Raw genomic sequence first — 71,008 nt, 5'->3', positions numbered from 1 at the left:
GGTGGATGATGCTGGGTGGCATCTGCGGGGCTCAGCAGAGGACCCTTCAGGGGATTCTCTGGAGGACCCTCTGGGCGACCCTTCGAGGGACTCTCCATGGGACTCTCCACAAAGTCTGTACGGGACTGTCTGGCAGGCAAGTGGGGAGGACCACTGCCACCCTGCCCTGCTTCTCCTTGGCATCCAGCAAGGGGGACGTCGCCACCTCCAAGAAGGGGTCGGCGTTCCCCAGCATGGCTGCTGCCACTCGGTCCTCGGGGCAGTTGCCCTCTGCCCTGTACTCTGAGAAGTCGGGGGGCTGGTTGAGGAAGGTGGTGCTGTCGGGAACATTGGGGATGTTGGGGACTGCGGGTACAGTGTCCTCGTTGTCCCCCAGCATCGCTGCCATTGCTCGCTCCTTGGTGCAGACGCCCTCTGCCCAGTACTCGGAAGAGGTCAGGGAGCTTGTTGAGGAGGGCGGTCAAGCAGGGGCTGTTGGGAACTTCGGGGACATCGGGGACAGTGTCCTTGCCATCCATGGTGTCGAGCCAGGCGAGGATGTCGGTGATGTCGATGGTGAATGACTGCTCATCCTGAAACTGCAGGTTGTCCCCTGCCAGCTCAGGAAATGCCTCGGCGAAGGCATCTGGCCCCAGGTCAGGCAGGTTCAGGGTCTTCTCTGGGGCCTCCGTGATGGACAGCCCTGCTGAAAAAGCAATCAAAAGCAGCCCAACCGCGGGGTGCTGCAAGCTTTCCTGGGCACGGGATGCCAGCCTGCGGGGTCTGCCAACCCCCAAACCTCACCTTTGGGCTTTGTCTTCATTTTGCTGCATGTCGGATTCGGGGCAGGCTGGTGGGGGCTGGCATCGGGGATGCTGTCCTTGATGACCATGTCATTGTCAGGGGCCTCTAAGATCTTCTTGGTGCTGCCAGGCAGGGTGTGGAGCACAGGGAGGCCCTGCACCAAATCCTGAGCCATGGGGTACAGAGGCTCCCCATGGACCATGGCCCATGGCCCCAGCCCCATCAGCTGGTGGGGCACCAGCGTCCCCATCACCCCTTGCTGTCCCCCGCCATAGGCAGGGGGACAGGGTGTAGGCAGGTGGGGGAGCTGAACCCCGCAGGGGAGCTTCACCATGTGTCCCGGGGCCCCCAGGGGCCATGGCACCCCCTGCCAGACGCTGGCCTGCCCCAGCTGGTAGGTGATGGGGTGGAGCTGGGCAGGCTCAGAGGACACCGTCAGCCCTGGAACAGAGGGCAGCACACAGGCAGTGACTTGTGCAGGCATGGCCGGAATGGTGAAGCTCGCACTGCGCACCTCCATTGCCATCGGCAGCCGGAGAGGGAAGCTCTCTGTTGGGGGAAGTGAAGAGGGGTGATGGGGTGAGATATTTGGGGGCAGAGTGGCTGGGGGGTTACCTGGAGGGCAGGAGCTCCAGGAGGAGCGAGAGCCTGCTGCTGTACCTGCCGTGGCACTTGGTCAGTGTGGGGTTTGTTTGGGGCAAACAGCCTCCGTCCCCATGGCGATCATTCCGCCAGCACCTGGGTGCAGTATGCCATTGTGAGTGCGCAGTGACCCGCTCGAGGCAGGACATTTGGTTGTTGGCCAGGAAACCCCTGGGCGGAACGCTGAGGCAGGGGCTCCTGAGTCGCCATAGCGAGCAGTCAGACCTGGGAGCGCTGCGTGTGAGAGAGGGAGCGGAGGCTGAGTGCTGTGGCCTTTGAGTGCCTTCGGCCCACTCCACCTCAGCCTGTGCTGCTTGCCCTGGCCCCGTCGGTGGGCCCTTCCCCGTGCTGCCGCGAGCCGTAATCGGGTGCGGAGGCCGCGGCGTATTCTGCCACAGTAGACGCCGTTGTGGAGCAGGCACCGCCTGGCCCCAACCATGTCGTGTGTCCACTACAAGTTCTCCTCGAAGCTGAACTATGATACGGTCACCGTCAACGGCCTCCACATCTCCCTGTGCGACCTCAAGCGCCAGATCATGAGCCGCGAGAAGCTGAAGGCGACCCACTGCGACCTGCAGATCACCAATGCCCAGACCAAAGAAGGTGCGTGGGGGCAGCGGGTGCGGGGCCTCGGGGTACAACTGGCTGGCGGCATCGCAGACCGCACTGCAGCAGCCCTGGCCTGCGGGAGCTGCACTCTGCTCTTTGTGGCTTGTCCCCACGTAGCGTGAGTCAGTCTGGGGCCCATCCTGCCAGCAGGCAGGGGACTGGGAGGGCAATCCGTGCCGGGGATTAAGTGGTGTGGGAAGCGATAATGTGATTCAGCCACAATGGGTAGCTGTGACTTGTGTTGGGGGCCTCACAGAGCTGTTCTTCTGTAGTTGATGTTCTGACAGCTGCCTTTAGGTTCGTGTTTTTGAGGCGGAGGTAGGCGTAGAAGAATATGTGGTTGATGTGCGACGGCTAGTGCTTACAAAAGTTTTGGTTTCCTGGAATTCTTCTAGGTAAAATGTTAAGGAAATGTGGGAGGATATCTTATACTACCAAAGTCGCCAGATTTCTTTGAGATCTGGCGGAGAAAGCTGAAAGTGATGGAAATAGAACAGATGGCTAATTAGAAGAAAAAAATGGGTTTGGTGACTTAATTTTGTCTTCAACTTGTTTGACTCCACTGCACTGGAAAACCAGTTTTGTGGCTGTTGCAGAAACTGCTCACTAGTAACATTTTGGATGAAGAGTGTATCTGGGAGTTATAATCTATGCAGACCCTTTAAAGCCATCTTGCACATGAGTATTCTCTGTATCTAAATTACACTTTGGAATGTCTTGTTAATATAACTCCTTTTCTACACCAAAGACATTGTCATTCAGACGCTATTGAGCATCATTTCATCATTCATTTCTAACCGTGGTGGTTTTTTTTCCTGCTACTACGTGTTAACCATATCAGGGCAGTACTGCAGTTTTATGGCAGAACATTTATGGTGACTATATGTAAGAAACGTTCTTAAAGAAGTCACAAATTCTTTTAAATCGAATAAATGGTGCTTGATTCTCAGAGATGATAATGGTTTCGTATTACTTAGTATGATGTTTCAGTTTGGTAACCTGCCATCGTGATAAGTTTGAAAGTGATGAAAAACGTTGGGATGTGACTTTTCAGAAAGAAAGACTTGTAAAGTGTTTCCATTCCTTAAACATTAGATTTCTTTTTTTTTTCTTTTTTTCCCCCCTGTGGTTCTGTGACACTGTAACAACAGTCTTTTCTTTCCAATGTGTACTAGTGGTTTTTGTTTTATTCCTGTTTGATGTATTGAAACTGAAACAGAATAATATGTATGCTGTGGTAACTGCAACTTCAGCCCTCGCATTTAAAGTGATTGGACCTAAAGCTTGCTGTTTATCTGCAGATATTGAAACTATTTTCAGGAGAATGTCCGTGAAGAGGCTTAAGAGCACAATGTTAGGGGTCTTAGGGATGCCCTTGGATTGCATGACATGCGCAGGTAGAGATACATTTCAGCAGTCTTGAATTCTTCATGTAGTATTGAATACAGTTGTCAAGAGCTTTTGAAAAATGTCTAATTGGCTTTAAGGGCTTTGCTGCAGAAGGGTCTGTGAATTTTGTCTGCAGTTGCCAATGTACTTTCAGCTTCACAAGTGCTAGCAGGCTGAATGGCCAGCTGGCTGCCGTCACTCCTGTAACAGTTGGATCTGTGTAAAACAGAGCCTTAAAAGCAGAATGCTGGATGGTAATAAACTGTGATGGAGCCCGATTATTATTACCCGAAGAAAAAATGTTTTGAAATAGGCCAGACACGTGGATTCTGTTATAGCAGGTGAGGAACAGAAAGCAAAGTTGTAGAGGAACAATTTATGCTCCTAAATATGTTACCCCATAAAGTGTTGCTCTAATATACATACTAGTAGTTTGGGAAAGTCTGTGGGTTTGTTTTGATACGTCATCAGAATGCAGTGAAGAAAAAGCATCTGCTTGGCTCGGTTCTGTTAAATGTGGTGTTGCCTACAGGTGAAGTCAAAGGAGGAGTATCTTTCATACCTTAAAGAGCATCACTCTTGTTTAACAGTGACAAGATCCTCCTCTAGGTAGGTTGTGTTGCACCTTGACCTTTGTAAAAGTTTTGAGTATAAAATTTTAAACTTGGTATATGAGTGACACAGATGCTTATTGAAGCTTTTGTAAGGCTGTTTTCTATGTGAAAACGCAAAAATTCCCCAGTGGTTTTCAGAGCAAAGCTAGAGAATACATGTCAGTGTCATATATATGTATGCCAAATTTTTGGTTGCTATGCATAGCCGTGAATTTCAGTTTTTATTAATCAGATGTAGATGCTTCAACTCACGTTCAGAAGAGAAAGGGAAAAACTCGACCCGGATATTCTGCCTAAATGGGATGTTTGGAAATTTTACATGCGGACATAAAGTATTGGGTTTTTATAACTTTGTCTGTGCAGGAGTCCTGACTGAATGTTGACAGGATCTTGGAAAGAACAAAGTGAACCTTGAGTGAAGATGGCCTACTTGTTCAGATTTTTCTGAGGACTCTAACCTTTTGCAGTTCAGGAACTGTTACTTTTCGTACTGGAAATCTAGTAGTAGAAGCAATGCTAATATAAGCAAAAAGTAAACAGGACTGTAAATATCAGTGGAAAATAAATGATATGATGGACTCCTTTGAAGATGCTGTGAAGGCAAAATGGATGGTTAGGACCTATTTTAAAGGGCAGGGGGGGGTGTGCGTCCTCTTCCATGCTTGCTATAAGAGGCATATTTTATAAAGGCAGAATTCCCTTCCAAAGGCCTATGCTCAAGAATGATGCCTTTCAACTTGCCTCCTTTGAATTTGACCTGAATGTCTTGACCTGTCTTTTAGAAGAGATGTTCTCACAATATTGTGGAAGAACTGCAAACTCCAGAACTCAGGGTTTTGAGTACTCTTTCCTGCCCTGTAACATTCTGACACAAAACACTTGGAGAATGTGCTCTTCTGCTTCTCAGGCAAAATACAGAAAAAAAGAAAACAACCCAAACCGCAATGGGACTCTGGTCTTAATCCAGTGGTTTGTGATCTGGACCACAGAGAACAGGCTCTATGACTCTGTTCAGCAGGTAGAAACAGCTGCTTTGGGCTTCTAGGACTGCAGCTGGCATGATCTCCCAGTTGTTTGTCTGGGCCTCAGTACTGTTTGAGCTCCTCCTCCATCACCAAGTCCCAGTGCAGGCCTTTCTTGACAGGTGGCTGTGTAATGGTTAGGTTTTCCTTTTGAGAAGAGCTCTAGGGGTTGGTTTCAGGATATGACTTCTGTAAAAGCTTCTGTTTTCATCATTAAGAGTCCTTTCTCTGACAGTTTGAAACTGCTCTGAAGTCCAGAGGAAGCTTGCTGTTCGGTTTCTTAGGGGCCAAGATCAGGAATTAGTTTCAGTGAAATGATTTCTCGGTTTTCTGAAGAAGCATTCTGTCATTTGGAAGTAGAAGGAAAACATTCATTTCATGGTTGAAATAATGTCTTATGATAGGTTTGTTTTGGTCTAAGAGAGGTTCCTGCCTGTAGGAATAATATACTGAAAAAGGGAGCATAATTTGTAAAATATTCCTATTTTGCCTGTCATGACTGAGCAAAACTGCCCTGACAGAGCTTGACTGGAGATACAGCAGCTTTGGTTTTCAGACCATCATTCTGATTCGGTTTGCAAGTTAAGGGCTTTTAGTATGTACAGCTGTAGGCAGATTACAGGGAATGGCTGCTGATAGTGCTTTAAAATATTTAGTCACAGCCAGCTCGTGTAAGTACAACATACAAACCATTCTCATGGAGAGATCTTTGCATTTTAAGCTGACTCAGTCCAAGTGTCTAAGCGAGATGGGTTTTTTTGTTTGGGCCTTCCATAAAGGGTCAGAAGGCTTTCCTCCTCTTCAGAAGATTAACATGGTGTAAGCCAAGGCAAATAATGGATAGCTTCAGGCACACGCTGTTTTCAAAAGGCTCTTCAAGGCTGTCTTAATAAGTAATTTTGTTTCAGACTCTCTGCTCTGCAAAAAGTGCATCAAAAGAATCCACGTCCCTTGGGCTGATTCAAACTAGATGATTAGCTTAAGAGAGGAGATACCAATTTAGTTGGAGCCAATTCTGCCCTACTTGTGAAAGCAAGCTCAAAAAAACCCACAAAATCTCTGTGATCCAACAGTGTGGATTTAGCTCCAAGGAATAGACAGGGATGGCAGGCTGTCTTCTGTGTTCTGTCAGTATTGAGCACCAGCAGCATGGGTGAATTGTTTTTAGTGAACAGCTTTGAAAGCAGTGGCGCAGAGTTCCCATGCTTTAGCTAAGTGCCTGTGTTGTTGCAGGGCAAGCTAGTCAGACTTTGGAATGAGGGTTATGCAGGTGAGACTTTGCTGTGGTTAGTTTTTCTCCAGAGATCTCTTGGTTTTGTAGCCTAACAGCAGCAAAAGCATCTTAAGCTAGGTCAGGAAAGAACCTCATGCAGTAGCAGACTCTCCTTTAGTGACCTTTGAGGCCATTTTGCTGTTGGCGTTCAAACTATTTTAACAACATGGAAAAGATGTTGCTGCTTGTGTTTGATTCTCAGACTTGAAGATTTCTTGAAATGTCCTCTTAGTGTGTTGAGACGATAAAGGCGCGATGTTACCTAGACCATTTTGCTTTTTAATCTGAAAGGGATTCTGTGAAGTGCTATGTAATGACATATTAATATACACTCTGACGAACTGACTCATGTGTTTTTCTGTGTTTGTGTTGTTTTCAGAATACACAGATGATAATGCCCTGATTCCTAGGAACTCATCGGTAATTGTTAGAAGAATCCCTGCAGGAAGTGTTAAAGCTACCAGCAAAACATATGTCATGTGAGTATCCATAAAGCATGGTATTCTTTGTCAGGGGTTCCGGTGTGTGAACTTTTTGGATGGGTATTAGTTTACAGAGGCATTCAGACTGTATCTTTCTCGTTAAAGCTGCCGTTAGTTTTTGTTGTCATGGGGTAGATTTTACTGTACCTGTCCCAAAGGAGAGTTACATTTTTAGGCCTGCTGGGGCATGGGGTTCAAACTCCACAATGGTAACTTGTAAGAGGAGTCTGTTGGGTTTGTTCTTGGGGTTGATTTTTCTGAGACCCAAGCTGTAGATCCTGTTTCTTCTACATGGAGAGATTCCTCATCATATGTGTTTTCTTTTAGTGCTTTTATAGTACAGACAGATGCGCATTGTAGTGTAAACTGAGAATTTGTTCCCATCTCAGAAGAGTCTGATTCTCAGGGCTTGACTATTTTTTGCATTTGGGGGAGGGATATAGCAGGTATTCTTACGCCGCAAATCTGGGTTTTGTGCATACTAGCTATAGAAGAAAGACCAAGGGTTGCCAGCTGGGGAACCAGGCAAACAAGAAGTTGCATTCCTAAGTGATTCCTATTAGTTTCCTAAAGACAATGTCCGTGTCCGGCAAGAGAAGAAGAACACTACCCTAAGGCGTGTTGCCTTTTGTGCGAGTACGATGAAGGAGTAGTTAATCCTTTCCAAACTTGATCCTCGGGAAGCAGTTTAGCACGTTACCAAATGTTACGACTTCTCTTTCCAGGTCAGTTTTTACCCTAAGCTGATATGCGTGCTCCAGGATTTAATTCTGTATTCCTAAGCTGTTTGGAGGACAGAGAATCGGGTGTATTGATTAAAATTGCAGCTATTCAAATGCCATCCTGACTTGAGGTTTATTGCTGTCATTTCTGTATTCCTACAGTCCAGTTCTCTATCAGCTGCATTAGCATTGTTTGAATGGTCATGTTTTCCAGGCTTCTTCAAGATATGCCTCTCCACCACAATGAGTAGATATTATTAGCTTGTGGTTTTGCCATGTCTTTCTGCTGTTGCTTCTCAGTAAAGAAAGTAGACTGATGAGTTACAGTGTGCCTTGGACAAACAGTACAGCAGCGTCCTGGTACCCATGAAGCATTTGCAAGCAAAAAGCCCTGAATTTATGTGGCTGTATGTGTAAACTTTGGGCATCTTACTGCAGTAGTCGTTGCAGTGCTTTCAGGCACTCCCTAGTAATGCTGGACACCACAGCCTTGAGCTTATAAACATGGCCTTGTTTTGGGGGTTTATTTAGATACGTCTGCTTAGTGCTGTCCTGTCAATGCATCCTCCGTTTCCGGTTGGGTGGCCCCCTCTCCTAGTATGGTACTGCTGCCCTGAAAGGAGAGGAGAGATGCTGCTAGCATCAAAGACCAAATAAATCCCTGTCTGTGGGGATAAGGAAAGAATGGCACTGCTGTTCCAGCACTGCAAATCAAGCAGGCAGATTAGCTTTCTATTCCTGCAGCTGGAAACACTGCAGAACCAGCTGGAGGAGTGGTGAATGTTTGGGCATGATGGATGTATGCTGTAATGGTGGAGAGGCCTTCAAAAACACGTTTCTTGCCTTGTAGTATGTCCTTCAAGGTACATGGATGAAGAAGCCATTGTGTGGTGATCTAAGGTATTTCCTTGTACTTGCTCACCTTCAGGAGGCAGGTGGCTGTAGTTGCGAGCCTGGTGGTGTTCTGGCAGTGGCAGGAAGCATGAGCCTTTCTGTTTGCACATCAATTCCACAGCAGCCTTTGAATTGCCTCTGCTCATGGGACACTTTGGAGGATATAACTTTGTAACATCAAATGTTACAAAAGTGATGTAACCCTTTGGATGATAGTTTGTTAACACTATCAATGGTTGCATGTCTGATTGGTGATGAGTAGCATGCAGACACAGATCAATGAGTACGTGGAATCTCAGCAAGTTTTCAAATGGAATAACTATTTCCTACAATATTGTAGCGTTTTCAAGATTATCTTAAAGCAGATTCAGGCAATTAAGACCTTTTTTTTCCCCCCAAATCCTAGGAACTGCTTTCAGGTGATGTCTGTGCCTATTTTTAGTCAATATAGCATATGTAACACATTTAGCACATTTTGGCACTTTCATGGCTAAATACGGTAGATATCTGAACAGAGTGCTTGGGCTTCCACAGAGAAACACTGTTGTAAAGACGATGCTGCTGACATTTTTGTTATTTCTTTGTCAGATGGCTGATTTTTTTCTTTTCAGTAAACTTGCACTTCAAAGTGTCTAGAGCCTCCCTGTTCTTTCTTAGAAACTGAATTACTCTATCCGGCACCTACTTGTAATGCTAGGGATATATGGATTGGCTAAAGTTACCTTTGCACTTTCATGGTTGATTATTTAACAGCACAAAACTGTAGTAGAGACTTCATACTTTTGATACTTACTCGCAGAGACAAAATATCTGAGGACTTCCTCTTGCACTGTTGTGTTCTATATCTGTCAGTCTTGGAGTAATTTGTGACAAAGTAGAAATGTGATTGTGGGGTTTTTCTTTAGTTGCACTGCATGCACCAAGAGGGAACAGTTTATGTATACGTATAAATTTCCACATTCACTAGAGTATCAGAACAGAATGTTTTGATGATCAGGTTTTAGAATCTGTTTTCACTGCTTTATGTTGGGTACAAGTGCCTTATTTTAAGTTCTGATCACCTTTCTTTCTTCTTCTAGAAGTCGAAGTGAGCCAGTGAGTGCAACATCAAAAGCAGTACGTAAAAACACAATCTCAGCCTTTTTTCTACACACTGTTCTTAATTCTAAACAATGTAGCCTTGTATTAATTTTCCAAACATTACCTTAATAGAGATTTTCCAGTAAAAGATAGTCTATGTTGTAAGTACAGTGCATTTGATTCAGCATAGTAAAAACTGAGTAATGCCCTCATTTGCACAGTTCTCCTGTGAATATTGGTATTTGTGCCTAGTAATGCATTGTATTTCATACGGAATACGCTAGAATATTTCCTGACTGACTTTGTGTTGTACAGATAATGTATGATGGGTTTTGGATCACGTAGGTTGAAGGTTTGCACAACTGAACATGGTGCCATGTTCTACATCTGCCTGTCCATAGCTAGTACTATGTCTGTCTGTATAGCTTGTTGTGTGCTTCTTGTTTCTTGCCATAAAAATTGTTTGGAGTGTATTTTTTGCATTTTCACATTGTATCACTTAACTTTTGTGTTTGAATATGAATATGTGTTTTATATGAATATGTGTTTAACATGAACGTGTGTTTATTTTTTTGCAAACAGACTGATGAGTCTTCTGCACCTATTTCTCTGGCCCAGCTTATTAAGGTATATCTATATTCTCGTCAAGTGCTTAAAGAAAAAAAGTGTTTGGTTTGTATTTTTAAATCTTATACTGTGATCCATAGCTGGATAACTCTTGTAATGTGAACAAAACTTTAATTTGATTTTTAAGAATTTAAAGTATTTCTTTTCAGTTTGAAATGTCTGTATATTTTGATCCTGTCCTGTAACGAGTAGTTGCCAGGTTGGGAAGATAGAAGGGGAGCACCTTATCAGCCTCAACGTCATGTTGTGGTATTACTCATCTTCCAGACACAAAGAAGCAGCACTTCAGAAGCTCTTTACTGTTTTTCATACTTTTCATTAATGTTGCATTGGAAACTAACACATTTTTCAGAGAACAATTTAATTGGCTGTAAGTGATGGACATTTCAGGCAGGGTTTGCAACAGCCGAATTAGAGGTGTTTCTGGAACGTGGACACTAGCATGGTCATTTCTGCGTTTCTAGTTATTACAGTTATAGATCCAATCTTTGGATGCTGCACAGTTTCATAAATTGTAGTATATCTTCTCCTTCAAACAGTCTGGAGCTTAAAAATCTGGATAATGTATTTTTTACTACGCATAGCTTCAGTCCACTTGGACGAAAATGGGGTTGGTGACACAAGCCTTTATGTGAGGTACAAACAGAGCCAAAGGTTCTGAGTGCCCAAGAATGCTCTTTTCAAGGAGGTGAGCAGGCACATAAACACCATGTAATGGCGTAAGGACTCCCCAGAACATCTCCAGGGCAGCTGTATTTTATAGAAGCATCTGTTTTCATGCAACCTCAGCTAGCGCTGTGCTCTTTACAGGACTGGGTGAGTGGGGTTGTCTTTGGCTGTGTGGGCTTAAACGCATTTCTAATGCGTGTGTCAAACAATGCCCTGTTAAACAGACTGCCAATCTGGCTGAAGCCAATGCTCCTGAAGAAGACAAAGTAAAAGCTGTGATGATACAGTCTTGCCACCAGTATGATCCCATCAAGTAAGTGTGGATAATGTCAAATCTGTTCTTTGAAGATTCTGGAAAAAATCCTGGAGGTGTTGGTTTTAACAAGAGAGACACATGCATGCCTTTCTCTTCTTTTCCCAAAAAACCTTTTAGTTACATGAAGAAAGCCTTGGGTCCACCTCCACCATCATATACTTGCTTCCGTTGTGGAAAACCTGGCCACTATATAAAGAACTGCCCAACACACGGGGTAAGATTGTGGGGGACTTCTGGTGGTAGTTTGTTTTTAATGTGTTTCCCTTGTAAGTTAGGTAACAAATGCATGAAGACTCCTATTAAGACTCATTTCTCTTGGGGTGAAATAGAGAGGCTAGATGGCAATGTTGCAAAGCCCTTCAAAATTCAAGGGAAACCTGGACTTAGAAATGTAACATTTTCTTTTTTCTAGGTCATTGACGTTGAATATGTCCATAGACCTCTCTCTGTGAACTTTGATGCTTATTTTTATATATTTCACTATTACTGGAAAGTTTTCTGGTTTTCACTCTTTCTGATGACAGTTCACAGTTTTTAGTAATGCCTATAAAACGAAGGTGTTTCTGTTGACGCCATCTCTTGAATATTTGCCTGTTTTAACTACACCAGTCTCTGGCTGAGCATTCATGCCATTTGACCTAAGTCACTGAATGCATATGCATGAGGTACAAATTCAACCTTCGTATGGAGAGGGTGAATATAAGTTTCCCCAGTGAGTGATTCAGAGCACCGAATGAAGCTCTCGCTCGGAATTGCGCTTTGGAGGAGGAGTGGGTTTGTGTCTCTTGTCTGAGTGGGTGGTGAGCTAAGGGATATTTCTCCCTTAGGGAACCTGAAGTGAAGCCAAAGCATGTCAAGTGAGTTCAAAACACTGCTCAAGCCTTTGGGACATCCTGGCTATATTCCTTTAGGAAAATAAGTATTTCAGTTGAGCAAGCCTGACGCTAGGTGAAAGGAGAGCCCTGAAGGCTTTTGCTGCTTAAAATAATCATTGCAATGTCATTTGAAGTGTGGGTCTTAAGATGAGCTATGTCTGCATTTCTTTTCTTAACAGGACAAAAATGTTGAGCCTGTTCCCAGAATTAAAAGGAGCACAGGAGCTTCATGATGGAGGTGAAAGACCCCACTACAAAGGGTGCCATGCTGACAAGCACTGGGAAATATGCAATACCAACTATTAGTGTGTAAGTATGGAATTAAGTGGACTGACCAAAAAGTGAACGAGAGAAACCATGCGTAAATGTCTGAGGGGCAATGCAAGCAAGTTGGCCAGCCTCTGTAGTTACGGGGGAGGAAGCATTGTCATTGTCTCTTAACCATAAAATCCGTGATGCTTTCTAATATTACAATAGGGTGGTCCTACTGTTCACGGCCCTGGACCTGGGTTAAACTGGTGGTATGCTAAGAATCTGTACTTCTGCAAAACATTTCAGTAGTGTTTAGAGTGGAGTCATTCTCTTTGAAAGCTCGTTTTGCTTCTGGTTTATGTTTCAAAGGCTTCTTGCAACATTTGTCAGCTAGCAGTTGGACTGAGATTTTCTCCCCCTCAGACTTTTATCAAGTAGTTGCTATAACCTAAGAAAATACTCCTGTGTGCTGACGAGAGTGGCGGCTTTAAAATGCACTTGGTAGCACCTCTGTTTTTCTGTCATGGATCTCCTTTTGTAGAAGCTGTAACATCGACTTCTTCCATTTGTAAAATGTCCTTACTCAGAGACTAACTTTATCCTGAGCCTGCAATTTACATTTACCCTCTGGCAAAGGAGAGGTGGGATCCTTCTCACCTGAGTTGTAGCTGTCAAACAATTGTTTTTCTAGTCTGAGCTAATTTCTTAGTTGATCCAATGAATGGGAGAGTTCTGCAGAAGGAAAATTGTGTTGTGGTATAGAAAAGTACTTTAAACTAAATGCCTATGTTGTAGAAGGCTGATGTGGAGGGAGGAGAACTGCAGCTGTTCTCTTCCTCTGATAGAATCCAAAGCTTGGAAGAGTTTTCCTTTACCCACGTTGAAGTTTTTCCTTTTTCCTTCCCCACCCCCCTCCAGGGAAGCTTATGCCAGAGGAAAGAAGGAGAAGCGTCCCTTTTTACCACAGGAGCCGTCCTCCTCCTCCACAGATGACCCTTTTCCAGAAGAGTTGTTATGTCTGCTTTGTAAAGAGTTAATGAGTGATGCAGCTGTTATTCCCTGCTGTGGAAACAGTTATTGTGATGACTGTAAGTGTTACTCCCACGTTTGTTAATTCAAAACATCACAGCTGATCTTCTGAAAGCAGAAAGAGGAGATAATGGCATGACTTTGTTACCAGCTCTATTTAATACTTAAGTATACCCTGAACAGGAAAGGACTCTTCTCATAGAAAGGGGGGAAAAAAAAAAAAAAGGAGAAAGCTTAGTACCTAGTGAAAGCCTCTTTACATGCAGAAGGACGAGTACGAGAAGAGCGCATAATTGTGCAGGTGATTACAGTATTAGATATCGAATGCATTTAGTTTGTCCACAGCCTTTCTCTCCTAAAAACTGCATGGCCAGCTCTGGTGACTTCCTGTGGTCTGCAGCAAACGCAGAGTTAGGCATTTAATCCACATTCTTCTCCATGGGAGAGCTGGTTCAAACCTTCAGAACTCAAACCTACTCATGGTTTTTTGAGACGTGTTTTATTCATTAACCTGGAGGTTGGTGACTTCTCACTGTACTAGATAGTGGAAAGAAGACTAGTCAAAACATGGAGACACAGCCTGCTCTACATCTTGAAATGCTGCAATAGTGCAATATCAAAACCGTCTCGTTATGTGCTGCATACTAAAATTTTTTTTCCCTATTGAACACGTATAGCTTCATGCTTTCCCTTCAAGACCATATTCACCCATTACCCATATACGTGTTTTTAGAATTGATTAGAACCCCCAAAATTTCCTCTGTTTGGCTAAAAACTGTTTGGATGATTCTAAACATACACAGGTATTAGAACAGCATTACTGGCATCTGAGGAACACACATGCCCAACGTGTCATCAGACAGATGTTTCTCCTGATGCTTTAATTGCCAACAAGGCCCTACGCAAGGTAAGGTGATGACTTTTACATCAACTGTTTGTAAGAAAAGTCTATTTGTAAAAAGCTGAAAGGGAAGAAAAGACTAATTTACACCTCCTTAAGCAAGGCGAAGTTGAAGAAGGCTAAATGTACCTTTCAAGTACATTACCTGTTGTTCCAGAAGCTTACAGCTCTTTAGAGACAATCTGGCACATTCAGGTCACACTTTTGTTTAACATGCTTGCCTCACTTTCAATTTCGGTGTTAACACTGAGGTACTTTAAATGCAGATACTCTGAGTTACCAGTCCTTGATATCGGTGTTAAATGTGATGTGTTCATAGATCTGTATGTTGATTTATTTGAGGCTTGATAGCATTTCCAGGAGTACACAAGTCATTTTACTCTGTGGAGGCTTTTGTTCATCTATCTACTGAAGATTCATATTGCCTTTTTGTAAATGTTTTTCTGCCTCTAGGCTGTGAACAACTTCAGAAATGGAACTGGCTACACCAAAAGGCTGTGCAAGCAGCTTCAGCAGCAACATCAGCAGCTGCCGCCACCGCCACCACCGCCACCACCGGTCATGACTGTTGTCCCTCCTGCTGCTCTGGTGACTGCCGCTGAACACTCCAAGTCTTCCCCTGGGTCACTCAGCGGTGTGTTGGAAGAGAAGGTAAGTTTTATTTCAACATCCGCAGTGATTCGTGTATCTTAGTAGAGCTGATTTTCCAACTCCTTGCATTTATTCACACGGGCTGTCAGGTTCCTCTACTAAGACATCCGGCATTTGCACGTCTTTTGGGCCTCCAAGGACAATCAATACCCACAAGTGGTAAGTAACTATAACTGTAGAATTTCTTTTAAAAAAATGATCTTCAGATAAACTGAATGGGATTTTTTTCTTTTTCCTCTCCCCACTCCAAAAGGGCATCCAAGGGGAGGCAGTACAATTCGCTCAGCCGGTGAGAGACCAGGCTGGGAACTGTAAGTATGCCACAGAAGTTCAATATATTACTACTTGTAACCTGTTAAACGAGGCCGTAACACATAACTCGCGCAACAGCTGGTTTCTAATGCAATAAGTATGCCCAGAGAGTTGCTGACCACAGAAGTGGTAATTAATTTTAACAACATAGGCAGCATACGTGGAAGAAGTTACCAGAAGTTTGAGAGAAGTTTAATTAATATCTGTGCAGTCCTTTGAAGATCAGCAGTGTGAAGTATGAAGCGCCTCAAGGAGTGGCAGAGACGCGGTGGGCACTTGGTACATGGGAGGTGGGAGTCTCTTAAGCAGGGGCAGCCTCCATCCAGAGTTGCAAAGCTGAGTATAAGGAGAGAAGACTGAGGGAACTGTTGGGGGGGAGGATGTGGAAGGCAAGTCTGAGGATCAAGAAATGAGTGTCATCTCAAATGAACAGAAAGCAGGGAGAAAAATGCTGAAGTTGGGAACAAGAAGTGCTCGCCACCATGCTCCCGCTTCCTTTGCTTTCCTCTTGAAAATCAGGGCGGAGCGTAACAAACAGTGACACGTGTTTTGGGGTTTCTTTAGAAGTTCAAATCGAGGACGCCCATGCAGTGAACGTACCCAAAGGCCTCAGGCCCCAACACTACCAACGTCCACACCAGCCTTTGTGCCTGTGCCTCCACCTCCCTTGTCTCCTCCACCACCCCATGCACTTCCTCTTCCTCCGGGGGTACCAGCACCACAGTTCCCTCCTCAGTTTGCACCTGGTCAGCCTCCATCTGCTGGGTACACTGTCCCCCCTCCAGGATATCCCCCAGCTCCTGCACACAGGTCATCAGCTTGGGTACCAATAGCAGTACCCACAGCTCATTCAAATACCGTCCCAACAACACACGCACCTCCTTCACAGATTCACAGAATCATAGAATCATTTAGCTTGGAAAAGACCTTTAAGATCGTTGAGTCCAATCGTAAACCTAAGACTGCCAAGTCCGCTACTAAACCATGTCCCTAAGCACCACATCTATGTGTCTTTTAAATACCTCCAGGGATGGTGACTCAACCGCTTCCCTGGCAGCCTGTTCCAGGGCTTGATCACCCTTTTGGTGAAGAAATTTTTCCTAATACCCAATCTAAACCTCCGCTGGCGCAACTTGAGGCCATTGCCTCTTGTCCTATCACTTGTTACTCGGGAGAAGAGCCCGACACCCACCTCACTACAACCTCCGTTCAGGGTGTTGTAGAGAGCGATGAGGTCTCCCCTCAGCCGCCTTTTCTCCAGGCTAAACAACCCCAGTTCCCTCAGCTGCTCCTAACAGGACTTGTGCTCCAGACCCTTCACCAGCTTCGTTGCTCTTCTTTGGATGCGTTCCGGACCCTCAATGTCTTCCTTGTAGTGAGGGGCCCAACACTGAACACAGCATTCGAGGTGCGGCCTCACCAGTGCCGAGTACAGGGGGACAATCACTTCCCTAGTCCTGCTGCCCACCCTATTTCTGACACAAGCCAGGATGCCATTGGCCTCCCTTATGTAGGGAGGAGTTTTACGGAGAACAACGGAGACTTGAAGAGGAGTAAGTATTTGGCTCAATGAAGTTGCGTTGTTTTTCATTTTTGTCTTTCGATAGCATATCGGACTGCAGTTACATGGAGGTGCAAAAAGAAAGAAGGAGAAAGAAAGAAAAGAGAAAGTCCAAACCTGATGAGTTTATAACTGATTTTGCTGAGGAAGTGATGGGGTATAAAAGGATTAAACAGGAGCGCAGGCGATCGTTTTCCAGGTAACTGCTTTACATGTCTGTAATGGAGAAGCAGATTGTCCAGAAGAATCAGGAGGAGTTCCTCTGCTCCACCTCTCTAACCAAGAGTCGTAACCTTCGTTCTAGGTCCAGGTCACCCCCAGAGAGAAGATACCATGCCCGGTCAAGGTCTCCAGTATTTAGAGAGCAGTCTCCCAGTAAACGGACTCTACCTCAAGGGGAAGGAGGAAAGGAGTATTTGAATTAGATATTATAGTTAGGACTAATTAAAGTAAAGGAAAGACAAAGCAAAAACATGCCCTTCTTGCTTGCTCTGACTGTCCCTGACTGGGGCTGTGGGTAGCCATAGGGAGGGTGGAAGCCTTGCGTCTCTCTTTACAAGTCCTCTCTCTCTCTCACTGTAGAAGCACTGCAGCTTCGGGTGCTCCTAGTGTTGGAGACACAATTAGCTTTATTCTTACAGCTACCTCAGGTCTTGGTCTAAAGTGTCGCCCTTTTGTTTTGGTTTGTTTGTGTTTTTAATACACATATTTCTGTATGTATTTCAAAGCAGAACCTGGATCTTAGTGCGGTAGGAATAAAGCACTGGGAAGCTTGCCAGTTCTTGTTGAACAGTACAGCAGCAAAATAAAATTAGTGAAGGTTTGTTTCAAAAGGATGCATGAAAGCTTTTGTTCTGCATATTTCTTTATTGTCTTGCTCTTATGTTAGCTGTTGTTCTACACTTCCAAAGTTGTGCTGCTGTCCTCCTGTTACTACAGCCAAAGCAAGACAGTGGACCCTTTTTGCTTTAGTATTGGTGTTTCAGTAACTGCAAGGATCTCTAGTTGGTATTTGTCCTTCGAGGCTGCAGAGGTGCAGAGAGTCATGCCCATTGTTTTAGCTCCGTCAAGCACAACTGTGATCCTTCCTGGCTGAATTTTTAGTGTAGCCAAGCTGTGGGGTTTTAGGAAACCACTGTAATGTACACGTAGCACTCCCCCAGTGAGATTAGCCTTTTCCTCCTCTTTTCTGTCCCCTTTCCCACTTCCTTTGTGTTGATTTCTGTTTAGTCTTCTGTTTGAAATGGGAGTTTATACATTGACGGTCGATGATGGGGTTTGGGGTTTGGTTTCTGTTTGTTTGGGGTTTTTTTCCGGTTCTTCTGCAGTATTATCTCTAGGGTTGTAGACATGGAGTTTCATGGAGCTGTAGTTTCTACTTGACTGATTGGAGGGACTGGCAGGAAATACAAAAATACAAGAACTAATTAACAGTTTATGAACTCTTCTGTTTCAGTTACTGGTCAATACTGGACTGTTCAATGCTAGACACCAACAGAGAGCTTTCCCCATTTCTTTTTTGCTTCTGAAAAACCACCAAACAGTTGTGGTTGTGCCTGCCATGAGAGAACACAGGCCTGTTTTTCCACGTGTAGAAAAGAGTGGCATATGGAGCATGAAGCTTCAAAATCCTTGATGAGACTTCCTTTTTACCAGAACTAGGTACAAAATGTTCTCAAAAGAAGGAAAGGTGAATCTTCTGGTAAGACCTGCCAGGGAAAGAATGTCTCTCTGTCCAGGTCTGGGTGTTCCTCAGAACTTTTTAGTTAGTGATACAGTAATGCTGTGTGTGCTTTCCTAAACACAGAGAGAAGGAATGACTAACTGGAGTGAGGCATCACCTTCTGCATGTAGATATTTTTCCCCAGAGCCTACTAACGCTGCTCCCCTGAATTCTTCCACTACGTTAGGCAATAAAGGACAAGAGCTTTTTCCAAGGAAGGGTTTGAATCTCTCTTCTGGTCAATTTAGTGACCTCTTGAGGAGAGCTGTTTGGATAGTATGGCCTGTGGTCTAATACAATACAGGAAAGGAATGTTCTCAGCTTTAGAGCCTACTCTGTCACGGTAAACACCTTTATTTCAACAACTGGAGCAATTCATTTTTTTCTACACAAAGTGGTGGGTTACTTTTGTGGCTGGAGTTTTGGATTGGTGTTTTTCTTTGGGTTTTGTGGGGTATGGCGAGTTTGGCATTTTTAAGCTTATTGAGAGGAGGGGCAGAGTTCCTGTTTCAGGGCTGATATGCCTGCGCTTTGTTTTGACAGGCAACTACTGTGTTCATAAAAGCACAGCCATGTGCATTTGTAAATGATGAGGCATTAACTGATTAATTTACAAACGACATGGAAAATATGTTTCCTGTAGTGCTGCTGCCTTCTCAAATCAGATTAAATACTGTTTTCAATCCTTTCTAGCTGAAAATGGACAGCTTCCTTAGCCCTTGGACTTTTAAGCAGTTGTGAGCATTTGACAAGGGTCCCTCTCGGAGATATTCTGCAGCAGTAAGTTGATCTCAGGCGGGTCTGGCACCTTAGTTCAGGAAAGGCAACTATGCTAAAGGACAGCACTGAAAAATATGCCGAAGCCCTATGGAAACTGATGCGGCGTGATGATGGATAAGCGCTAGAATAAGGCTGGCGGGCTGTACTGCTCTAATAGAAAAAGGCTCCAGCTGATCTCAGTGCTGTTTCCATGATCCTTTAAGTGCCTTTTATGTCACCTGGAAACCCACTGCGAGATTGATTTTCAGAACACCCTAAATGCACGGAACAATAACAGTATCTCTCACTATCGCCATGGACAAGTTACTTGCAATCTCACATCCAGACCCCCTCAACTCCCAAATGTCCCCATATACAATTCCTTCCTCCATTTTCCAATGGCCCTGAAGGAGGGGGAAAAGAAAAAAGTTAACCGAATCTCAGTAACCCAGATTATTTTCTTCTCCTGGAATGTGCAAAATCATTTGGAAGGTAGTAAAAAAGCCTTCCAAATATTTCTTCTCATGTCGCAGACTTATTTTGCTTCTAAAACACCAGAGGAAAAAGACAACACAGACAATACCACATATTCGATACAAGACCTTCAATCCATACGAGACAATAAAGACCACACCGTACACTACGTACCATACATACAATACAATACACACAATACAGTAGGAAATACAATATAAACAATTGATAACGCGTTCACAGAGAACAAATGGTGCCCTTCTTACTGTAGCGACATAGTCAAGTTTGGAATACTTTGTGAGCAGATGGTTTCAAAATTTGCTCTTTGTGATTAGATAGAAGGGGGTCTTGAGACACTATATCCTTGGGTAGAATAGATAGAAGCCAGTCCTGAGACACTGTATGCTTGAGTAGAATAAAGGAAAAGGGTGTTAGAATAAGTTGGTTTTGTACATGCAAGCATGGTGTAACCAAGCCAAAAATGACCTGAGCGTGCACAAAAACGGAGTTCAACCAGCGGACACGGTGAGGAAGCCTATCGACGACCACCAGAGGACCCTGGAAGACCACCAGAGGACAGGAATGCGCAGGCATCAGGGACATTGACATATATGAATGAGTTCTAGGGAATAGTAGGAATGTGGTAATCATTTCCCAGAAATCTAAGGAAGATGTATATTTTGATTGTCTATCATTTCTCTCGTTGCACAATTCGGCGTGCGCATTAGGTGGCGCGATCCCCTGTGCTCCCGGCGCCGCAATAAAGAACGCCTGCATTCTAAAACTCCAAACTGAGTTTTAGAGGGTTCTTCTTTTGCCGACTTAGGGTATCACAATGCACATGATACATACAATACAATACATTCAATACGATCCATACAATACGAACCAGACCATACCATAAAATACATACAAGAAATACTTTACCATACGATAAAAGACAACACATACAATCCATATAAGGCAATGGAATACAAAATGCAATTAAAAAATACAGTACATACAATACAATACATACAATACCATACATACAATACCATGGATTACAACATACAATGCAAAACATACAAAACAGGTACAGAACATACAACACATACAACACGTGCCATACAACACCTGCCACAGAATACACACCAGGCACACAATACACACGGAAATACAATACAAAGTGCAACATAATTCACAGTGCAACACACACTGCACCACCAGATACATTGCACTGCCCTTTACAGCACATGCAGTAGGTACCATACCATAGCATACCATACAAATACAATAAATACCAAACCATACACAACAACACAACACACGCAAAACATACAATATAGGCAATGCAACCCATCCCATACCACAGATACCATACCATACCATACAAACCACAAAACAATAACTACAATACAATAAAGAGATTTCAATAAAGACAATACAATAAACAGAAACGAGTTGGATGATTTGCTCTGCATGGTGGCAGAGCTACGGGAGGAGGTAGAAAGGTTACAGAGCATCAGGGAGGCTGAGACAGAGACAGACTGGTGGTGCCATGCTCTGCCCCCCGAGACAGGAACAGGAGCAGCAGCAGCCACCAGTAAGAACCCACGATCAAGGGGATCCTGTATCCCCCCCACCGGGCTGAGGGCAGCAGCTCTATTACCCTCTACTGCTCTTCCATGTGGGGGGCGATGAAGCTGCAACACGAAGTCCTAGGGCAATCAAAAGAGACCTCAGGGCCTTGGGACGGCTGGTAAGAGACTCCGGAGCACAGGTTATTTTCTCCTCTCTCCTTCCAGTTGTGGGCAGTGACACTAGAAGGAACAGAGGTACCCAATCTATTCACTCATGGCTCCGTGGCTGGTGTCATCGCCTCGGATTTGGTTTTTTTGATAACGGGATGGCCTACACAGCCCTGGGTTTGCTGGCGTCTGATGGGATTCATCCTTCTCAAAGGGGAAAGAGAATCTTTGCTCAGGAGCTTGCAGGGCTCATCGACAGAGCTTTAAACTAGACTCGAAGGGGGAGGGGAGTAATATCAGGCTTGGTCATGAGAAGCTGAGGGACGACGTGCCACAGTTAGAGGGAGCGGGTGCCAGCGAGGGCACTCAGCCTGTGTCTCTGAGATGTGCTGGGTACACTGGGGCACGGCTGAAGTTGAACAGAGTTGAGCTAGGGGATACGGAGGCAATAGGAGCCAAGAGGGAAACGCCAGTGAAACCCCTCAAAGCCCATAAGGGGTGTTCCTCTGTGAAGGAGACACGGACGACAGCCCAGCTGAAGTGCCTCTACACCATGGCACGCAGCATGGGCAACAAGCAGGAGGAGCTGGAAGCCATTGTACATCAGGAAAACGATGATATGGTTGCCATCACGGATGGGATGGCATGGTGGGATGACTCGCACAACTGGAGTGCGGCAATGGATGGCTATACACTCTTCAGGAGGGATAGGCGAGGCAGGAGAGGCGGTGGGGTAGCCCTATACGTTAGGGAGTGTCTGGATAGTTTAGAGCTTAATGATGGTGACTGTAGGGTGGAGTGTCTATGGGTAAGAATCAGGGGGAAGGCCAACAAGGCAGATATTGTGGTGGGAGTCTGTTACAGACCACCCAAGCAGGATGAGGAGACAGATGAACTATTCTATAAGCAGCTGGGAGAAGCCTCACGATCGCTAGCCCTTGTTCTTGTGGGGAACTTCAACCTACCGGCTGTCTGCTGGAAATACAATACAGCAGAGAGGAAACAGTCTAGGAGGTTTCTGGAGCGTGTGGCAGAGAACTTCCTGACACAGCTGGTGAGGGAGCCAACTGGGGAAGGGGCCCCACTGGACCTCTTGTTCACGAACAGAGAAGGACTTGTGAGCTATGTGATGGCTGGAGGCCGTCTTGGGCAGATGATCACGAAATGATAGAGTTTTTGATACTTGGAGAAGCGGCAAGGGGAGGTCAGCAAAACTGCCACCTTAGACTTCTGGAGGGCAGACTTTGGCCTGTTTAGGAGACGGGTCGACAGAGTCCCCTGGGAGGCAGCCCTAAAGGGCCAAGGGGTCCAGGAAGGCTGGACATTCCTTAAGGAGGAAGTCCTAAAGGCACAAGAGCAGGCTGTCCCCAGGTGTCGAAAGATGAGCCGGCGGGGAGAAGACCGGCATGGCTGAATAGAGGGCTTTGGCTAGAACTCAGGAAAAAGAGGAGAGTCTACGACCTCTGGAAGAAGGGGCAGGCAACTCAGGAGGACTACAAAGGTGTAGCGAGGTTGTGCAGGGAGAAAATTAGAAGGGCCAAAGCTGAGCTAGAGCTCAATCTGGCTACTGCCGTAAAAGACAACAAAAAATACTTCTTCAGATACATTAGCAGCAAAAGGAGAGCTAAGGAGAATCTCCAGCCCCTAACAGATGGGGGAGGGATCACAGTAACCAAGGCTGAGGAAAAGGCTGAGGTACTTAATGCTACCTTTGCCTCAGTCTTTAATAGCAGGGCCAATTGTTCTCTGGGTACCCAGCCCTCTCAGTCGGAAGATAGGGACGGGGACCAGAATGGAGCCCCCATAATCCAGGGGGAAATGGTTAGTGACCTGCTGCACCACTTAGACACTCACAAGTCTATGGGGCCTGATGAGATCCATGCGAGAGTACGGAAGGAACTGGCAGATGTGCTCACCAAGCCCCTTTCCGTCATTTACCAGCAGTCCTGGCTAACTGGGGAGGTCCCAGTTGACTGGAGATTAGCAAATGTGACACCCGTCTACAAGAAGGGCCGGAAGGAGGACCCGGGGAACTACAGGCCTGTCAGCCTGACCTCGGTACCGGGGAAGCTGATGGAGCAGATCATCCTGAGTGCCATCACACGGCATGTAGAGGATAACCAAGGGATCAAGCCCAGCCAGCATGGGTTTAGGAAAGGTAGGTCCTGCTTGACCAACCTGATCTCCTTCTACGACAAGGTGACCTGCCTAGTGGATGAGGGAAAGGCTGTGGATGTTGTCTATCTAGACTTCAGTAAAGCCTTTGACACGGTTTCCCACAGCTTTCTCCTGGAGAAACTGGCTGCTCATGGCTTGGACGGGTGTCCTCTTCACTGGGTAAAGAACTGGCTGGATGGCCGGGCCCAAAGAGTGGTGGTGAATGGAGTTTACTGCAGTTGGCAGCCGGTCACAAGCGGTGTTCCCCAGGGCTCTGTGTTGAGGCCAGTTCTGTTTACTGTCTTTATCAGTGATCTGGACGAAGGGATCGAGTGCACCCTCAGTAAGTTTGCAGATGACACCAAGTTGTTGGGGAGTGTTGATCTGCTGGAGGGGAGGAAGGCTCTGCAGAGGGACCTGGACAGGCTGGATCGATGGGCTGGGGCCAATTGTGTGAGGTTCAACAAGGCTCAGTGCCAGGTCCTGCACTTGGGCCACAGCAACCCCATGCAACGCTACAGGCTTGGGGAAGAGGGGCTGGAAAGCTGCCTGGCAGAGAAGGACCTGGGGGAGCTGGTTGACATCCGCCTGAATATGAGCCAGCAGTGTGCCCAGGTGGCCAAGAAAGCCAATGGCATCCTGGCTTGTATCAAAAATAGCGTGGCCAGCATTAGTAGGGCAGTGATCGTGCCCCTGTACTTGGCACTGGTGAGGCCACACCTCGAATGGTGTGTTCAGTTCTGGGCCCCTCACTACAAGAGAGACATTGAGGGGCTGGTGTGTGTCCAGAGAAGGGCAACGAAGCCGGTGAAAGGTCCAAACTATACGATTCTGTGATTCTGTGGTACCAGCGTCACCACCCCAGTACCAGCATCACTGTCGGTGAGCTGGATCCAGCCCCGGGAAGGAGCCGCAGCTGCCCCACGGGGCCAGGCAGGGACTGGCTGAGCGCGAAACCTCAGCCTGCGCCTGGCCAGCGAGCGGGCATCGCTGGCTGGGGTTTGCACGCTGAGATCCCCGAGCTGGCGCTGCACCAGCTGCCCAGCTCGCTCGTCCCCCTCTACCGCCTCATCCAGCGCTGCCTGGACCTCATCCAGCAAAACCCCCTGCCCACAGGTGAGCCCCGAGCCGGTGTCACGAAAAGTTTGCAACCGGCCCGTGCCAGCCGAGGCGAGAGGCCAGGACGCAAAGTATAGTATTTACAGGGGCAAAGATTTTTTCATGCGCATGCCGTGTCACAGCCCAACTGGGGCACCCCGAATGTGCTTTTACACAGGGTTCTTATACCCTTCAATCGTTCAGGTACAAAACTACTTGACTAATCACAAGCACCCCGCACTAACGGTTAGTAATCATAGTCACATAGACATCAGGCCTTAGCATGAGCTGTGTGTTAGCCAAAACCCGAGAGGGAATTGAGCGAACACTCGTACTCCAGAGGTCCTGTCCAACCTCCACCCTCTGCTGTGGTTTGACTCCTAAAGCAGTTTGACTCCGAAAGGTTTGACTCCGGTGCTGTGGTTTGACTCCTAAAGCACCGGAACTCAGCCCTGCTGCCCGCTGGAAAGGACTCTGGGTCAAGGGATGGTCCCAAACTCCTCCCCTAGGATTCATCACAAAACCCCATCTACCTCCTCCAGACTATCCTATGGCAGACACAGTCAGAAGACAGAAAAGGTCATTTTATTCTGGTCATCAAGTGTGGGGGCCCAGAATTCACAGCGGTTCAGCCAGAGAAAGTGAATTGGCACCTGCAACGAAAGAGTCAGAAAGCACTGGTCAAACCATAAAGGCAGGAAGAGGCATGGTTTTGTTCCCCTTTCTTTGGGAAACAGAGTTTACAAGGAATGGTTGAAAACCCTGAAGAGATAACTATTGCTGGCTTGGACTACAGGATGGCTGGACTGGCTGAGAGCAGTGTTCAGAGCTGTGGAAGACAGACAGCAGAGCCTGGTACACACCTGGGCTTCTTGACCTTCTGGACCTTCCTGGACGTTTTCGGTTGTCAGTCCGCAAAACGTTTTCTCTCCTCCTCCTTTTCCTTTCTGTTTGGCTTTCGCTCTCCTCTCCCCAGGCCTGTTTTCTCTTTCTGGTTCTTTGGTCCTTGTTGTCCTGGGGAGAGCCTGCAAACCTTTCCGTCCCACGGTGTTCTTAGATAGGTAAAGCCATGACCCACTTGAGTCAGTTCTTACTTTAACCAAAGCAAGCTCCTTTTACCTTCTTTCCTCCAAAAGGCTCGCCAGTTCTTCCAGGCATACCAGGGACCCTGCGGCGCTCTTGGGGGCGGTTGGAGGCAAAGCTTGAGGTGCCTACAACAGAGATGTTGGAGTTAACAGGTGGCAAGAGGCAGCCTGGAGTAGTAAGCAACTGTTTGCCAAATTGCCACCTGAGCTCTGCAGAGAAGATCCCTTTGGCGTCATTCACATTTCGCACAGTCCACTCCCACCACCCCCACCCCAAATACACTTCAGGAAGCTCTGATGAAGTAGGAACCCAGCCAAACTCCTCTGAAGTTGACAGCTACTCCCCTCTGTCTTTTTCTAGGTGTTCTGTAGGTGGTTTCTTTGATTAAGCACCTGCCTAATGCATCTGAGAAACAACCCTTGCAGTTTTACTTACCATGTATTGTGCTGAGGGAGGGCTAACCAAAACACACAACAGCTCTACTGCCAGGACGAGGCACAGCAGTTATTGGCCTCATCAGAAACTACCCTCCTACACCAGACACGCTGTCACAGGGTTTGTGGACCCGACATACCTCTCCCGTTTCTGACATCACCACCTTATCTCCCCCAGCTTCTTTGAGGACGCCGAGCAGACCAGGGGGTGCATCCAGGACGGCTTTTGCATGGTGCTCGGTGTCTGCTTTGACTGCAGGGCCACTTTGCTCTTCTGCAGACAGATCTAGAAAACAAACACACGTGCAGAAAAGTGACGTCTTGGAAGTAAAAACAGCGAAAGCAAAACCCACCCGAAGGCCTACACCAGTTGTCTTCTCAGCCTCTGATGCCCTGTCTTCTGCCACGTCTCCTGCGTCAAATGGAAAGGGTTAGCAAAAGGACACCTCCGTCAGCAGGTTGCCAAAGTCAGAGCCCAGGCCCTCAGACTACAGCTCGTCTTGCAGAGCAAACCCTTCGTGCCCCGAGAGGCAGTGGCCAAAGAGAGGCCACGGGACAAGCGGGGCTGAGACAACAACACCTGATGCCCAGCCCCGCCAGAAACCACCCTGAGGTAGGAGCAGCGCTTGCAAAGCACCTGCCTGATGTGCAAGTGCAGGGCAGATGCCGAACATCGGCAGCAGCATTTGCTGTGTTAACCCAGCCGCTCTGACCACGTGGGCAGCCTTCCGATAGGAAAGCCCCACTCTCAGGTCTCGAGCACTCAGCAGCTCACTCCATTTTCTTAGGTGCCTGCCAGGAAGACGGTAAGGAATAAGACCAGAAGCCTGAGCTTGTGACGACCCTCAGTCCCTTCTCATACCTGTGGATCTCCCCATGGACGCTGGTGACTCCTCAGCTGAGGGACTGCAAAGGCCAGCCATCTCCTCCCCAAAGAGTTCACAGCAGTTCTCAATCAGGAACTCCACCAGCACATTCACCTGCACACAAGAAAGCCTTGCGTTCAGCGCAGGTGCCTGGAAACGTGTCCAGCAGTCTTTCCCACTCCTGGCCCTTGCCTCTGCACAGAAGGCTGTGGCTGTGGGGCTGCTCTTCCAGGCAGCCACCCCACCAGCATTTGCTCAAGGGAGGAGGCAGCCAGGGATCTCTGAACAGCCAAGCTCTGATGGGCCCAGAAGGCTGCAGCTGGCCAGTAAAGACAGCGTACCTTCTCAGTCACCTCCAGCATGGCCTCCAGTGGGAGCAGGTCCTCGTTGGCTGGGCTCAGCAGGTTTGGCCCAACGCAGACGGCCAGATTGCTGCAGCTCATCCTGCTGGTGGACGCGTTGTGGCCGATGTGCTGGAGGAGGGACAGCAGCCGCTTGAGGAGGAGGAGATTTGCTGCAGGCAACTTGTCGGCCACCCTGAGGGAACAGGAACACAACGCCAGTAAAGCAGACGTTGCCCACAGCCAGCCCCCAGGCTTGCACAAGGCGGGTGGGAGCCAGTGGCTGTGTTGCGCAGCTTTCCAGGTGCTCTCAGCCAGCGGTCAGTGCTCCTGCTGAACAGGCAGGCTGCTGGCCACACTTACGCTTTCAGCTCTTCCACCTGCTCCTGCTTGCTTGTCCTTCCCATTGCTGCCATCCAGTCCTCGTAGAGGTCGGTCACGAGGAGCTTGGCGGGGATGCTTCGGAGGAAGTCCTGCAATGCCGAGGGCTCCAGGTGAGCCTTTGGTCACTCCAGGCCAGGCAGGAGCTCTTCCGCTGCAGGCCAGAAGCGCTCACCTTCAAGATGACGGCCAGCAGGAGCGCAGGCTGGCTTCCCAGGTCAATGTCTGCGCCGTGGTCCAGGGCCTCCCTCAGCTCCCGAAGCGATGTCCCACTGGCAGCTCTCCGGAATATCCCCTCCGTTGATGGCCCTTCCTGGTGAAGGACAGCCAGCAGCTCCTGCAGGAGAGGCAGGAGGACAGGCACTTGGCTGAGGAGCTGCCTTGCAACAGTGGTGGCCAGAGCACTGCCCCCCCAGGGGGCTGGCACCAGCAGTGTGTGCTGGGGGTGAAGAGCCAAAGCCCCTGTCCCCGGAGCTGCGTGGTTCCTCTCCTGGGGACACGGCCTCTCCAAGAAGGCGCAGGGCTGGGGACCCCTCTCCAGGCTGGCTTACCTGGATGGGCTGGGGCAGCGTGCCGTCCTCCCCGCAGAGGGCTGCCAGGGGCTGGCCAAAGAGCGCCCGGCTGCAGCCGGACCCCGCCTGCCCTGGTGCCTCGGCAGCGGCCCGGGTCTGCCACAGAGCCAAGGGCCAGGGCAGCCCCCTCCTCCTCCTCCTCCTGCTCCCTCCTGCTGCAAAGGAAAACAGGGCAAGAGCCCGTCAATGGAGACTGCCAGGCCAGCGCTCTTGGAGTTTGCCCTGCCCTGCCCTGCCTGCAGCGCGGTGCTGAGCGGTGCGGCAGGACGGGCAGGGAGAGAGCAGCTGGAACCACGGCTCTGGCTCAGCGGCTCCGGCTCAGCGGCTCCCGAGAGCGGGCGTGCCACCACGACAGCCTGGCCTGGCCCTCGCCCTGCCCTCCTCCAAGCTGTGGGGCAGCGGCAGAGGTTCCGTGTCCCTGCAGAACCACGTCCAGCAGCCGCTGCCCAGCGTGTGTCCTTGCTCCTCCGGGTCAGGTCCTCCCTCGGGGTGCCAAACCTGCATGGCAACACTCAAGGGAAACATGAGCACAGCTCCTCCCGGCTCTGCCCAAGGAGCTGGGACCCATCCGCCCAGCTCTGAGGACGGAGCTGCGGCAGGCGGCACCTCGAGCGCTCCCGAGGGCTCGGCTCCCTCCTGCTGCAGAGCGATGGGGACCGACTTGCCTGGGGCAATGGGCAGCAGCAGCAGCAGCATCCCCAGCTCAGCAGACGTGCCGCTTGCAGGAGGAGGCCTTTCTTTCCAAAACTCACCTGCCGAGTGGCAAAGTCCCCCTGCCTGGCCAGATGGGACTGGCGGAGGTCCTTGCTTGGGATCATCCTGCAAGAACCAGGCTGCGCTTAGAGAGCAGCCCCTCAGAGGAAAGGGCCACTGGCGAGCTGCCACCTGGCACCAGCAGCCTGAGCACGGCAGAGCCGGGACCGTCTGCCCTCCCAGGCTCTCTGCCTCGCGCAGCAGGTTTCCTCCCAGCGCCGCCAGCAAGGACGGGCCGGCGTTCCTGGTGGCTCCCCAACCTTCTCAGCTCCCCAGGTGGCACCGCAGGACCCTCCCTCCCTCCCTGCCACAGCAGCTCACCCCCCTCGCCGCAGATCCCTGGCACTCTGGCACAGCGAGAGGCAGGTGAAAGGCAGCCATTCTCACCTGTGCCTGTCCCTCGAGCAGGGTCTCCAGGCTCCTGGCGCTTAATGTCCTCCACTGGGCAAGAGAGAAGGAGTGGAAGAAGGTGAGGAGTGATGCTTCTGAGGCTTGGCTGGAGGACCAGTGCTCGGGGGACAGAGCCGAGACGAGAGAGACACTCACGGCATGGTGGCGGCTCAGCTCCTTCTCTAGGAATTGGATCGATGGCAGCTGGGTCACACGAGCCCTCCTCGCTCCTTCTGGTTGCCTGTGCACAGGGAAGGGATGCGGGCAGACCTCAGTGAGACAGACCCAAGCCACCTCTTCTCTCTCCAAAGGGACCCCGACGCCCCCGGGTACCGCCCCGGAGCCAAGCAGAGAGCAGAGCTGCCTGCAGAGCTCCTGCCTGCCAGGCACTCAGCCCCACTTCCCCGTCTGCCTCTCCCTTCTGCAAGCAGAGGAAGAGGAGGGTTTCCATCCCTGCTCATCCCCCACCTGCCCGAGAGCCGCCCGCAGCCGTGGGGGCACCTCTCCCCATCCGGGGAGCTGTGTTCCCCCGTACGGCTGCACCTGAGCACCCCCCGGCTTACCCCAGCAGCGTGCCCACCCACAGCTCCTTCACTGCGCGAGAGCTGCAGAAAGAGAGGAGAAACAGCATCAGGCCCCGCTGCGCCCCAGCCCGTGGGCAGAGGCGGGCGCCTGCACGGCCCTGCCCCGTGGGGAAGGACACAGGGGCAGGACGGAGTTCCGTGGGGCAGGACAGAGGGGCTGCCAAAGTCCCGGCTCCCTCTGTCCTGCCAGAGGAGCTGCTTTCGGCCTTCCCTTCTGCTGACCAAAAGGTGACCAAGGGAAAGATGCCCCCCATCCCTCTCGTTCCGGCGGCCTGCATGCCCACCCCTCAGCCCCTAGCCGGCAAACCCAGCCTCCCTCCCTCCCTCCCTGCCGGCGTGCTGCCCGCTCCCTGCCCAGGCTCTGCACGGGGGGCAGAGGCCCCTCACAGGATGGCGTGGCCATGGCTGGGAACATCTCCTGCCCCTTGCCAGCCCTGCCCGCAGCTGCCAGACCCGAGAGGACGGGGGCCAGCACCGCACCGCACCACCCAGCCCTGCTGTGGGACGTGGCACCACGACTCACCCGAAAGTGGCAAGGCAGGAGCCGGTGGGCCAGGCGAGGATGAGGGAGGTCCTGTCCTTGCCGCCGCCTTCCTCCTCCTCCTCCTCTTCTTCCTCCCCCGCCGCCTCCTTTCCGCCGCTCAGCACCCACAGCTGGTCCAGGGCCAGGCGGAGCTGTGGGCGCAGGGCGGTGCCGCGTCTGCAGAGAGGAGAGGCAGGCAGGGAGCGGGAGGTGGCCTCCTTGGGGTGCCCCGGGGCAGAGCCCTGTCCCCCCCCTGCCGCTGGGACGGACACTGGTGCGTCCAGCGCCAAGGCCCCGGGCCCTGGGGCTGGTGCCAGGGCCCCCCTGCCCTGCTCCCGGGGCCAGGGATGGGGAAAGGCAGCTGGGGTCTCAGGGCCTTACTGCAACTTGGCCATCACCAGTTCCTCCGGGAGGAGGAGAAGACGCCGCTCGCTCCTCTTGCGGCCCCGGGTCAGCCGCACGTCCGCGCTCAGCACCGGCTCGGCATCGGCGAGAGCCTCCCTGCGGAGCAGAGAGCGGCGGGCATGAGCGATGCTGCCGCTGCGGGGCTGGGCTGCGCACGCGTGTCCCCGAGGCACGGGAGGAGCCCACCTGGAGCCGCAGCAGCAGTTGGCCTGGCCCATCCCGCCCGGGACAGGAGGACCCTCGCCATGCACCAAGGACACGGCCCAGCCGGCGGCAGCGAGGATGGGAAGCGGGGTGCTGGTGGTGGTGCCGGGGCAGCGCTGCTCGGCCAGACCCTGCCTCCTCCCCGTGCCGCTCCGTGCCAGCACAGCTCCGTCCTGCCGGCACTGGTGGCTGTTGGCTCCAACGGACCAACGTTCCGACCCCAACGGAAACTGGGGGTGGGGTGGGGGGGGGCTGTTCTCTCCAGTGTGTAAGAATCCAGACCAGCATGAAGTACTGGCATAGCCTAGTGAGGCCAGGAGGGTTTTAAGAGGGAGCAAAATCAGTCCCAAAATGTGACCATATGGTGAGTTCTTGTGGCTGTGGGGAACCGGGCATGGCAACTCGTCGCGTTGCCTTGTCCTGTGCTCGGTCCTGCCTTCCGGTGCTCAACAGCAATGGTCCTCGCTCCTCTGCCAGCAGTTTAGTGGGGAAGCAGCGGCCAGGGTTTCCAATCAGCAACGATGCGGTGTTGCCATCTGCTTAGCAAGGAGGTCCCTAAGCCACCGAGCCTCGGTCAGGAGTGTGTGCGGCTTTCCCCGGATTCCCCAGGCCCCTGCCGGGGACATCCACGGTCAGTCCCACCCTCTGTCCGCAGGTCTCCTGGGCCACTGCCATGAGGATGACAAGGGCATCTTTCCTCTTTCCAACATGGCACGGCTACCTCTTGTTAGGGGACAGGGAGAGAGGATGGACCCTGGGGACAGAGCCCAGAGACGCAGCTTCCCCAGAACTCCAGCTTTATCTTTTGTCCTTAACTCCGGCTTTTCAGTGCCGGCTCAGTGTTTTGTGCTCCCTGCACGGCTCAGGGGCATCCCGCGTTTGCTGCACCACATCCCATGAGAGAGCCTCTCTTCTCTGCCCATCCCAGCCAGGCCTCTCGCATCTACAGGACAACAGACTCTCTAGATGCGGCTCCAGTTTATGAGCTCGTTAGGGAAGAAAACAAACAAACACGGCAAACACGGGCTCCATCCCCTTTGCAGGGACTCGTCTCACACGTGAATTCTCTCTTCACCACTTAACCCATGGGGTTTCTAACTCACAAGTTCTCTAACTCACAGCTCCCAACATGCAACTCCTGCACCTGTGTACTGGTTTTTGCTGGGATAAATTTCCTCACAGTAGCTGGGATGGGGCTGGGTTTTGGGTTTGTGCTGAAAGGAGACACTGAGTTTTGTGCTGTACTCTATGATCCGGATGTTACTCTCTATGGTCCGGAAGTCCTCCAACAATGGTGGCCGACCTCCGGCCTCCACAGAGACTAATTTTAGGATCCTAGAGGGCTGAGTTCCCTTGTGCTGTCTGTTACCCGGAAGTCACTCTCTGTGGTTCTGGAGTCCTCCAACAGTGCTGGAGGCTCCGGCTGTGATTTTTTTTTTTTTTTAAGTGGTGGATTTCCGTCTGAACCCCTTGTGTCCTGTCTGTCTTTTTGTTTCGTTTGTGGGGTTTTGGGCTGTAGGGTGTTTGTATTCGCTGTTCTGTGTGGTGGCTGTTTCAGTTGTGGGATGGGTTGGGTTTGTGGCAGCGTGTGTTTGGTTTCTGTCATATTTGTTTTCTTGGTTGTGTCCGTTTCTGTTTGTGATTGGTTTGGATGGGGTGGGTGGGGCTGCTGATGTCTGAGGGTGTTTGGGGAGGGGTGTGTGTTGAGGAGAATTTTTGCATGTAATTTGCATAATTGATTGATTTGCATAAGGAGAAGTCAGTGAGTATTCTACCTGGGAGTAATGACTGGTTGCAATAATGTGTGGTGATGATTAGTCTCGTCAGAGATTACTTCCATTTATGGTCGTAATCCCTGTGTATATATGTGCTGTAAGAAAAAATATAAAAATAACAAATCTGGTGCAGCAGTACAAAATGGTACACTCCCTCGAGTAATTTTCTTTTAATTTTTTTATTTATTTATTTGTTATTTTTATTCAAGAATCCACCTGTAATTTAGCCAAGCACCGCGGATGGAGCAGCAAGAACTCTTTTCTTGTTGTGTCTTCTTGTCAGCGGTTTGCTGGTGCTGTTGCGTTTAAAACCCCGTAGCTTTGGGGAGGACTCTCCCAGCCTTGTCCTGCAGCGAGGAGGCCTTGACAGCGGAGCCGGGCTCTGGTCTCCATCTGCTCCACCGCTCCTGCAGGTGTTGGCATTCGGCCGACGGCGATGTCTTACTGACCGCTTCTCCTTTCTTTGCCCCCAGCCGATGTGAGGGTGACCCAGAAAAGCTTCAGCTTTGCCCGCAGTTCCGTTTGCCCTTTTACTTTGTGTCTGCTGCAGAGGGTCTACACCATGTCCCTAAGCACCTCATCCAAACGTCTTTTAAATACCTCCAGGGATGGCGACTCAACCACTGCCCTGGGCAGCCTGTTCCAATGCTTGATAACCCTTTCAGTGAAGTAAAATTTCCTAATATCCAGTGTAAACCTCCCCTGGTGCAACTTGAGGCCATTTCCTCTTGTCCTATCACTTGTTACCTGGGAGAAGAGCCCGACCCCCATCTCTCTACAACCTCCTTTCAGGGCGTTGTAGAGAGCGATGAGGTCTCCCCTCAGCCTCCTTTTCTCCAGGCTAAACAACCCCAGTTCCCACAGCCGCTCCCCATCAGCCTTGTGCTCCAGACCCTTCACCAGCTTCGTTGCCCTTCTCTGGACACACGCCAGACCCTCAATGTCTCTCTTGGAGTGGGGGGCGCAAAACTGAACACAGTATTCGAGGTGTGGCCTCACCAGTGCCGAGTACAGGGGGACAATCACTTCCCTAGTCCTGCTGGCCACACTATTTTTGATACAAGCCAGGATGCCATTGGCTTTCTTGGCCACCTGGGCACACTGCTGGCTCATATTCAGCCGGCTGTCAACCAACACCCCCAGGTCCTTCTCTGCCAGGCAGCTTTCCAGCCACTCTTCCCCAAGCCTGTAGCGTTGCATGGGGTTGCTGTGGCCCAAGTGCAGGACCTGGCACTGAGCCTTGTTGAACCTCACACAATTGGCTCCTGCACATCGATCCAGCCTGTCCAGATCCCTCTGCAGAGCCTTCCTCCCCTCCAGCAGATCAACACTCCCGCACAACTTGGTGTCATCTGCAAACTTACTGAGGGTGCACTCGATCCCTTCGTCCAGATCATTGATAAAGACGGTAAACAGAACTGGCCTCAACACGGAGCCCTGGGGAACACCGCTTGTGACCGGCCGCCAACTGCAGTAAACTCCATTCACCACCATGCTTTGGGCCCGGCCATCCAGCCAGTTCTTTACCCAGCGAAGAGGACACCCGCCCAAGCCATGAGCAGCCAGTTTCTCCAGGAGAAAGCTGTGGGAAACCATGTCAAAGGCTTTACTGAAGTCTAGATAGACAACATCCACAGCCTTTCCCTCATCCACTAGGTGGGTCACCTGGTTGTAGAAGGAGATCAGGTTGGTCAAGCAGGACCTGCCTTTCCTGAACCCATGCTGGCTGGGCTTGATCCCTTGGTTATCCTCTACATGCCGTGTGATGGCACTCAGGATGATCTGCTCCATCAGCTTCCCCGGCACCGAGGTCAGGCTGACAGGCCTGTAGTTCCCCGGGTCCTCCTTCCGGCCCTTCTTGTAGACGGGTGTCACATTTGCTAATCTCCAGTCAACTGGGACCTCCCCAGTTAGCCAGGACTGCTGGTAAATGACGGAAAGGGGCTTGGTGAGCACATCTGCCAGTTCCTTCCGTACTCTCGCATGGATCTCATCAGGCCCCATAGACTTGTGAGTGTCTAAGTGGTGCAGCAGGTCACTAACCATTTCCCCCTGGATTATGGGGGCTCCATTCTGGTCCCCGTCCCTCTCTTCTGACTCCGGGGGCTGGGTACCCGGAGAACAATTGGCCCTGCTATTAAAGACTGAGGCAAAGAAGGCATTAAGTACCTCAGCCTTTTCCTCAGCCTTGGTCACTGTGATCCCTCCCCCGTCTGCTAGGGGCTGGAGATTCTCCTTAGCTCTCCTTTTGCTGCTAATGTATCTGAAGAAGTATTTTTTGTTGTCTTTTACGGCAGTAGCCAGATTGAGCTCTAGCTCAGCTTTGGCCCTTCTAATTTTCTCCCTGCACAACCTCGCTACACCTTTGTAGTCCTCCTGAGTTGCCTGCACCTTCTTCCAGAGGTCGTAGACTCTCCTCTTTTTCCTGAGTTCTAGCCAAAGCTCTCTATTCAGCCAGGCCGGTCTTCTTCCCCGCCGGCTCATCTTTCGGCACCTGGGGACAGCCTGCTCTTGTGCCTTTAGGACTTCCTCCTTAAGGAATGTCCAGCCTTCCTGGACCCCTTGGCCCTTTAGGGCTGCCTCCCAGGGGACTCTCTCGACCCGTCTCCTAAACAGGCCAAAGTGCCCTCCGGAAGTCTAAGGTGGCAGTTTTGCTGACCTCCCCTTGCCGCTTCTCCACGTATCAAAAACTCTATGATTTCGTGATCATCTGCCCAAGATGGCCTCCAGCCATCACATGGCTCACAAGTCCTTCTCTGTTTGTGAACAAGAGGTCCAGCGGGGCCCCTTCCCCAGTTGGCTCCCTCACCAGCTGTGTCAGGAAGTTCTCTGCCACACGCTCCCGGAACCTCCTAGACTGTTTCCTCTCTGCTGTATTGTATTTCCAGCGGACAGCCGGTAGGTTGAAGTCCCCCACAAGAACAAGGGCTAGCGATCGTGAGGCTTCTCCCAGCTGCTTATAGAATAGTTCATCTGTCTCCTCATCCTGCTTGGGTGGTCTGTAACAGACTCCCACCACAATATCTGCCTTGTTGGCCTTCCCCCTGATTCTTACCCATAGACACTCCACCCTACAGTCACCATCATTAAGCTCTAAACTATCCAGACACTCCCTAACGTATAGGGCTACCCCACCGCCTCTCCTGCCTCGCCTATCCCTCCTGAAGAGTGTATAGCCATCCATTGCCGCACTCCAGTTGTGCGAGTCATCCCACCATGCCATCCCATCCGTGATGGCAACCATATCATCGTTTTCCTGATGTACAATGGCTTCCAGCTCCTCCTGCTTGTTGCCCATGCTGCGTGCAATGGTGTAGAGGCACTTCAGCTGGGCTGTCGTCCGTGTCTCCTTCGCAGAGGAACACCCCTTATGGGCTTTGAGGGGTTTCACTGGCGTTTCCCTCTTGGCTCCTATTGCCTCCGTATCCCCTAGCTCAACTCTGTTCAACTTCAGCCGTGCCCCAGTGTACCCAGCACATCTCAGAGACACAGGCTGAGTGCCCTCGCTGGCACCCGCTCCCTCTAACTGTGGCACGTCGTCCCTCAGCTTCTCATGACCAAGCCTGATATTACTCCCCTCCCCCTTCGAGTCTAGTTTAAAGCTCTGTCGATGAGCCCTGCAAGCTCCTGAGCAAAGATTCTCTTTCCCCTTTGAGAAAGATGAATCCCATCAGACGCCAGCAAACCCAGGGCTGTGTAGGCCATCCCGTTATCAAAAAAACCAAATCCAAGGCGATGACACCAGCCACGGAGCCATGAGTGAATAGATTGGGTACCTCTGTTCCTTCTAGTGTCATTGCCCACAACTGGAAGGAGAGAGGAGAAAATAACCTGTGCTCCGGAGTCTCTTACCAGCCGTCCCAAGGCCCTGAGGTCTCTTTTGATTGCCCTAGGACTTCGTGTTGCAGCTTCATTGCCCCCCACATGGAAGAGCAGTAGAGGGTAATAGAGCTGCTGCCCTCAGCCCGGTGGGGGGGATACAGGATCCCCTTGATCGTGGGTTCTTACTGGTGGCTGCTGCTGCTCCTGTTCCTGTCTCGGGGGGCAGAGCATGGCACCACCAGTCTGTCTCTGTCTCAGCCTCCCTGATGCTCCGTAACCTTTCTACCTCCTCCCGTAGCTCTGCCACCATGCAGAGCAAATCATCCACCTGGTTTCTGTTTATTGCATTGTCTTTATTGAAATCTCTTTATTGTATTGTAGTTATCGTTTGTGGTTTGTAAGGTATGGTATGGTATCTATGGTATGGGATGGGTTGCATTGTCTATATTGTATGTTTTGCGTGTGTTGTGTTGTTGTGTATGGTTTGGTATTTATTGTATTTGTATGGTATGCTATGGTATGGTACCTATTGCATGTGCTGTAAAGGGCAGTGCAATGTATCTGGTGGTGCAGTGTGTGTTGCACTGTGAATTGTGTTGCACTTTGTATGGTATTTCCGTGTGTATTGTGTGCCTGGTGTGTATTCTGTGCAGGTGTTGTATGGCACGTGTTGTATGTGTTGTATGTTTTGTACCTGTTTTGTATGTTTTGCATTGTATGTTTTAATCCATGGTATTGTATGTATGGTATTGTATGTATTGTATTGTATGTACTGTATTTTTTAATTGCATTTTGTATTCCATTGCCTTATATGGATTGTATGTGTTGTCTTTTATCGTATGGTAAAGTATTTCTTGTATGTATTTTATGGTATGGTCTGGTTCGTATTGTATGGATCGTATTGAATGTATTGTATTGTATGTATCATGTGCATTGTGATACCCTAAGTCGGCAAAAGAAGAACCCTCTAAAACTCAGTTTGGAGTTTTAGAATGCAGGCGTTCTTTATTGCGGCGCCGGGCACACAGGGGATCGCTCCACTTCATGCGCACGCCGAATTGTGCAACGAGAGAAATGATAGACAATCAAAATATACATCTTCCTTAGATTTCTGGGAAATGATGGTCATATTCCTACTATTTCCTAGAACTCATTCATATATGTCAATGTCCTTGATGCCTGCGCATTCCTGTCCTCTGGTGGTCTTCCAGGGCCCTCTGGCAGTCATCGATAGCCTTCCTCACCGTGTCCGCTGGTTGAACTCCGTTTCCGTGCACGCTCAGGTCGTTTTTGGCTTGGTTACACCGTTCTTGCATATACAAACCCAACTTATTCTACCACCCTTTTCCTTTATCTATTCTACTCAAGCATACAGTGTCTCAGGACTGGCTTCTATCTATTCTACCCAAGGATATAGTGTCTCAAGACCCCCTTCTATCTAATCACAAAGAGCAAATTTTGAAACCATCTGCTCACAAAGTATTCCAAACTTGATTATGTCGCTACAGTAAGAAGGGCACCATTTGTTCTCTGTGAATGCTGTATAAATTGTTTATATTGTATTTCCTATTGTATTGTGTGTATTGTATTGTATGTATGGTACGTAGTGTACGGTGTGGTCTTTATTGTCTCGTATGGATTGAAGGTCTTGTATCGAATATGTGGTATTGTCTGTGTTGTCTTTTCCCTCTGGTGTTTTAGAAGCAAAATAAGTCTGCGACATGAGAAGAAAGATTTGGAAGGCTTTTTTACTACCTTCCAAATGATTTTGCACATTCCAGGAGAAGAAAATAATCTGGGTTACTGAGATTCAGTTAACTTTTTTCTTTCCCCCTCCTTCAGGGCCATTTGGAAAATGGAGGAAGGAATTGTATATGGGGACATCTGGGAGTTGAGGGGGTCTGGATGTGAGATTGCAAGTAACTTGTCCAAGGCGATAGTGAGAGATACTTTTATTGTTCCGTTGCATTTAGGGTGTTCCAAAAATCAATCTCACAGTGGGTTTCCAGGTGATATAAAAGGCACTTAAAGGACCATGGAAACAGCACTGAGATCAGCTGGAGCCTTTTTCTATTAGAGCAGTACAGCCCGCCAGCCTTATTCTAGCACTTAGCCATCATCACGCCGCATCAGTTTCCAAAGGGCTTCAGCGTATTTTTCAGTGCTGTCCTTTAGCATAGTTGGCTTTCCTGAAGTAAGGTGCCAGACCCGCCTGAGATCAACTTATTGCTGCAGAATATCTCCGAGAGGGACCCTTGTCAAATGCTCACAACTGCTTAAAAGTTCAAGGGCTAAGGAAGCTGTCCATTTTCAGCTAGAAAGGATTGAAAACAGTATTTCAGTTGATTTCAGAAGGAAGCATCACTACAGGAAACATATTTTCCATGTCATTTGTAAATTAATCAGTTAATGCCTCATCATTTACAAATGCACATGGCTGTGCTTTTATGAACACAGTAGTTGCCTGTCAAAACAAAGCGCAGGCATAGCAGCCCTGAAACAGGAACTCTGCCCCTCCTCTCAATAAGCTTAAAAATGCCCATTGTTGAAATAAAGGTGTTTACCGTGACAGAGGAGCCTCCAAAAGCTGAGAAAACTCCTTTCCTGTATTGTATTAGACCACAGGCCATACTATCCAAACAGCTCTCCTCAAGAGGTCACTAAATTGATCAGAAGAGAGATTCAAACCCTTCCTTGGAAAAAGCTCTTGTCCTTTATTGCGTAACGTAGTGGAAGAATTCAGGGGAGCAGTGTTAGCAGGCTCTGGGGAAAAATATCTACATGCAGAAGGTGATGCCTCACTCCAGTTAGTCATTCCTTCTCTCTGCGTTTAGGAAAGCACATACAGCATTACTGTATCACTAACTAAAAAGTTCTTGAAAATGTGCCTTTGGAGAGGAACACCCAGACCTGGACAAAGAGACCTTCTTTCCATGGCAGGTCTTACCAGAAGATTCACCTTTCCTTCTTTTCAGGACATTTTGTACCTAGTTCTGGTAAAAAGGAAGTCTCATCAAGGATTTTGAAGCTTCATGCTCCATATGCCACTCTTTTCTACACGTGGAAAAACAGGCCTGTGTTCTCTCATGGCAGGCACAACCACAACTGTTTGGTGGTTTTTCAGAAGCAAAAAAGAAATGGGGAAAGCTCTCTGTTGGAGTCTAGCATTAAACATTCCAGTATTGACCAGTAACTGAAACAGAAAAGGTCATAAACTGTTAATTAGTTCTTGTATTTTTGTATTTCCTGCTAGTCCCTCCAATCAGTCAAGTAGAAACTACAGCTCCATGAACCTTGTGTACAACCCTAGAGATAATACTGCAGAAGAACTGGAAAAAAACCCCAAACAAACAGAAACCAAACCCCAAACCCCATCATTGACCGTCAATGTATTAACTCCCATTTCAAACAGAAGACTAAACAGAAACCGACACAAAGCAAGTGGGAAAGGGGACAGAAAAGAGGAGGAAAAGGCTAATCTCACTGTGGGGGTGCTACGTGTACATTACAGTGGTTTCCTAAAACCCCACAGCTTGGCTACACTAAAAATTCAGCCAGGAAGGATCACAGCTGTGCTTGACGGCGCTAAAACAATGGGCATGACTCTCTGCACCTCTGCAGCCTCCAAGGACAAATACCAACTAGAGATCCTTGCAGTTACTGAAACACCAATACTAAAGCAAAAAGGGTCCACTGTCTTGCTTTGGCTGTAGTAACAGGAGGACAGCAGCACAACTTTGGAAGCGTAGAACGACAGCTAACATAAGAGCAAGACAATAAAGAAACATGCAGAACAAAAGCTTTCATGCATCCTTTTGAAACAAACCTTCACTAATTTTATTTTGCTGCTGTACTGTTCAACAAGAACTGGCAAGCTTCCCAGTGCTTTATTCCTACCGCACTAAGATCCAGGTTCTGCTTTGAAATACATACAGAAAGATGTGTATTAAAAAACCAAACAAACCAAAACAAAAGGGCGACACTTTAGACCAAGACCTGAGGTAGCTGTAAGAATAAAGCTAATTGTGTCTCCAACACTAGGAGCACCCGAAGCTGCAGTGCTTCTACAGTGAGAGAGAGAGAGGACTTGTAAAGAGAGACGCAAGGCTTCCACCCTCCCTATGGCTACCCACAGCCCCAGTCAGGGACAGTCAGAGCAAGCAAGAAGGGAATGTTTTTGCTTTGTCTTTCATTTACTTTATTTAGTCCTAACTAAACCACCTAATTAAAATACTCCTTTCCTCCTTCCCCTTGAGGTAGAGTCCGTTTAGTGGGAGACTGCTCTCTAAATACTGGAGACCTTGACCGGGCATGGTATCTTCTCTCTGGGGGTGACCTCGACCTAGAACGAAGGTTACGACTCTTGGTTAGAGAGGTGGAGCGGAGGAACTCCTCCTGATTCTTCTGGACAATCTGCTTCTCCGTTACAGACATGTAAAGCAGTTACCTGGAAAACGATCGCCTACGCTCCTGTTTAATCCTTTTAAACTCCGTCATTTCCTTAGCAAAATCAGCGGTAAACTCATCAGGTTTGGACTTTCTCTTTTCTTTCTTTCTCTTTCTTTCTTTCTGCACTTCAGGGTAACTGCAGTCCGATACGCTATCGAAAGACAAAAATGAAAAACAACGCAACTTCATTGAGCCAAATACTCCTCTTCAAGTCTCCATTCTTCTCTGTAAAACTCCTCCCTACATAAGGGAGGCCAATGGCATCCTGGCTTGTGTCAGAAATAGGGTGGGCAGCAGGACTAGGGAAGTGATTGTCCCCCTGTACTCGGCACTGGTGAGGCCGCACCTCGAATCCTGTGTTCAGTGTTGGGCCCCTCACTACAAGAGAGACATTGAGGGGCTGGAGCGCGTCCAAAGAAGAGCAACGAAGCTGGTGAAGGGTCTGGAGCACAAGTCCTGTGAGGAGCAGCTGAGGGAACTGGGGTTGTTTAGCCTGGAGAAAAGGAGGCTGAGGGGAGACCTCATTGCTCTCTACAACACCCTGAACGGAGGTTGTAGTAAGGTGGGTGTCGGGCTCTTCTCCCAAGTAACAAGTGATAGGACAAGAGGCAATGGCCTCAAGTTGCTCCAGCGGAGGTTTAGATTGGGTATTAGGAAAAATTTCTTCACCAAAAGGGTGATCAAGCCCTGGAACAGGCTGCCAGGGAAGCGCATGAGTCACCATCCCTGGAGGTATTTAAAAGACACGTAGACGTGGTGCTTAGGGACATGGTTTAGTAGCGGACTTGGCAGTCTTAGGTTTACGATTGGACTCAACGATCTTAAAGGTGTTTTCCAAGCTAAATGATTCTATAATTCTGTGAATCTACGAAGGAGGTGTGTGTGTTGTTGGGATGGTATTTGAATGAGCCGTGGGTACTGCTGTTGGTACCCAAGCTGATGACCTGTGTGCAGGAGCTGGGGGATATCCTGGAGGGGGGACAGTGTACCCAGCAGATGGAGGCTGACCAGGTGCAAACTGAGGAGGGAACTGTGGTGCTGGTACCCCCAGAGGAAGAGGAAGTGCATGGGGTGGTGGAGGAGACAAGGGAGGTGGAGGCACAGGCACAAAGGCTGGTGTGGACGTTGCCAGTGTTGGGGCCTGAGGCCTTTGGGTACGTTCACTGCGTGGGCGTCCTCGATTTGAACTTCTAAAGAAACCCCAAAACACGTGTCACTGTTTGTTACGCTCTGCCCTGATTTTCAAGAGGAAAGCGAAGGAAGCGGGAGCATGGTGGCGAGCACTTCTTTTTCCCAACTTCAGCATTTTTCTCCCTGCTTTCTGTTCACTGGAGACGACACTCATTTCTTGATCCTCAGACTTGCCTTCCACATCCTCCCCCCCAACAGTTCCCTCAGTCTTCTCTCCTTATACTCAGCTCTGCGACTCTGGATGGAGGCTGCCCCTGCTTAAGAGACTCCCACCTCCCATGTGCCAAGTGTCCACCGCATCTCTGCCACTCCTGGAGATGCTTCATACTTCACACTGCTGATCTTCAAAGGACTGCACAGATATTAATTAAACTTCTCTTGAACTTCTGGTAACTCCTTCCACATACGCTGCCTATGTTAAAATTCATTACCACTTGTATTCTCCACAACTCTCTGGGCATACTTATTTCATTAGACACCAGCTGTTGTGTGATTTATGTGTTACGGCCTCGTTTAACAGGTTACAAGTAGTAATATATTGAATTTCTGTGCCATACTTACAGTTCCCAGCCTGGTCTGCCATCGGCTGAGCGAATTGTTCTGCCTCCCCTTGGATGCCCTTTTGGAGTGGGGAGAGGAAAAAGAAAAAAATCCCATTCAGTTTATCTGAAGATCTTTTTTTTAAAAGAAATTCTACAGTTATAGTTACTTACCACTTGTGGGTATTGATTGTCCTTGGGGGCCCAGAAGACGTGCAAATGCCGGATGTCTTAGTAGAGGAACCTGACAGCCCGTGTGAATAAATGCAAGGAGTTGGAAAATCAGCTCTACTAAGATACAGGAATCACTGCGGATGTTGAAATAAAACTTACCTTCTCTTCCAACACACCGCTGAGTGACCCAGGGGAAGACTTGGAGTGTTCAGCAGCAGTCACCAGAGCAGCACGAGGGACAACAGTCATTACCGGTGCTGGAGGTGGTGGCGGTGGTGGCAGCTGCTGCTGTTGCTGCTGAAGCTGCTTGCGCAGCCTTTTGGTGTAGCCAGTTCCGTTTCTGAAGTTGTTCACAGCCTAGAGGCAGAAAAACATTTACAAAAAGGCAATATGAAACTTCAGTAGATAGACGAACAAAAGCCTCCACAGAGTAAAATGACTTGTGTACTCCGGGAAATGCTATCAAGCCTAAATAAATCAACATACAGATCTATGAACACATCACATTAAACACCGATATCAAGGACTGGTAACTCAGAGTATCTGCATTTAAAGTTACTCAGTGTTAACACCGAAATTGAAAGTGAGGCAAGCATGTTAAACAAAAGTGTGACCTGAATGTGCCAGATTGTCTCTAAAGAGCTGTAAGATTCTGGAACAACAGGTAATGTACTTGAAAGGTACAATTAGTCTTATTCAACTTCGCCTTGCTCAAGGAGGTGTAAATTAGTCTTTTCTTCCCTTTCAGCTTTTTACAAATAGACTTTTCTTACAAACAGTTGATGTAAAAGTCATCACCTTACCTTGCGTAGGGCCTTGTTAGCAATTAAAGCATCCGGAGAAACATCAGTCTGATGACACGTTGGGCATGTGTGTTCCTCAGATTCCAGTAATGCTGTTCTAATACCTGTGTATGTTTAGAATCATCCAAAGAGTTTTTAGCCAAACAGAGGAAATTTTGGGGGTTCTAATCAATTCTAAAAACACATATATGGGTAATGGGTGAATATGGTCTTGAAGGGAAAGCATGAAGCTATACGTGTTCAATAGGGAAAAAATTTCTAGTATGCAGCAAATAACGAGACAGTTTTGTCATTGCACTATTGCAACATTTGAAGATGTAGAGTAGGCTGTGTCTCGATGTTTCGACTAGTCTTCTTTCCACTATCTAGTACAGTGAGAAGTCACCAACCTCCAGGTTAATGAATAAAACACGTCTCAAAAAACCATGAGTAGGTTTGAGTTCTGAAGGTTTGAACCAGCTCTCCCATGGAGAAGAATGTGGATTAAATGCCTAACTCTGCGTTTGCTGCAGACCACAGGAAGTCACCAGAGTTGGCTATGCAGTTTTTTAGGAGAGAAAGGTTGTGGACAAACTAAATACATTCGATATCTGATACTGTCATCACCTGCACAATTATGCACTCTTCTCCTACTCATCCTTCTACATGTAAAGAGGCTTTCACTACGTACTAAGCTTTCTGCTTTTTTTTTCCCTTTTTTCCCTTTCTATGAGAAGAGTCCTTTCCTGTTCAGGGTATACTTAAGTATTAAATAGAGCTGGTAACAAAGTCATGCCATTATCTCCTCTTTCTGCTTTCAGAAGATCAGCTGTGATGTTTTGAATTAACAAACGTGGGAGTAACACTTACAGTCATCACAATAACTGTTTCCACAGCAGGGAATAACAGCTGCATCACTCATTAACTCTTTACAAAGCAGACATAACAACTCTTCTGGAAAAGGGTCATCTGTGGAGGAGGAGGACGGCTCCTCTGGTAAAAAGGGACGCTTCTCCTTCTTTCCTCTGGCATAAGCTTCCCTGGAGGGGGGTGGGGAAGGAAAAAGGAAAAACTTCAACGTGGGTAAAGGAAAACTCTTCCAAGCTTTGCATTCTATCAAAGGAAGAGAACAGCTGCAGTTCTCCTCCCTCCACATCAGCCTTCTACAACGTAGGCATTTAGTTTAAAGTACTTTTCTATACCACAACACAATTTTCCTTCTGCAGAACTCTCCCATTCATTGGATCAACTAAGAAATTAGCTCAGACTAGAAAAACAATTGTTTGACAGCTACAACTCAGGTGAGAAGGATCCCACCTCTCCTTTGCCAGAGGGTAAATGTAAATTGCAGGCTCAGGATAAAGTTAGTCTCCAAGTAAGGACATTTTACAAATGGAAGAAGTCTATGTTACAGCTTCTACAAAAGGAGATCCATGACAGAAAAACAGAGGTGCTACCAAGTGCATTTTAAAGCCGCCACTCTCATCAGCACACAGGAGTATTTTCTTAGGTTATAGCAACTACTTGATAAAAATCTGAGGGGGAGGAAGTCTTAGTCCAACTGCTAGTTGACAAATGTTGCAAGAAGCCTTTGAAACATAAACCAGAAGCAAAACGAGCTTTCAAAGAGAACAACTCCACTGTAAACACTACTGAAATATTGTGCTGAAATACAGATTCTTAGCATACCACCAGTTTAACCCAGGTCCAGGGCTGTGAACAGTAGGACCACCCTATTGTAATATTAGAAAGCATCACGGATTTTATGGTTAAGAGACAATGACAATGCTTCCTCCCCCGTAACTACAGAGGCTGGCCAACTTGCTTGCATTGCCCCTTAGACATTTACGCATGGTTTCTCTCGTTCACTTTTTGTCAGTCCTCTTAATTCCATACTTACGCACTAATAGTTGGTATTGCATATTTCCCAGTGCTTGTCAGCATGGCACCCTTTGTAGTGGGGTCTTTCACCTCCATCATGAAGCTCCTGGGAATTCCTGTGCTCTTTTTAATTCTGGGAACAGGCTCAACATTTTTGTCCTGTTAAGAAAAGAAATGCAGACATAGCTCATCTTAAGACCCACACTTCAAATGACATTGCAATGATTATTTTAAGCAGCAAAAGCCTTCAGGGCTCTCCTTTTACCTAGCGTCAGGCTTGCTCAACTGAAATACTTATTTTCCTAAAGGAATATAGCCAGGATGTCCCAAAGGCTTGAGCAGTGTTTTGAACTCACTCGACATGCTTTGGCTTCACTTCAGGTTCCCTAAGGGTGAAATATCCCTTAGCTCACCACCCACTCAGACAAGAGACACAAACCCGCTCCTCCTCCAAAGCGCAGTTCCGAGCGAGAGCTTCATTCGGTGCTCTGAAGCAGTCACTGGGGAAACTTATATTCACCCTCTCCATACGAAGGTTGAATTCGTACCTCATGCATATGCATTCAGTGACTTAGGTCAAATGGCATGAATGCTCAGCCAGAGACTGGTGTAGTTAAAACAGGCAAATATTCAATAGATGGCATCAACAGAAAAACCATGGGTTTATACGGAGTACTAAAAACTGTGAACTGTCATCAGAAAGAGTCAAAAACCAGAAAACTGTCCAGTAATAGTGAAATATATAAAAATAAGCATCAAAGCTGACAGAGAACGATCTATGGACACATTTAACGTCAATGACCTAGAAAAAAGAAAATGTTACATTTCTATTTCCAAGTTTCCCTTGAATTTTGAAGGGCTTTGCAACATTGCCATCTAGCCTCTCTATTTCACCCCAAGAGAAATGAGTCTTAATAGGAGTCTTCATGCATTTGTTACCTAACTGCCAAGGGAAACACATTAAAAACAAACTACCACCAGAATTCCCCCACAATCTTACCCCATGTGTTGGGCAGTTCTTTATATAGTGGCCAGGTTTTCCACAACGGAAGCAAGTGTATGATGGTGGAGGTGGACCCAAGGCTTTCTTCACGTAACTAAAAGATTTTTTGGGAAAAGAAGAGAAAGGCATGCATGTGTCTCTCTTGTTAAAACCAACACCTCCAGGATTTTTTCCAGAATCTTCAAAGAACAGATTTGACATTATCCACACTTACTTGATGGGATCATACTGGTGGCAAGACTGTATCATCACAGCTTTTACTTTGTCTTCTTCGGGAGCATTGGCTTCAGCCAGATTGGCAGTCTGTTTAACAGGGCATTGTTTGACACACACATTAGAAATGCGTTTAAGCCCACACAGCCAAAGACAACCCCACTCACCCAGTCCTGTAAAGAGCACAGCGCTAGCTGAGGTTGCATGAAAACAGCTGCTTCTATAAAATACAGCTGTCCTGGAGATGTTCTGGGGAGTCCTTACGCCATTACGTGGTGTTTATGTGCCTGTTCACCTCCTTGAGAAGAGCATTCTGGGGCACTCAGAACCTTCGGCTCTGTTTGTACCTCACATAAAGGCTTGTGTCACCAATACCATTTTCTTCCAAGTGGACTGAAGATATGTGTAGAAAAAAATATATTATCCAGATTTTTAAACTGATCTTTAAGCTCCAGACTATTTGAAGGAGAAGATATACTACAATTTATGAAATTGTGCAGCATCCAAAGAATGGATCTATACCTGTAATAACTAAAAATGCAGAAATGGCCACGCAAGCGTCCATGCCCCAGAAATGCCTCTAATTTGGCTGTTGCAAACCCCCCTGAAATGTCCATCACTTACAGCCAATTAAATTCTTCTCTGAAAATTGTGTTAGTTTCCAATGCAACATTAACGAAACGTATGAAAAACAGCAAAGAGCTTCTGAAGTGCTGCTTCTTTGTGTCTGGAAGATGAGTAATACCACAACATGACGTTGAGGCTGATAAGGTGCTCCCCTTCTATCTTCCCAAACTGGCAACTACTCATTATAGGACAGTATCAAAATATACAGACATTTCAAACTGAAAAGAAATACTTTAAATTCTTAAAAATCAAATTAAAGTTTTGTTCACATTACAAGAGTTATCCAGCTATGGATCACAGTATAAGATTTAAAAATATAAACCAAACACTTTTTTTCTTTAAGCTCTTGATGAGAATATAGATATACCTTAATAAGCTGGGCCAGAGAAATAGGGGCAGAAGAGTCATCAGTCTGTTTGCAAAAAAATAAACACACATTCATGTTCAACAGATATTCATATTAAACACATATTCATATTCAGACACAAAAGCTAAGTGATACACTGTGAAAATGTAAAAAACTACTCCAAACCATTTTTATGGCAAGAAACAAAAAGCACACAACAAGCTATACAGACAGACATAGTACTAGCTATGGACAGGCAGATGTAGAACATGGCACCATGTTCAGTTGTGCAAACCTTCAACCTACATGATCCAAAAACCATCATACATTATCTGTACAACACAAAGTCATTCAGGAAATATTCTAGCGTATTCCATACGAAATACAATGCATTACTAGGCACAAATACCAATATTCACAGGAGAACTGTGCAAATGAGGGCATTACTCAGTTTTTACTATGCTGAATCAAATGCATTGTATTTACAACATTTCTTTTACTGGAAAATATCTACTAAGGTAATGTGTGGAAAATTAATACAAGGCTACATTGTTTAGAATTAAGAACAGTGTGTAGAAAAAAAGGCTGAGATTGTGTTTTTACGTACTGCTTTTGATGTTGCACTCACTGGCTCACTTCGACTTCTAGAAGAAGAAAGAAAGGTGATCAGAACTTAAAATAAGGCACTTGTACCCAACATAAAGCAGTGAAAACAGATTCTAAAACCTGAACATCAAAACATTCTGTTCTGATACTGAATGTGGACATTTATACGTATACAGACACCGTCCTCTCTTAGTACATGCAGTGCAACTAAAAAAAAACCCCAAAATCACATTTCTACTTTGTCACAAATTACTCCAAGACTGACAGATACAGAACACAACAGTGCAAGCAAAGTCCTCAGATATTTTGTCTCTGTGAGTAAGTATCAAAATATGAAGTCTCTACTAGAGTTTTGTGTTCTTAAATAATCAACCATGAAAGTACAAAGGTAACTTTAGCCAATCCGTATATCCCTAGCATTACAAGTAGGTACCAGACAGAGTACTTCAGTTTCTAAGAAAGAATAGGGAGGCTCTAGACACTTTGAAGTGCAAGTTTACTGAAAAGAAAAAAATCAGCCATCTGACAAAGAAATAACAAAAATGTCAGCAGCATCGTCTTTACAACAGTGTTTCTCTGTGGAAGCCCAAGCACTCTGTTCAGATATCTACCATATTTAGCCATGAAAGTGCCAAAATGTGCTAAATGTGTTGCATATGCTATACTGACTAAAAATAGGCGCAGAAATCTCACCTGAAAGCAGTTCCTACGATTTTTGAGAAAAAAAAAGGTCTTAATTGCCTGAATCTGCTTTAAGATAATCTTGAAAATGCTACAATATTGTAGGAAATAGTTATTCCATTTGAAAACTTGCTGAGATTCCACATACTCATTGATCTGTGTCTGCATGCTACTCATCACCAATCAGACATGCAACCATTGATAGTGTTAACAAACTATCATCCAAAGGGTTACATCACTTTTGTAACATTTGATGTTACAAAGTTACATCATCCAAAGTGTCCCATGAGCAGAGGCAATTCAAAGGCTGCTGTGGAATTGATGTGCAAACAGAAAGGCTCATGCTTCCTGCCACTGCCAGAACACCACCAGGCTCGCAACTACAGCCACCTGCCTCCTGAAGGTGAGCAAGTACAAGGAAATACCTTAGATCACCACACAATGGCTTCTTCATCCATGTACCTTGAAGGACATACTACAAAGCGAGAAATGCGTTTTTGAAGTCCTCTCCACCATTACAGCATACATCCATCATGCCCAAACATTCACAGCTCCTCCAGCTGGTTCTGCAATGTTTCCAGCTGAAGGAACAGAAAGCTAATCTGCCTGCTTCATTTGCAGTGCTGGAACAGCAGTGCCATTCTTTCCTTATCCCCACAGACAGGGATTTATTTGGTCTTTGATGCTAGCAGCATCTCTCCTCTCCTTTCAGGGCAGCAGTACCATACTAGGAGAGGGGGCCACCCAACCGGAAACGGAGGATGCATTGACAGGACAGCACTAAGCAGACGTACCTAAATTAACCCCCAAAACAAGGCCATGTTTATAAGCTCAAGGCTGTGGCGTCCAGCATTACTAGGGAGTGCCTGAAAGCACTGCAACGACTACTGCAGTAAGATGCCCAAAGTTTACACATACAGCCACATAAATTCAGGGCTTTTTGCTTGCAAATGCTTCATGGGTACCAGGATGCTGCTGTACTGTTTGTTCAAGGCACACTGTAACTCATCAGTCTACTTTCTTTACTGAGAAGCAACATCAGAAAGGCATGGCAAAACCACAAGCTAATAATATCTACTCATTGTGGTGGAGAGGCATATCTTGAAGAAGGCTGGAAAACATGACCATTCAAACAATGCTAATGCAGCTGATAGAGAACTGGACTGTAGGAATACAGAAATGACAGCAATAATCCTCGAGTCAGGATGGCATTTGAATAGCTGTAATTTTAATCAATACACCCGATTCTCTGTCCTCCAAACAGCTTAGGAATACAGAATTAAATCCCGGAGCACGCATATCAGCTTAGGGTAAAAACCGACCTGGAAAGAGAACTCCTAACATTTGGTAACGTGCTAAACTGCTTACTGAGGTTCAAGTTTGGAAAGGATTAACTACTCCTTCATCGTACTCGCACAAAAGGCAACATGCTTTAGGATAGCGTTCTTCTTCTCTTGCCGGAAACAGGCATTGTGTTTAGGAAACTAATAGGAATCACTTAGGAATGCAACTTCTTGTTTGCCTGGTTCCCCAGCTGGCAACCCTTGGTCTTTCCTCAATAGCTAGTATGCACAAAACCCAGATTTGGGGCGTAAGAATACCTGCCATATCCCGCCCCGCCTACTGCAAATGCAACACCGAGAATCAGACTCTTCTGAGATGGGAACAATTCTCAGTTTACACTACAATGCCTATCTGTCTGTACTATAAAAGCACTAAAAGCAAACACATATGATGAGGAATCTCTCCATGTAGAGGAAACAGGATCTACAGCTTGGGTCTCAGAAAAATCAACCCCAAGAACAAACCCAACAGACTCCTCTTACAAGTTACCATTGTTGGAGTTTGAACCCCATGCCCCAGCAGGCCTAAAAATGTAACTCTCCTTTGGGACAGGTACAGTAAAATCTACCCCATGACAACAAAAACTAACGGCAGCTTTAACGAGAAAGATACAGTCTGAATGCCTCTGTAAACTAATACCCATCCAAAAAGTTCACACATTGGAACCCCTAACAAAGAATACCATGCTTTATGGATACTCACATAACATATGTTTTGCTGGTAGCTTTAACACCTCCTACAGGGATTCTTCTAACAATTACCGATGAGTTCCTAGGAATCAGGGCATTATCATCTGTGTATTCTGAAAACAACACAAACACAGAAAAACACATGAGTCAGTTCGTAAGAGTGTATATTAATATGTCATTACATAGCACTTCACAGAATCCCTTTCAGATTAAAAAGCAAAATGGTCTAGGTAACATCACGCCTTTATCGTCTCAACACACTAACAGGACATTTCAAGAAATCCTCAGGTCTGAGAATCAAACACAAGCAGCAACATCTTTTCCATGTTGTTAAAATAGTTTGAACGCCAACAGCAAAATGGCCTCACAGGTCACTAAAGGAGAGTCTGCTACTGCATGAGGTTCTTTCTTGACCTAGCTTAAGTTGCTTTTGCTGCGCCGTTGCTTTCATAGCTGTTCACTAAAAACGATTCACCCATGAAGACTGACAGAACACAGAAGACAGCCTGCCATCTCTGTCTATTTCCTGGAGCTTAATCCATCAATAGCCACACTTCTCAGCTGCTCAGTGCTTTACATTGACATGGAAACACAACTGGCACTGCTAGACGTTGGATCACAGAGATTCTGGAGATTTTTTGAGCTTGCTTTCACAAGTAGGGCAGAATTGGCTCCAACTAAATTGGTATCTCCTCTCTTAAGCTAATCATCTAGTTTGAATCAGCCCAAGGGACGTGGATTCTTTTGATGCACTTTCTGCAGAGCAGAGAGACTCAAACAAAATTGCTTATGAAGACAGCCCTGAAGAGCCTTTCGAAAACAGCGTGTGCCTGAAGCTATCCATGCTTTGCCTTGGCTTACACCATGTTAGTCTTCTGAAGAGGAGGAAAGCCTTCTGACCTTTTCTGTAAGGCCCAAACAAAAAAAACCCACAACTCCCTGAGACACTTGGACTGAGTCAGCTTAAAACGCAAAGATCTCTCCATGAGAATGGTTTGTATATTGTACTTACACGAGCTGGCTGTGACTAAATATTTTAAAGCACTATCAGCAGCCATTCCCTGTAATCTGCCTACAGCTGTACATACTAAAAGCCCTTAACTTGCAAACCGAATCAGAATGATGGTCTGAAAACCAAAGCTGCTGTATCTCCAGTCAAGCTCTGTCAGGGCAGTTTTGCTCAGTGATCACAGGCAAAATAGGAATATGTCACAATTTATGCTCCCTTTTTCAGTATATTATTCGTATGGGCAGGAACCTCTCTTAGACCAAAACATACCTACCAGAAGACATTATTTCAACCACACAATGAACATTTTACTTCTATTTCCAAATGACAGAATGCTTCTTCAGAAAACCGAGAAATCATTTCGCTGAAACTAATTCCTGATCTTGGCCCCTAAGAAACCGAACAGCAAGCTTCCTCTGCAATTCAGAGCAGTTTCAAACTGTCGGAGAAAGGACACTTAATGATGAAAACAGAAGCTTTTACAGAAGTCGTATCCTAAAACCAACCCCTAGAGCTCTTCTCAAAAGGAAAATCTGACCATCACACAGCCACCTGTCAAGAAAGGCCTGCACTGGGAGTTGGTGATGGAGGAGGAGCTCAAACAGTACTGAGGCCCAGACAAACAACTGGGAGATCATGCCAGCTGCAGTCCTAGAAGCCCAAAGCAGCTGTTTCTACCTGCTGAACAGAGCCATAGAGCCTATTCTCTGTGGTCCAGATCACAAACCACTGGATTAAGACCAGAGTCCCATTGCGGTTTGGGTTGTTTTCTTTTTTTCTGTATTTTGCCTGAGAAGCAGAAGAGCACATTCTCCAAGTGTTTTGTGTCAGAATGTTACAGGGCAGGAAAGAGTACTCAAAACCCTGAGTTCTGGAGTTTGCAGTTCTTCCACAATATTGTGAGAACATCTCTTCTAAAAGACAGGTCAAGAAATTCAGGTCAAATTCAAAGGAGGCAAGTTGAAAGGCATCATTCTTGAGCATAGGCCTTTGGAAGGGAATTCTGCCTTTATAGAACGTTCCTCTCTAGCAAGCACGGAAGAGGACGCACACCCCCCCCTGCCCTTTAAAATAGGTCCTAACCATCCATATTGCCTTCCCAGCATCTTCAAAGGAGTCCATCATATCATTTTTTTCCACTGATATTTACAGTCCTGTTTACTTTTTGCTTATATTAGCATTCCTTCTACTACTAGATTTCCAGTAGGAAAAGTAACAGTTCCTGACTGCAAAATGTTAGATTATTCAAAAAATCTGAACAAGTAGGCCATCTTCACTCAAGGTTCACTTTGTTCTTTCCAAGATCATTTCAACATTCAGTCAGGACTCCTGCACAGACAAAGTTATAAAAAACCAATACTTTATGTCCGCATGTAAGAATTCCAAACATCCCATTTAGGCAGAATATCCGGGTTGAGTTTTTCCCTTTCTCTTCTGAAGGTGAGTTGAAGCATCTACATCTGATTAATAAAAACTGAAATTCACGGCTATGCATAGCAACCAAAAATTTGGCATACATATATCTGACACTGAAATGTATTCTCTAGCTTTGCTCTGAAAACCACTGGGGGATTTTTGCATTTTCACATGGAAAACAGCCTTACAAAAGCTTCAATAAGCATCTGTGTCACTCATATACCAAGTTTAAAATTTTATCCTCATTTTACAAAGGTCAAGGTGCAACACAACCTACCTAGAGGAGGATCTTGTCACTGTTAAACAAGAGTGATGCTCTTTAAGGTATGAAAGATACTCCTCCTTTGACTTCACCTGTAGGCAACACCACATTTAACAGAACCGAGCCAAGCAGATGCTTTTTCTTCTCTGCATTCTGATCACGTATCAAAACAAAGCCACACACTGTGCAAAACTGGTAGTATGTATAGTAGAGTAACACTTTATGGGGTAACATATTTAGGAGCATAAATTGTTCCTCTACAACTTTGCTTTCTGTTCCTCACCTGCTATAACAGAATTCAGGTGTTTCGCCTATTTCAAAACATTTTTTCTTTGGGTGATAATAATCGGGCTCCATCACAGTTTATTACCATCCAGCATTCTGCTTTTAAGGCTCTGTTTTACACAGACCCAACTGTTACAGGAGTGACAGCGGCCAGGTGGCCATTCAGCCTGCTAGCACTTGTGAACCTGAAAGTACATTGGCAACTGCAGACCAAATTCACAGACCGTTCTGCAGCAAAGCCCTTGAAGCCAATTAGACATTTTTCAAAAGCTCTTGACAACTGTATTCAATACTACATGAAGAATTCAAGACTGCTGAAATGTATCTCTACCTGCGCATGTCATGCAATCCAAGGGCATCCCTAAGACCCCTAACATTGTGCTCTTAAGCCTCTTCACGGACATTCTCCTGAAAACAGTTTCAATATCTGCAGATAAACAGCGAGCTTTAGGTCCAACTACTTTAAATGCGAGGGCTGAAGTTACAGTTACCGCAGAGTACATATTGTTCTGTTTAAGTTTCAATACATCAAACAGGAAGAGAACAAAAACCACTAGTACACATTGGAAAGAAAAGACTGTTGTTACAGTGTCACAGAACCACAGGAGGGAAAAAAAGAAAAAAAAAAGAAATCTAAAGTTTAAGGAATGGAAACACTTTACAAGTCTTTCTTTCTGAAAAGTCACATCCCAACGTTTTTCATCACTTTCAAACTTATCACGATGGCAGGTTACCAAACTGAAACATCATACTAAGTAATACGAAACCATTATCATCTCTGAGAATCAAGCACCATTTATTCAATTTAAAGAATTTGTGACTTCTTTAGGAACGTTTCTTATGTATATCCACCATAAATGTTCCGCCATAAAACTGCAGTACTGCCCTGATATGGTTAACACGTAGTAGCAGAATAAAAAACCATGGTTAGAAATGAATGATGAAATGATGCTCAATAGCGTCTGAATGACAATGTCTTTGTTGTAGAAAAGGAGCTATATTAACAAGACATTCCAAAGTGTAGTTTAGATACAGAGAATACTCATGTGCAAGATGGCTTTAAAGGGTCTGCATAGATTATAACTCCCAGATACACTCTTGATCCAAAATGTTGCTAGTGAGCAGTTTCTGCAACAGCCACAAAACCGGTTTTCCAGTGCAGTGGAGTCAAACAAGTTGAAGACAAAATTAAGTCACCAAACCCATTTTTTTCTTCTAATTAGCCATCTGTTCTATTTCCATCACTTTCAGCTTTCTCCGCCAGATCTCAAAGAAATCTGGCAACTTTGGTATTATAAGATATCCTCCCACACTTCCTTATCATTTTACCTAGAAGAATTCCAGGAAACCAAAACTTTTGTAAGCACTACACATCGTACATTAAGCACGTATTCTTCTACGCCTAGCTCGCGTCTAAAACACAGACCTGAAGGCAGCTGTCAGAACATCAACTACAGAAGAACAGCTCTGTGAGGCCCCCAACACAAGACACAGCTACCGATCGTGGCCGAATCACATTATCGCTTCGCACACCACTTAATCCCCGGCACCGCTTGCCCTCCCAGTCCCCTGCCTGCTGGCAGGATGGGCCCCAGACTGACTCACGCTACGTGGGGACAAGCCACAAAGAGCAGAGTGCAGCTCCCACAGGTCAGGGCTGCTGCAGTGCGGTCTGTGATGCCGCCAGTCAGTCGGACCCCGATGCCCCGCACCCACTGTCCCTACGCACCTTCTTTGGTCTGGGCATTGGTGATCTGCAGGTCGCAGTGGGTCGCCTTCAGCTTCTCGCGGCTCATGATCTGGCGCTTGAGGTCGCACAGGGAGATGTGGAGGCCGTTGAAGGTGACCGTATCATAGTTCAGCTTCGAGGAGAACTTGTAGTGGACGCACGACATGGTTGGGGCTAGGTGGTGCCTGCTCCACAACGGCGTCTACCGTGGCAGAAAGCGCTGCGGCCTCTGCACCAGGTTACAGCTTGCGGCGGCACGGGGAAGGGCCCACCGACGGGGCCAGGGCAAGCAGCACAGGCTGAGGTGGAGTGGGCCGAAGGCAATCAAAGGCAATGGCGCTCAGCCTCCGCTCCCTCTCTCGCACGCAGCGCTCCCAGGTCTGACTGCTCGCTATGGCGACTCAGGAGACTCTGCCTCAGCGTTCCACCCAGGGGATTCCCGGTCGACAACCGCATGGGCCACCACGAGCACGTCACTGCGCGCTCACAATGGCATACTGCACCCAGGTGCTGGCGGAATGATCGCCATGGGGACGGAGGCTGTTTGCCCCAAACAAACCCCACACTGACCAAGCGCCACGGCAAGTACAGCAGCAGGCTCCCACTCCTCCTGGAGCTCCTGCCCTCCAGGTAACCCCCCAGCCACTCTGCCTGCCAAAATCTCACCCCATCACCCCTCTTCGCTTCCTCCAACACAGAGCTTCCCTCTCCAGCTGCCGATGGCAATGGAGGTGCCCAGCGTGAGATTCACCGTTCCAGCCATGCCTGCACAAGTCACTGCCTGCGTGCTGCCCTCTGTTCCAGGGCTGACGGTGTCCTCTGAACCTGCCCAGCTCCACCCCATCACCTACCAGCTGGGGCAGGCCAGCGTCTGGCAGGGGGTGCCAGGGCCCCTGGGGGCCCCGGGGCAGCTGCTGCAGCTCCCCCATGTGCTGCCGCTGACCCCTGTGGCTGCTCCCTGTCCCCCTGCCTATGGCTGGGGACAGCAGGTGGTGACGGGGACACTGGTGCCCCACCAGCCAATGGGGCTGAGGCCCCAGGTCATGGTCCAGGGGGAGCCCCTGTACCCAACAGGCTCCCGCCCGATGCACGTCCCTGCCCACCCCGGCCCCCCACCACCCTGCCGCCCCCCGGCTCAGCATTGGGTGCAGGGCCCCCCTGTGCTCCACACCCTGCCCGGCAGCGCCCAGAACCAGTCAGAGGCCTCCACCAAGGACGGGGTGGCCATCGAGGACAGCATCCCTGCTGCCAGCCCCCACCAGTCCGCCCTGGCTCCGCTCACCAGCAGAACCACAACAAAGCCCAAAGGTGAGTCTTGAGGGGTACCAGAGCCCGCAGGTGGACAGCCATGCTGCGGAAAGCTTGTATAACCCTGGGGTTGGGTTGGCTGGCTTTGTTTTTTCAGCAGCGGTGACCAACCTGGCAGCCCCAGGGAAGCCCACAGACCTGTCCGACCAGGGACCAGCCGCCTTTGCCGAGGCCTTTGCTGAGCAGGCAGAGGACACCATGGTCAACCCTATGCTCGCCTGGCTCAACAACGCGGACATCGAGGACACCTTCCCCGATGTCCCTGACAGTCCCAGCTTGACCGCCTTCCTCCATGAGCTCCCTGATCTCTCCAAGTATGTGGCGGAGGGCAGCGGCACCAAGGAGCGAGCAGTGGTTGCGGGGCTGGGGAACAGCGACGACACCATCCCTGATGTCCCCGACATGACTTCCTTCCTCAACGAGCTCCCCGACCTCTCCGAGTACGTGGTGAAGGGCAGCTGCCCCAAGGAGTGAGTGGTGGCTGCGGGGCTGGGGGACAGTGAGGACACCATCCCTGATGTCCTTGATTTCCCCAACAGCCTCGCCAGCACCACATTCTTCAATGAGATCCACAACTTCTCCGAGTATGTGGCAGACGGTGACTGCTGCCAGGGCCAAGGGGTGGTGGCACGGCTAGGGGACAGCGAGGACACTGTCTTGACCGCCAATATCCCCAGCTTGATCGCTGAGGTCCTCGATGAGCTCCCCGACCTCTCCAAGTACGTGGCGGAGGGTGGCTGCCCGAAGGATTGAGCGGTGGCGGTGGGGCTAGGGCATGGCAAGGACAGTGTCCCTGATGGCCCTGATGGCCCCAACTTGACCACCTCCCTCAACAAGCTCCCCCACCTCTTGGATACAGGGCAGAGGGCAGCTGCAACAAGGAGCAAGTGGCAGCGGTGATGCTGGTGGACAGAGAAAACACCTTTCCTGATGTCCCCGACAGCCTTGCCAGCACCACCTCCTTCAACGAAGACCCCGACTTCTTGGAGTACAGGGAGGAGGGCGACTGCTCTGAGGACCGCCTGGCAGGGGCGATGATGGGGGACGCTGACCCCTTCTGGGGGGTGGTGGCCTCCCCCTTGCAGGACCCCAAGGGGAAGCAGGGCGGGCTGGTGGCACACCTCCCCACCTGGTTGCCACTGAGCCCCTCGGAGACATCTGAGGAGAGCTCTCCGGAGAGTGCAGAGGAGTCTCCAGAGGACAGTCCTGTGGAGAGTCCCCAGAAGGATCCTTTGAAGACTCCTCCAGAGAGTCCCCTGCTGAGCCCCCTGCGGATCCCGCTGCTGAGTCCCCTGGCCAGCCCTCTGCCTGCCCCCCAGTGTCATCCACCTCATGTGGCCCAACTGGTGGAGGAGGCCTTGCGGAGACAGCCCCAGGAGGTTTTCAGCCGCTTGCCGCTGCCGCCAGGCATTGTCTCCTGCCGGGTGGTGCCCAGACCGGGAGAGATGGGCAGCAAGAAGGCCAAGCACCCCGCACCAGCCAGCACCCCCAAGGTGCAAGAGGCCTCCCCACGGGACAACATGCCACCAAAGAAAAAGAAGAAGATGGTGGTGCGCCAGCGGGCCAAACACTCAAAAGCCCTGTGGGAGGGGAAGCTGGGTGGGGACAGCGCGGCAGCGGGTGGCAGCAGGCAGCAGGCAGGAAGCAGCAAGCGGAGAGCATCTGACAAAAACAACGTGCCCGCCAAGCGACCTAGAAGCCAGGGGGACACCAGGGGGCACAGCTCCTTCGTGCAGCAGAGGGAACAGGTTTAATGCAGCCGGTCCATCAACACCCCACAACACAGAGCCCCAAGTGAGCCCAGCGTGCCCCATGGGGTCCCCAGTGCCCTGCCAGCGGCCCCCGAGACCCAGCACGGGGCCGGCTGCCTCCAAGCCCGTAGCTTATGGCAAGAGGGAGACGGCACCAGCAGCAGCATCAAGGCGTCCACCGGGGAGGCTGCCCAACCCAAGCAGCCAAGCTGGCTGCGCCTGTCTCCCACGGGGGGCCAAACTCCACCGGAGGGGCTGCCGCAGCAGCTGTGCATGCCACCGCAGCTGCCGCGCCCTCCCGCCGACTCCCTGCTATCCTTCGGGCCATGGGGGGGCCTCACGGCTGCACCCACCCCGCTGGAGGAGCCGGTGCCCATCACACCTGAGCAGTGGCCCGAGCAGGAGCACATGAAGGAGCTGGCCCAGGAGGAGCAGGAGCGGGTGGCCCTGCAGATGTCACTGGGCCATCTGCCCATTTTTGTGCAGAGGGAGACCGACATGGAGATAGCCAACGAGTACGGCTACCCATAACCCACTGCTCCAGCACCGTCCTGCGTAGCGCTCACGTGCAGAGGAGATCCGGAGGCAGAGACCTGCAACCACCCGCTCCAGCCCCAGCCCTCTCCCAGATCCCTGTTTCTTGCTTAATTCATTAAAAGAGTTGGGTGTTTGCTTTGCAGCACCTCCCTCTGCCTGCGGTCATCTGCACAGTGGGAGGTGGGGTGGGGGGGTTAATGCAGACCCTGCCCACCTTGCGGGTGGCTGAGCTGGGCTGGGGATGGCCACCGAGAGGATGGGCGGACGGGGCATCGCTGCGGGTGGCAGGTGCCCATGGGAGAAACCACGTTGATCAGCATCAACGTCGGGAGGACGGAGACCTCCATCACTGCCTCAGTACCGACATCACCACCCTGCTATCGGCATCACCATCACTGCCCCAGCACCAGCATCACTGTCGGTGAGCTGGATCCAGCCCCGGGAAGGAGCCGCAGCTGCCCCGCGGGGCCAGGCAGGGACTGGCTGAGCGCGAAACCTCAGCCTGCGCCTGGCCAGCGAGCGGGCATCGCTGGCTGGGGTTTGCACGCTGAGATCCCCGAGCTGGCGCTGCACCAGCTGCCCAGCTCGCTCGTCCCCCTCTACCGCCTCATCCAGCACTGCCTGGACCTCATCCAGCAAACACCCCTGCCCACAGGTGAGCCCCGAGCCGCTGTCATGAAAAATTCGCTACCGGCCCATGCCGACCGAGGCAAGAGGCCAGGACGCAAAGTATAGAATTGCAAGGGCAAAGATTTTTTTCATCTGCATGCTGTGTCACAGCCCAACTGGGGCACCCCAAATGTGCTTTTACACAGGGTTCCTATACCCTCCAATCATTCAGGTACAAAACTACTTGACTAATCACTAGCACCCCGCACTACCGCTTACTAACCATAGTCAAACTGTGCAAAGCAACTCTAGTTTTGCAGCTTTCTTGCTGCTTGTTTATTGACCCAGCTGTCCCTGGAGTTACTGATCTATGATGCCAGACGATGCTGGGAGGGCTTCAAAGACATGTCAGAGGGGCTAGGATGCTGGCGTTATCTTGGTTGACCCAGGGTATCCTTTATCCTTCATGGACAGCTCTAAGCTTCCCAGAAGCAAAGTCCTTCTTTCCAGGGCCAGGCTGTCCTTTCGCTTGTTTTCCTTCAGCATGAACAATACCAAAGTCTCCAGGAAAACTCCACTACCGCATCACAGTGTATCATGTGAACTCATCATATATATCTACATCTCATATAGAGATCTCTATAACTCATCATATATATATCTATACAAACAAAGTAAAGACACTTGAATGCTATAAAGACTGGTTGATCTAATAGTTAGGGAAGGGAAGTTTCAGAACATGCCCTGTGGGTCCCCCCAGCCAGGGCCCCAAAAAGCCACTGACAGGGTGACAGAGAGCCAGCAAAGATGCCATCCGGGGAGGATCGGTCTCCTGCAGTGAGGAGATTTGCTGCTGCAAAGCAGAAATCCCCCTGCAGCACTCAGGGCATTTCAGCGTCCCTGGCAGAGCCATCCCACAGCCTTTCATCTCCCTTGATCCCTGCCGTTCCCCAGACCGACATGGCCGACCAGCAGCCCCATGCCCCAGGACTACAGCTCCCGGCATGCCACGGGGCGCTCCCGCCCTTCTGTCTGACCTTGCGAGGACCCCCTCCCCATGTCCGGACCTGGCCCACCCCAGGCTCCATGGCCACCTCCCCGAGGCTACCCAGGTCCTGGAACCTTGGTGGTGCAGGGAGGAGGAGGAGGAGATAGGGACAGAGCGGCAGAGAGAGGGCGGGGGAAGGGCAGTGGGGTGGCAGGAGAGGCACGGGAGCAGGACAGAGGGAAGGTGGGAACAAGGGGGGAGCTGGGCAGGGAGTGGAGAAAGGAAACCCCTGGTGAGGAACGGGCACAGGGACAGGGAGAAGCAGGGTGGAGGGGAAGGGGGCAGGGGGCGGCCAGGAACATGGCGATGAGCAGCGGGACAGAAGGACAGAGAGAGCAGAGGAGGGCAGGAGCAAGGACAGAGGGACGGACTGACACAGGCAGGGCAAGGGAGCAGGGCAGAGGGAAAAGGATGAGAGGAAGAAGGAAAGGGAGAGGCAGGGACAGAGAGCAGGAAACACGGCAGAGAAGCAAAAGATCTGCAAAACAGTCAGTGCTAAGAACCAGCAGCTAAATGCCTCTTCTCTCCAAAGATGTGAAAACTGCAGTTCATAACTGCACCAGCAGCTGCACAAGCCAGGGGACTGCTCCTGCCCTATCAGCTACTCAGCAATTGGTGACATCGGAAGAAGCGTCACAAGCAAGGTGGCTTCTCCTTGAGACCCAATGAGCTACTTGGGAACATGTGACATCACAAGCACCTGCACAAGCCCGGGGCCTGCTCCGACGCTAACAGCTCCTCAGACACCAGTGACCTCACAAGCACCTGCACAGCAGGAGCGTCCTCACCGCCAACACCCTGGGTTTTTCCCCTCCATCTCTGTCTCCCATCTCCCCGTGCTCTCCTCTCTCCCAAGCACCTTTCTCACCCACGTTTCCTCCCACATTTCCTTACCATTTTACCTAGAAGAATTCCAGGAAACCAAAACTTTTCTAAGCACCATACATCGCACATGAACCACGTATTCATCTACGCCTAGGTCCGCGTCTAAAAAACGGATCTGAAGATGGGTGTCAGAACAGCAACTACAAAAGAACGGCCCTGTGAGGCCCCCAACCCAAGTCACAGCTACCGATCGAGGCTGAATTGCATTACTGCTTCCCACCCCGCTTACAACGAGATGTAAGCCGGGTGTAAGATGCTGTGTGCTGCAGTAGATGCCGTCGTGGCCTGTGTGCCGGGTTAGGGCCCGTGGCAGCACGGAGAAGGGCCCGCCGAGGGGGCCGGGGAAAGCAGCGAAGGCTGAGCTCAAGCAGGGCCATGGCGCTCAGAGGCCGTGGCGCTCTGCCATGGCCAGGCCCTGCGGCTTCATGCAGAGTTGGCTGGCGGAGGACTCGGGACTCCATTGTGGTGGCGCGGGGAGGCCCCGGCCCCCGCACCCAAAACGACTCCAGCTGCAGCCCGCAGCGATCGAGTTGGGCCACGGCAGCAGCACCCGCCTGGCCCCTCGTCGCAGCCCGGGCGGGCGGGTGGATGACTTGAGAGGCCCCATGTCCCTGGCTTGGCCTCCGCTCCCTCTCTCGCACGCAGCACTCCCAGGTCCGACCACTCGCTATGGCGACTCGGGAGCCCCTGCCTCAGCGTTCCGCCAAGAGGTTTCCCGGCTGACAACCGCACGGGCCACCACGAGCGCGTCACTGCACATGCGCAATGGCACACCGCAGCCAGGTGCTGGTGGAATGATCGCCATGGCGACAGATCCCCCCCATAACACTGTTTGCCCGAAACAAACCCCACACTGACCAAGTGCCACGGCAGGTACAGCAGCAGGCTCCTGCTCCTCCTGGTGCTCCTGCCCTCCAGGAAACCCCGCAGCCACTCTGCCCACCAATATCTCATCCCATCCCCCCTCTTCGCTTCCCCCAACAGAGAGCTTCCCTCTCCGGATGCCGATGGCAATGGAGGTGCCCGGTGTGAGCTTCACCGATGCAGAAATGCCGTCCCTGGTCACTGCCTGTGTGCTGCCCTCTGTTCCAGGGCTGACGGTGTCCTCTGAGCCTGCCCAGCTCCACCCCATCACCTACCAGCTGGGGCAGGCCAGCGTCTGGCAGGGGGTGCCAGGGCCCCTGGGGGCCCCGGGGCAACTGCTACAGCTCCCCCATGTGCTGCCGCTGACCCCTGTGGCTGCTCCCTGTCCCCCTGCCTACGGCTGGAGACAGCAGGTGGTGACAGGGACGCTGGTGCCCCACCAGCCAATGGGTCTGGGGCCATGGGCCATGGGCCACGAGCAGCCCCTCTACCCCATGGCTCAGCATTGGCTGCAGGGCCTCCCTGTGGCCCACACCCTGCCTGGCAGCACCAAGAGTATCTTAGAGGCCCCTGACAACGATGTGGTCATCGAGGACAGTGTCCCCAATACCAGCCCCCACCAGCCTGCCCTGAATCCGCCACGCAGCAGAATGAAGACAAAGCCCAAAGGTGAGGTTTGGGGGTTGGCAGACCCCGCGGGCTGGCATCCCGTGCCAGTAAAGCTTGCAGCACCCCACGGTTGGGCTGGTTTTGATTGCTTTTTCAGCAGGGCTGTCCATCACGGAGGCCCCAGAGAAGACCCTGAACCTGCCTGACCTGGGGCCAGATGCCTTCGCCGAGGCATTTCCTGAGCTGGCAGGGGACAACCTGCAGTTCCAGGATGAGCAGTCATTCACCATCAACGTCACCGACATCCTCGCCTGGCTCGACACCATGGACGGCAAGGACACTGTCCCCGATGTCCCCGAAGTTCCCAACAGTCCCTGCTCGATCGCCCTCCTCAACAAGCTCCCTGACCTCTTCCAAGTACTGGGCAGAGGGCGTCTGCACCAAGGAGCGAGCAATGGCGGGGAAGCTGGGGGACAGCAAGGACACCGTCCCCAAAGTCCCCGACATCCCCAACGTCCCCGACAGCACCACCTTCCTCAACCAGCCCCCCGAATTCTCACAGTACAGGGCGGAGGGCGACTGCCCCGAGGACCAAGTGGCAGCAGCCATGCTGGGGAATGCCAACCCCTTCTTGGAGGTGGCGACGTCCCCCTTGCTGGATGCCAAGGAGAAGCAGGGCAGGGTGGCAGCGGTCCTCCCCACTTGCCTGCCAGACAGTCCCATACAGACTTTGTGGGGAGTCCCATGGAGAGTCCCTCGAAGGGTCGCCCTGAGGGTCCTCCAGAGAATCCCCTGAAGGGTCCTCTGCTGAGCCCCGCAGCTGCCCCCCAGCGTCATCCACCCCACATGGCCCAACTGCTGGAGGAGGCCCTGCAGAGGCAGCCCCGCGTGGTTTTGACCCACTTGCCACTACTGCCGGGTGTCGTCTCCTGCCGGGTGTTGCCCAGATCGGGCAAGGCAGGTGGCAAGAAGGCCAAGCGCCCTGTGCCGGCTGGCATGCCCAATGTGCAAGAGCCCTCCCCGTGGGACAGCATCCCACCTAAGAAGAGGAAGAAGATGGTGGTGTGCCAGGTGGTAAAACACTCAAAAACCCTGTACAAGGGGAAGCCGGATGGGGACAGTACGGCGGCTGGCAGCAGCAGGCAGCAAGCGCGCAGCAGCAAGCGGAGGGCATCTAATGGCAACAACGGCCCACCAAGCAAGCAGGAACCCTGAGGGATGCCAGGGGACAAAGTGCCCCACGCCCCCAACCAACGGTGATAGGTTGATAGAGAAGGTGTGGAGCACAGATCCCCGCAACATGCGACCTGCACCTGCCCACGCCAGCCCCAATCCTCTCCCTTATCTCTGGTTCTTTCGTAATCCATTAAAGGTTTGATGTTCATTTCACAGCGCCTCTGCCTGCGGTCATTCGTGCAGCGGGAGGCAGGGGGGTTAACGCAGCCCCTGCCGCATGTATAGATCTGACCCTCCACCTCTTCACCCCACTATATGAGGAACCCCCCATGATTCTGGATGGAGACGTTTCATCAGAACCTTAATTCCTGCATTTGGGGTAAATGAACTAGAAAGAGCTCTTAAAAATCTAGCTGCTGCCATGGATGCCACAGACAATCGCACAGTAGATGCACTTTAGCCTTGCAACAGGAAAATTCTTCTTTAGCTTTGATAGTAGGACAAAATCATCTAGTACTTGATATGCTTACCCTGCAACAAGGAGGCACCTGTGCACTGATTCATACCACCTGCTGCACCGATGTTAACAGATCTCGACAAATCCAACATGAAGTCCGTGCCATTTCGAAATATTTAAAAATGTGACATCAAATTGCAATATATCCTGGGGGATTTTCACTTGCTGACTGGTTTAGTGGGATACCATCCTTAAATTTGCAAAAAATATTAACAAAAACGCTTATTATTGTCATAATATTTATCCTATTAGCAAGTTTTGTTTGGATTGTGATTCAGCTTTGCTTTGCCATAGAACCAAATGATCAAACACACCCATAGCAATTAATCTCGCATTGCCCCCCTGCTTGGGAAAGTCCTCCTCCTCCTCCACCATCTCTCCAGTCACGCCCAGCCATTTCACACGTGAAGAGGCAAGAGGGGCTTGCACCCTCACTCTGCAGGGCTCTTACCCCAACCACTGGAGCACGCCATTACCCATGCCATAAGGGCTGGAGCCTGGCAAGACACTCCTGACCTTGGGTATGGCGTGGGAAGGTGGAAAGCGCTTACAGAGCGTGCTTGCACTGCTCACACAGCTGCACGGACCCACTCACACACAGAAACCTCTGACCAACTGCATATAACTACTTGCGGATCACCAACCCTTTTGAGACACGTCCAGCTTTGTACGTAAAGGATGTCTCTACGTCAACTGTTCAGTCATACGACTGAACAGAGAAGGTGCAATCCCATAAATAAGGTGCCCCAACGCTAACTCGGTGTAGCTCTCGTTGGCTGGACCAGGGGTGCTGCCCGGCGAAGGAGATGTTCTTACATTGTGATGGAGAACACGACAGGTTGACAATTTCCCTCACTGTTGCTCATCAGCAGGTGAGATTCATCGTTAACAGTGTTGTACCTTGCCTACACAGAAAGTGAGCTTTCCCCTTTTCTCTTGCACTCATGCTTAGATTGCTTGCGCTCCACTCAGGTTTAATTATATTGATTATATCAACTTATATGATTGTAATAAGGTTGATGAGATGGGGCCCAGAGACCGCTGCTGTTTTATCGTCTGATACCCAAAGAACCCTTGTCGTGTGACAGGCATCCACCTCTGATGGAAGTTTGAAGCAATAGCCCATGTTTGGCAAAGAAAGCTGGCAAGAGAAGCACCAGGATGTACGCAAAGAGAAAGCCCGACAGAAGTTTCCTCTGCCAATCTAAGAATTGAAGAGAAAAAAGGACTCAAAAACCAGAGCGGCCTCTTCCATCACCCCAATTTAAAGCAGAGCAAGCAGCTTTTATTTGAACACCGTTGAAGAAATCCCTAATAAGGCCTCCTTCAGAACATTGCTTCGGCGTTCACGAGACTCAGGTAGACCACGTTCAATGTTCAGAGCTACCAACACAGAACAGGGAAATGAAGAGGCTTTTATATAAAGTAATAGTTGTAGAAGGAAAAAAAAAATCAGCTTTTTGAGGATTATAACAACTATGATGTTTCCTTCAGAAGAAGATGGGAATGATGGAAAAGTAACCTGCTGAGGTTGAAGGTAGAGCATGACCAGTTCATGAATGACCACGGATTCCTCAGAGAGGGCAGGAAACACATCCCAGGATTAAGGTGAATTTTACTTCTGATGAAACACCATCAGCACCCTGGCAGCAGGAAGGCTACAGAAGACTACTGAGAAGACTGCAGTCCCAGGCTTGTTGTGGGAGCATTATCCTGCAAGGGGCTTTGCCTTGGCAAAGCAACGGCAAACCAAACATTGCCACTTGAGCACTCCAACTACAACGTCACGATCCCAAGGGGCTCAAGTCTGTAACAGTCAGATAGACTTAGCTGAGAAAAGAAGGAGTCCAACTGAAATGTACCTCCAGGGGATAAAACTGTCGGCAGGAGATGGCTCATCCTGGCACTCGGTACCACTCAGGCACGCGACCTGCAGTCCAGCAGTACTCCTGAAGAGATCTCGATGGCCTGCGTTAATACACCAGCATGCACTTGGGATGTAAACACTGCCAAGTCACCTCTTAGTTGCATCACATGCAGAGGACCCAATTTAGCAAACTGAGACTCGCTTCTGCTGAAACTTTCCTTACAGACAGCTCATTTTCTGTGTTTGTAAACTGTAGTAAAGACTTGTTCTTGCGCAAAGGCTTGAACCCTGCCTACGGCAAAGAAGCCATTTAGACAAGCCCCAGTTTTCTTTCCTCACTGCTGTCTTGCTGCCCAGAAACCAAGCCATCGCAAAAGCTCCGTATGAAGACTGCATAAAAAAGGCAATTGCAAGTGCCTTGACTTGTTACTATTTTTGTCAGGCATCGTTCTAGGAAGAAACTAGCTTTTCCTGCTTGCTTTGCTACAGCTTCATTACCTTTAGAGACAACACTTCTTCCCTCTGCTACTCCAATACAGCCTCAAAGCCCAGCAAAACCATACTGCAGGTTGGAAAACTTCACCATACAAAGACGGGCACGCTACAGGAATGCGTTAGTCTCAAAGAACAGGGTCTTGCAGCCACTCTTCCTCTTGCTTACCAAAGTTCAGACAGTGTTAGAAAACAACAACAAAAAAAGCAGAGCTCTCTCTCACGTGTTACGGAGCCCTTTATATCAGCCATCCAACATTCAGTCCAGCTCCAGTCTGAACCACAGAATAAGAAATACCATCTTAAAAATTTCCAGAAAAAAGAAGGGCTTTGAAGTGGCAAGACCAGAGAACGTTCATGAAAGCCCCAGCATCCAAGTACACAGCCCTGATCACAGACCAACTGCACCACTACCTGAGTAAGTGATGCCCTCCGCTGACTGGCAGCCACTGACATCTGGGTCTCGTTTGTTCGCACAAAGCACGTAGGCTGGAACTGGAGCTGGGGAAGAAAACCATATGCAGTCAGTGCGGTTTCATTCAAGACCATTAAGGTAAGTCCAGTTCACATTGACGAGGAATCACAGCGGGTCCCACCTGCCTCTGCAGACCCCAACACCACTCCTCTGCAGCCTCCCTAGGAGCAGTAAGTGCAGAACCAGAAATCTTCCTTCAAAATGAGGCCCACAGCCTGCTCTTTCCACACGATGCACACAGCGCCTGCTGAGAATAACCTCTGCTTTAACTATGCTTAGCTCCGTGGGACAGGCCTCAGGGAAGGTGTTGGGGCCGGGGCTGCAGGGGCTGAGCGGGGTCGGAGCGGCTCAGGGGGGCTCTGGGAGTCGGGGTGCCTGGTGCCTGTGCCCGGGGGGGTCTGTCCCATCTCCTTCCCGTGCCCAGCTCTCGGGTCACTCCTGGGGCTGCCCCAGCTGGGCCCACCTCCAGCTTAGATCTCAGCACCACCACCATGCCCGGGCAGCCCGCAGGCAGCAGGCCTCTCCCACGCTCGCCCAAGGGCCTTGCTCACCTCATGGGAAGCCCCAGCCCTCACCTCACCTGGGCTGCTGCTGCAGCTGAGACTCCACCTCGCAACACCAACATGGCCGCCTGGCAGCCCTGACACAGGACTACAGCTCCCGCCATGCCCTGGGAACCAACATGGCCGCCTGGCAGCCCCCTGCCCCAGGACTACAGCTCCCGCCATGCCCTGGGGCACACCTTCCTGCTGTCTGACCCTGCGGGGACACCGTCCCCAGCCCCGCCCCGCCCCCACAGGCCCATGGCCGCCTCCCCGGGGCTGTCCCGGCCCCGGCCCGGAGCTCCAGAGGAGCAGGGAGGAGGAGGGGAGAGGGGCAGAGCATCAGAGAGGGGTGGGACAGGGCGGGGAGGTGGCCGCAGAGGGACGGCAGATGGACAGAGGGACAGGGAGAATGGGGCAGAGCTGGTCAGGGAGTGGAGGAAGGAAAAGTACTGGTGAGGAGCGGGCAGAGAGATAGAGCGGGAAAGGGATGGAGGGGAAGGGGACAGCGGGGGGCAGGAAGAAAACTTGTGCTAAGCAGCAGGACAGAGGGACAGAGAGAGAAGAAGAAGGGCAGGAAGGAGGCCAGAGGGACGGAGCAACACAGGCGGGGTGAGGGAGCGGGGCAGGGGGCAGAGAGACAGAAAAGGCATCGGGAGAGCGGAGTGACAGAGCAATGGGACAGGGAGCAGGACAGAGGGAGAGAGAGCCGAAAGGGTGAGAGGCAAAAGGGAGGGGAGAGAGACAGGGAGAGGCAGGGACAGAGAGTGGGAGAGCAAGAGAAGGGCGGGAAGCAGAGCAGAGAGACTGAGAAACAGAGGGATGTGGATGGGGACAAGGAGGCGGAGAAGGACAGAACAGCGATGGCCTCCAGGATGGGGACGGAGGAAGAGCAAAAGGGGATGGGGAGCAGGACGGAGGCCCAGAGAGAAGAGAGAAGGCACAGCCAGCTGAGCAGGGGATGCAGGCAGGAAAGAGGGGACAGGCTGCAGGGCAGAGAGGAAAAACAAAGCCAGGAAGCAGGAGACGGTGATAGAAAAAAGAGAAGGACATGGAGCGGGAGAGAGAGATGTAGAGAAAGAAAAAATAGCAGCAGGCTATAGGACAGGCAGGGAGGAATTACAAAATAGAGACAGGGAGTCAGAGAAAGAAAGAGAAAGGAAAAAATAGTGATGGGCTAAAGACAGGGAGGGAGGAATGAAAAAATGGGGGCAGGGAGCCGGACAGAGAGTGATGGGGAGAGACCAAAACTAGCAATGATGGGCAACTGCCCCATTTCTTGAGCAGTCCCCAGGACAGGCATTACCAGGAGCCTCCAGAAATGTGCTGCCTGCAAAAGCCCTGCCCTGGGCCCAGACCTGCAGCCTAATATTGGTGACGAGCATCGCCTTGCAGAGTGGCCAGGAGTGGGGAAAAACAGCCCAGCTGGGGGTAGAAGTCGCCTAGATGGTTTTTTGTTTGTTTGCTTGATGTTCTTTCTTTAAAATAATACGGTTTAAGCTCTAAATACAACCTGCAAGGAAAAAGGAACCTGGCGTACCACGCTGGACACATTTAAAGCTTGAACCCATTCCACAGCCGCACAAACCACCGCTCCCTCCCACTGCGGACACTCCACCGCCTGCCTGCAGGTACAGGCAGCCGCCCTGTTTCTTCAGCACTCCCCAGGAGCGGCACCACCAGGCAGCTCAAAGAACCGTACTGCCTGCCAGACCTTAAGAACAGCTTAACTCTGGCGAGTTTTTCATCTTTGTAGGGCTGCTGGTTAAAGACTCGTGCATCCAGAGATGGCTCAGGACCACGCCAGGGCTGGTGGCACTGCTTTCTGGATCCCGTGGTGGCGATGGGCAGAGGGACAGGTTGTCAGATCCCGGGGCCAGGTACACGTGCGAGGTGTCAGGCCTGGCTTTTCCCAGCGAAGCCTCAGCCGGTTCCGACCCCGTGCTACAGCCCTGGGCCGAGGCTCTAGGAGCTGGGCATTTCTGTGGGCGCTGCACCCTGCCGGGCCCCGCTGCCGGCTATCCTGGGCTTCCCCCCCTGTTCTGTCCAGCTCTGCTTTCTGCCAGCGGCTGGGGCACCGCAGAATGTCTTGCCCGCTCCCCACAGCTGTCCTGAGCCGTGTCTGCAGCTCGTACATGGTGTCCACGTCACACAGCTGATTTGGGGGTGGCAGGTCTCTTTTGTGGCACCCTGGGAATGGGGGCAAAGCAAGCTCCATCCCTCCATTCCGATCTTTGTCCACAGGGTGACCCAGTGGAGACGTACCGTGCGCTGGAGAGCGTCCTGCAGGGAGGTGACAGCCGTTGGCAGAGCAGCACTGAG

The 71,008-nt window shown here is 49.6% G+C and overlaps 2 protein-coding genes across 2 annotated transcripts; one reads left to right on the top strand and one right to left on the bottom strand.

The window, feature by feature from the left end:
* The first annotated feature begins 15,379 nt into the window (after nucleotides 1-15,379).
* Nucleotides 15,380-24,868, top strand: LOC140645721 (E3 ubiquitin-protein ligase RBBP6-like). The gene is made up of 6 exons (XM_072849185.1): nucleotides 15,380-15,432; nucleotides 15,707-16,018; nucleotides 16,642-16,695; nucleotides 16,795-16,902; nucleotides 24,412-24,662; nucleotides 24,849-24,868. The coding sequence occupies exons 1-6, from the start codon at nucleotides 15,380-15,382 to the stop codon at nucleotides 24,866-24,868; spliced, it is 798 nt and encodes a 265-aa protein (XP_072705286.1).
* Nucleotides 24,869-30,026: 5,158 nt separating this feature from the next.
* LOC140645720 (E3 ubiquitin-protein ligase RBBP6-like) lies at nucleotides 30,027-56,172 on the bottom strand. The gene is given in 14 exon segments (XM_072849184.1): nucleotides 30,027-30,072; nucleotides 30,575-30,751; nucleotides 30,956-31,075; nucleotides 31,166-31,413; nucleotides 43,293-43,490; nucleotides 43,937-44,040; nucleotides 44,786-44,955; nucleotides 45,816-45,955; nucleotides 46,797-46,893; nucleotides 47,014-47,102; nucleotides 48,007-48,051; nucleotides 48,593-48,657; nucleotides 51,299-51,418; nucleotides 56,007-56,172. Coding segments are annotated over 14 exon segments (1,785 nt in total).
* Nucleotides 56,173-71,008: the final 14,836 nt, after the last annotated feature.

This window comes from Ciconia boyciana, unplaced genomic scaffold (genome assembly GCF_034638445.1).
Source record: "Ciconia boyciana unplaced genomic scaffold, ASM3463844v1 HiC_scaffold_37, whole genome shotgun sequence".
Lineage (NCBI taxonomy): Eukaryota > Metazoa > Chordata > Aves > Ciconiiformes > Ciconiidae > Ciconia > Ciconia boyciana.
This window is presented reverse-complemented; position numbering and strand designations above follow the sequence as displayed.

Bases quoted from the DNA above. Each gene is read 5' to 3' on its own strand.
- LOC140645721 (XM_072849185.1), top strand. From the start codon at position 15,380: ATGAAGCGCCTCAAGGAGTGGCAGAGACGCGGTGGGCACTTGGTACAT. The intron at 16,696-16,794 runs GTAAGTATTTGG...AGAAAGAAGGAG, and splicing joins CAACGGAGACTTGAAGAGGA to AAAGAAAGAAAAGAGAAAGT. The intron at 24,663-24,848 runs GTGAGCCCCGAG...TCAATCGTTCAG, and splicing joins GCAAAACCCCCTGCCCACAG to GTACAAAACTACTTGACTAA.